The 72,089-nt window shown below is 39.1% G+C and overlaps 1 protein-coding gene across 1 annotated transcript; it reads right to left on the bottom strand.

Annotated features, from left to right (window-relative positions):
* Positions 1-62,154: 62,154 nt before the first annotated feature.
* Positions 62,155-63,142, bottom strand: LOC122721907 (metalloendoproteinase 3-MMP-like). Its single transcript, XM_043951001.1, has one exon. It carries the CDS (start codon positions 63,091-63,093, stop codon positions 62,167-62,169), a length of 927 nt encoding a protein of 308 aa, XP_043806936.1. The 5' UTR covers positions 63,094-63,142; the 3' UTR covers positions 62,155-62,166.
* Positions 63,143-72,089: the final 8,947 nt, after the last annotated feature.

The raw sequence follows: 72,089 nt of genomic DNA, 5'->3' as shown, positions 1-72,089 counted from the left end.
TGTGGCAGCCAAAGCCACCATGCAAGAGGTTCGGCGGCCGAATGAACCTTCGGCTGCCGAACCTGAGTTCATCCAGAACTCAGCCCGACGGCAAACCAAGCTCCTCCTTCCCTTCAACATCTCCAAACATGCATATATCAACTCCTCAACACTCATATACATAAGTATATGTTCACAGGAGTCCAAAACTATCTAATAACCCCAAACAACAAATCAACCATAACATATAAACATGTATACATGCATAAATTAGCAAAACCACTACTTCTCACTTACACATGCATCTCTCTCCCTTAACTTCCATAAAACCTTCAGAAAACACCTAAACAGGTTCAAGAGCATTACTTACCTCCTGTAACAAGAAGATGAACACTCTGAACTAAGGAAAACGGACCAACTCTCCTCAAACTCTCAACCTCTCACAAACTTAGCTTTTTGCTTCAAAACTTTCAAACTCTTTGAACACAAGTTAACTCGTGCATGAGCTGCTCACACTGAGCAAATAAAGCATGGGAGACGTGACCAACTTCTGGACATGATCTGGTGCTAACACCTGTCCACAATGCTGACTAAGGATCGCACAAGAGCTGGCTGAGCAACTCAGCTTCGGCTGCCGAATCGCATGCAAAACCATGCAACATTCGGGGGCCGAACTTGCACGTCGGTAGCCGAACCTTGAGCACTTTCGGCGGCCGAACTTACCTTCGGCGGCCGAACTTGGCTCAGCTGCCTTGGGTCCTTTCAGCTCAAAACTTCATTCCATTTGCCTTTAACACATTAACACACACATCATAACACATAGTAAAACCTAACTCCTACCTTCCTCTAGAAGGCCGATACCCCGGATTCCACCGGACGACAGGAATTCCGGTGCCGGATTCTAGCCGGGTATTACATTCTCCCCCCCTTAAAACCATTCGTCCTCGAATGATTCTAAAACAAACATGAAAAGGAGGAAACTAACCTCAAAACAAATATGGATACTGCTGGAGCATAGACTCTCGCGTCTCCCAGGTGCACTCTTCTAAGTTATGGTGGTTCCATAGAACTTTCACCATCGGAATCTCTTTGTTCCTTAGCTGTCTGATCTGCGTGTCCAGAATCCGTACTGGCTGCTCTATATAGGTGAGATCTGTTTGAATCTCCACCTCAGGCTCACTCAGAACCTGATTCGGATCTGACACAAACTGCCGTAGCATAGAAACATGAAATACCGGGTGAATCCTCTCCATAGAAGCAGGTAAATCTAGCTTATATGACACATTTCCGATCCTCTGTAAAATCTCAAAGGGTCCAATGTATCGTGGAGCTAACTTACCCCTCTTCCCAAAACGAACCATTCCTTTCATTGGAGACACTTTCAGCAATACCATACTACCCTCTTGGAATTCTAACTGTTTCCTGCGAACGTCTGCATAACTTTTCTGTCTACTCTGCGCTGTCCTGATTCGATCTCTAATCACGGGCACTATTCGACTAGTAATCTCTACTAACTCTGGTCCTGCAAGAGCCTTCTCTCCTATCTCTTCCCAACAAACAGGGGATCTGCACTTCCTCCCATACAAAGCTTCATAAGGAGCCATCCCAATACTAGCATGATGGCTGTTATTGTAGGCAAACTCCACCAAAGGTAGATGCTGCCTCCAAGAACCGCCAAAGTCTAACACACACAGTCGAAGCATATCCTCTATGGTCTGGATGGTCCTCTCTGACTGTCCATCAGTCTGTGGGTGGAAAGCAGTACTAAACTCTAATTTCGTGCCCATCGCACTCTGCAGACTTCGCCAAAATCTGGACGTAAACTGAGGTCCTCTGTCTGAAACTATCGACACTGGAACACCATGTAATCTTACTATTTCCTCCAGATAGACCTGTGTCAACTTATCCACAGAATAGGTACTCCGAACTGGAAGAAAATGAGCAGATTTCGTGAGTCTGTCCACAATCACCCATATCGAGTCTATCCTGTTGGACGCTGCTGGTAAACCCACTACAAAATCCATGGCTATGTTCTCCCATTTCCACTCTGGAATTGGCAATGGGTTAAGCATTCCTGCTGGTTTCTGATGCTCTAGTTTCACCCTCTGGCAAACCTCACAAGCTGTCACAAACTGCGCCACTTCTTTCTTCATGGCTGGCCACCAATAGACCCTTTTCAGATCCTGATACATCTTGGTGGCTCCTGGGTGAACACTATATCTTGCATTATGAGCTTCCCTCATAATGTCTTCCTTCACACTGCCCCTATCTGGTACACAAAGTCGACTCCCATAACGAAGGATCCCTTTGCTGTCAAATCTAAACTCTGCACTGTTGCCTGACTGAACAGTCCTGGCAAGTTTTATTAACTCAGGGTCCTCATGCTGTCTCTGAGCTATCTGCTCCAGAAACACAGGTGTCACTCTCATCTGTGCTATCAACGCACCTGTACCAGACAACTCTAACTGTAATCCGTCGTCTAAGAGCTTGTACAGCTCCATCACAACTGGTCTCCGCTCTGCTGCTATATGGGATAAACTGCCTAGTGACTTCCGGCTTAAGGCGTCTGCCACAACATTCGCCTTACCCGGATGATACTGGATCTTACAATCATAATCACTGAGCAATTCGACCCATCTTCTCTGCCTTAAATTCAGTTCTTTTTGGCTCAAGATGTACTGTAAACTCTTGTGATCAGTAAAGATTTCGCATTTAACCCCATAGAGGTAATGCCGCCACATCTTAAGTGCAAAGATAACTGCTGCCATCTCTAGGTCATGGGTGGGGTAATTCAACTCGTGCTTCTTCAACTGTCTCGAAGCATAAGCAATCACCCTATCTCTTTGCATCAAAACACAACCCAAGCCCACTCGAGATGCATCACAGAACACTGTGAAATCCTCATCACTAACAGGCAGAGCTAGCACTGGTGCTGTTGTCAATTTCTTTTTGAGCTCTTCAAAGCTCTCTTCACATTGGTTTGACCAGACAAACTTCTGGTTCTTCTGAGTCAATTTGGTCATAGGAGCTGCTATCTTTGAGAAGTTCTGAACGAACCTCCTGTAGTAACCTGCCAGTCCCAGAAAGCTTTTAATCTCAGTCACTGTCATGGGTCTGGGCCAGTTAGCTACAGCCTCTATCTTCTTGGGATCTACCTCAATACCCTCTGCTGATACCACATGTCCCAAGAAGGAAATGCTCCTCAACCAAAACTCACACTTCGAGAACTTGGCATACAAACCATGCTCTCTCAGTGTCTGCAGAACTATCCTCAGATGCTGGGCATGCTCCTCTGCATCTCTGGAATACACTAAAATATCATCGATGAACACAATGACAAAGTGATCCAGAAACTCACTAAAAACTCTGTTCATGAGATCCATGAATGCTGCAGGGGCGTTAGTCAACCCGAACGGCATTACTAAGAACTCATAATGCCCATATCTGGTTCTGAACGCTGTCTTAGGCACATCTGCCTCTCTGACTCTCAACTGATGATACCCGGATCTCAGATCTATTTTCGAGAAACAACCTGCTCCAGCTAGCTGGTCAAATAGATCATCAATCCTAGGTAGAGGATACCTATTCTTGATAGTGACCTTGTTCAACTGTCTGTAGTCGATACAAAGTCTGAGGGATCCATCCTTCTTTCTAACAAAGAGCACTGGAGCACCCCAAGGTGAGGTACTAGGGCGGATGAAACCCTTATCTACCAAGTCCTGTAACTGTTCTTTCAACTCTTTTAATTCTGCTGGTGCCATCCTGTAGGGAGGAATAGAGATAGGTCTGGTACCTGGCAACATTTCAATTTCAAACCCTATCTCCCTATCAGGTGGAAGTCCTGGTAAATCGTCTGGGAACACATCGAGAAACTCTCGGACAACTGGTACTGCGGCTGGTTCCCTCACCTGACTGTCTAGCTCGCTCACATGAGCTAGAAACCCCTGACAACCCCTCCTAAGCAAACGACGAGCCTGAAGGGCTGAAATCATACCTCTGGGTGTACCTCTCCTGTCTCCTCTGAAGACACACTCTGACCCATCCTGGTCTCTAAGACTCACTCTCTTCTCTCTACAGTCCAAAGTAGCACTATATGTAGATAACCAATCCATCCCTAGAATGACATCAAAATCTGTCAAGTCTAGAACCACAAGGTCAGCTGGAAGGTATCTACCCTCTATAAACACTGGACTGAAACGACAAACTGACACTGCCACTGATGGGTCACATTTGGGTCCACTGACCCAGAGAGGATACTCTAACTCAGAACTGATCAAACCCAATCTCTCTATGGCTCTCGAAGCAATAAAGGAATGAGAAGCACCGGGGTCCATCAAAGCATACACATCTGAACACCCAATGATGAGATTACCTGACACCACTGTGTTCGACATATTAGCCTCCTCCTGTGTCACTGTGAAAATCCGTGCTGGGGCTACCGGATTTCCACCTCGGGAACCTGCTGCTGAAGTAGAGGCTGCCCCTCTCCCTCTACCTCTGCCACTACTCTGAGGCATGGCTGGAGCCACTGGCTGTCCTACTGGCTGTGCTACACTGCCTGAACTCATCTGCTGGGAAGGTGCCACAAAAGTCACCTGAGGACACTCTCGAGCAAAATGCCCCACCTGTCCACATCTAAAACAGGCTGAAGATCCCAACTGACAAGCTCCTCTGTGTGGTCTTCCACATCTTCTACATGCTACACTAGCTGTGCCAGAGCTTGAGCCACTACCCATTCCCAGACCAGACTTGACTTTACTCCAAAACTTATTTTTTGTTCCTTTTGCCTTCTCCCACCTTTTGCTCCCTGACATGCCTGAACTGGGGGTCTTAGAACCCGAAGCCTGTGCCTGAGACTGTTTTTGAATCTTGGCACTAGCTTCCATCTTCCTAGCTGCATCCACAATAGAGTGGAAACTCTCCTTTTCTGCTGGAAGGATCAAAGAAGAATACCTGGGATGGAGTCTCATGGTATATCTTCTCGCTTTCTTCTGATCAGTATCATAGGCCTGACCCACGTACTGAAGCAACTCTAGAAACTTATCCGTAAACTCATCAACCGTCATCTCATCTGTTTGTCTTAACTGCTCAAACTCTATTAGCTTCATCTCCCTGGAGCTATCAGGAAAAGCCCATCCTGCAAACTCATTAGCAAATTCTCCCCATGACATATTGTTCAGTCGAGGCTCTATATAGTTCCTAAACCATTCCCGAGCCTTCTTACACTTTAGTGTAAACCCTGCCATCTCAATGGCTCTACTACCATCCGCACCCAACTCATCAGTAATCATTTGTACACATCTCAGATACTCAAATGGATCATTTCCTGTGTGAAACTTAGGAGCATCCAATTTAAGGTACTCAGTCATCTGCACCTTACTCCCAGATGAACTAGGTCTGTCAACAACAGGGGCTACTGATTCTGGTGGTGGTACTGGTTCATTTACTGGGTCATTTATTTCTGGATGTGCTGCACTTGGATGGATAGGGGAGGGTGGATACATAGGATATGGTGGTGGATATGATGGGTAATAATAAGGATATGGCATATATGGCATAGATGTAGGATATGGGTCAAATCGAGAGTACTCCGACATACCCTCCATTGGATACTCTGGAATCTGGGAAACAGCTGGATAATCAAAACTTGAAACCTGAACACCTCCCAGAGATTCTCCCATACCTTCATCCATAGACAGGTCAGTCTCCATGGCCTCCCTCTCTTCCTCTGATCTACCTCCTCTAACTATCCCTCTTCTGCTCTCGTCTACAGACCTTCTAGGGTCTATTGACATGCCTTCACTGCTAGATCTCTGAGACCTTGCCCTTGGCAATGCAGGAGGACAAGCAGCTGGTCTCTCACTCTCTGGTGGGACTCCAGTCAATCGAGCTGATCGACGAGTTCCTCGCATCTTTACGCTCTGAAAAACAACACATACCAAAGCACTTAGCACTTAAACATCACATATCACTACAGCACATACATAACTCATGGCATATCACAGATAGGACTCAACACCTTATCCTAGTGGACATGATTTCCTATTATGCTTGACCACTCTCTATGAGCCCGACACTGTCTCTATAGGTCCGATCATGTGAACCTAGGGCTCTGATACCAATCTGTAACGACCCCAAAATGGACCGTCACCGGCGCTAGGATTCAGGTCGGCTTAAGGCCGCCAGAACCCGTAGCAAGCCTACTATACTCTCTGTGTACCTGTAAAACTCATACATGATCATACATTTTCTGTGCAAAATAAAAACTCTTTGCTGAACCAAGGCTTAACCTGTGCATGCACTATCTCAGTACTCTATACTCTGTACTCTGTACTCTGTACTCTGTACTCTGTACCCCTGACTAGAGCTTGCTCTAGATGGGTTAATTTATACCTGTTAAGCCTGGTTATAAAACATATATATATACAGATCATGTATGTAACAAAAGCTTTACAACACAACACAATACAACTAAGGCAAGCACAACTCTAACGTTATACACAACTATAACATCTCTTTAAAAGGTACATGTCCACGCTATACTATTACAAGCTCTTTTACTCTTTCTGTACGCTGCTGAACTGTCCCTGTACACTGAACACTGAACACTGAACACTGAACCTGCAAAACTGGGGTTAAGGGAGTGGGATGAGCTCTATAGCCCAGTGAGTAGAACAGTAAAACATCTCAGTAAAACATGCTCACATGGAATGCGTCATAACACAGACAAATCACATCAAGAATAAACCTGTCACCACATAGTCCCAGTAAACCATGCCAGGCCGTAGACTGGGGTCCTGGTCTTCCTGTACCATATATGTATATGTGTGTATAACACCTGAACTTACCATTTGCCAGAATAGACCATTTGTCTATCCCCGCCAGGCCGTAGAATGGGGTCCTGGACTTCCTATACCTGCCAGGCCGTAGAATGGGGTCCTGGACTTTCTGTCTGGAACTACTGGATCATTCAGCATTTACCCACACCAACAATGAAGCTATGCAATGCAACATCTTTGTGCATTCTAATGCAATCACCCTATGGTATAAATATGATGCATGATATATGCTAAAAGCAGTTATTGTATGAATTAAATCAAGTAATCAGTTTAGTTCCACTCACCTCTGGCTCTGGACTGACTCTGCAGGTTCTGTACACTCTGGAGCAGTACTCACTGCTGTTCTCTCTGGTTCCTCTGGTCTGTATAAGCACACAGAAAGACTCAATAGGAGGGACCAAACTATCATAAACATAACTCTATAAACTCCCCAAGAATCTCCTTACCCTTACTTTAAAACTCAAGCAAAACATGCAAAAGAAAAGCTGGACAGGACACTTTCGGCGGCAGGTTCGGCGGCCGAATGTCTTCTCCAGAGATGAAACTCAAACACCTTCGGCGGCACCTTCGGCGGCCGAAGTCCCCAAACAGAGCCGAACATGCAAAACTCTCGGGGCGAGCTGTGGCAGCCAAAGCCACCATGCAAGAGGTTCGGCGGCCGAATGAACCTTCGGTTGCCGAACCTGAGTTCATCCAGAAATCAGCCCGACGGCAAACCAAGCTCCTCCTTCCCTTCAACATCTCCAAACATGCATATATCAACTCCTCAACACTCATATACATAAGTATATGTTCACAGGGGTCCAAAACTATCTAATAACCCCAAACAACAAATCAACCATAACATATAAACATGTATACATGCATAAATTAGCAAAACCACTACTTCTCACTTACACATGCATCTCTCTCCCTTAACTTCCATAAAACCTTCAGAAAACACCTAAACAGGTTCAAGAGCATTACTTACCTCCTGTAACAAGAAGATGAACACTCTGAACTAAGGAAAACGGACCAACTCTCCTCAAACTCTCAACCTCTCACAAACTTAGCTTTTTGCTTCAAAACTTTCAAACTCTTTGAACACAAGTTAACTCGTGCATGAGCTGCTCACACTGAGCAAATAAAGCATGGGAGACGTGACCAACTTCTGGACATGATCTGGTGCTAACACCTGTCCACAATGCTGACTAAGGATCGCACAAGAGCTGGCTGAGCAACTCAGCTTCGGCTGCCGAATCGCATGCAAAACCATGCAACATTCGGGGGCCGAACTTGCACGTCGGTAGCCGAACCTTGAGCACTTTCGGCGGCCGAACTTACCTTCGGCGGCCGAACTTAGCTCAGCTGCCTTGGATCCTTTCAGCTCAAAACTTCATTCCATTTGCCTTTAACACATTAACACACACATCATAACACATAGTAAAACCTAACTCCTACCTTCCTCTAGAAGGCCGATACCCCGGATTCCACCGGACGACAGGAATTCCGGTGCCGGATTCTAGCCGGGTATTACATCTTTACTCTTCCTGTACTCTGCTGGACTGTCCCTGTACACTGTATACTGAACCTCCAAAACTGGGGTTAAGGGAGTGGGATGAGCTCTATAGGCCAGTGAGTAGAACAGTAAAACATCTCAGTAAAACATGATCTCATGGAATGCACCATAGCACAGACAAGCCACATCAAGAGTAAACCTGTCACCACATAGTCCCAGTAACTCTGTGCCAGGGCGTAGAATCGAGCACCTGGTCTTCCTGTCGGAAAACATAAATCCTACCCTCCGATAGAATTCCGACACCCCGGATTCCACCGGACGACAGGAATTCCGGTGCCGGATTCTAGCCGGGTATTACAGCCTCCACCCTCGATCTTCAAGAGGTAAGAGTCGATCTCTAGCTTACATTATGTTTTAAGCAAGTTTTATGCAAGTTCATGGGGTAGAAAATGCATGTGTAGCTTATGTTGAGCTTATGGGTTTTTGATGTGATTTTGAACAATGTGAGTTGCTTGTGTGTTGTAGTTGGGGTTTTTGTTGGTTTGATGCCCCTCGGAACTTGTATGTTTGCTTGTGTATGATTGAGGAATGTTGTAGAATAGGTTTATGCATGTTTGGATGAGATAGGAGGCATAAATGTATAGGGGAACTGAGTTTCTGCCATTCTGGGAGAAACCAGGTTCGGCAGCCGAAGGAATTTTCGGCCGCCGAACATGCTTGTGGAGGCAGCCTTCGGCTGCCGAAGCTTTGCCCCCGAAAGGAGACTTTCGTCTCTGTCTGGGACTTTCGGCCGCCGAAGGTGCCGCCGAACATGCATGAGTTTCTCCTCTGTCTGGGAGTTTCGGCCGCCGAAGGTGCCGCCGAACCTGCCTGACTTTCGGCTCTGGAGGGACTTTCGGCCGCCGAACCTGCCGCCGAAAGTGCCCTGTCCAGCCCTTTCTTGCATGTTTTTCTATGATTATTCTATGATGTTTTAGGGGGTTTTTGGAGAATAGTTTAGAGTTATGTTCAGGTATGTTTGGTCCCTCATTTGAGTCCACCTGTGTAGGTTCGGACCCGAGGAACCGAGGACCCCCGCAGTGAGTCTGTTGCCCCAGTGTCTGGTCAGAGCTATCCAGAGGTGAGTGGAATAACCCTTTATGTTTTTAAGCAAATCAATTGCAAGGATTGAGTATAATCATGCATCATGAATGCCATGTGATGAATTAGGTTGCTTGCATTAGAATTCACGAATATGTTGCATTGCATATTTTAAATGTTGATGTGGATGAATGTTGGATGATCCATAGCCCTCGATCTATGATATGATGATGTGATATGTACGGTACGGAATGTAAGACCAGTGGGACCCATTCTACGTTCGCTGGCACTATGTAAGGGAAAGACCAGGACCCATTCTACGTTCTGGCATAGTTGGACACTGTTATGTTATGATATGTAAGGGAAAGACCAGGACCCATTCTACGTTCTGGCACAGTTGGACCATGTAGAGGGCTATTGGTGACAGGTTTATCCTTGATGTGATTAGCTGTGATGTGATGCATTCCATGTTATCATATGTTTTTAAATGTTTTATTATTCTGCTCACTGGGCTCTAGTAGCTCACCCCTCTCCCAATTTCCCCAGGATTGCAGGTACAGGGTAGACCAGGAGGTTTACAAGAGTAATGAAGTCACGTGTATGTAATAGTTAGTGTGGACATGATAGATGTATTAATGTTATGTAAAAGTACAGTTTCAGTAATGTAATGATATTGAGGATTAGATATTGTGCTTGACATTGTGTATGAGGTATCCCTTTTATTACATGATCAAAAAAATGTTTTATTATGTTCATGAAAGCCAACTCATCTTATGATGTATCGCCCATTGGGGCATTGATGAGATCCCACAGAGGGATCATGATTATGATTATGGCTAGGTGTAGTGCATGTTCAGGTTGAGTTGGATGTATGAAAGAAAAGTTTTAAATTTTTATGTATGTTGTTGATCATGTATGGGATTAAACAGGTTTTCAGGTTGCATGTCAGGCTTGCTACGGGTCTTGGCGGCCTTAAGCCGACCCGGATCCTAGCGCCGGTAGCGGTCCGATTTTCGGGTCGTTACAGCTACTGTGACAGGTGCCTGCTGCTATTTTGCTGATGCAAAATTATAACATTCCCCTACACAGCAGCATTCCCCTCTGTGGTGCATAGCAACATTCCCCTGCTGATGCACAACAACATTATAGAACTAATGTTTTCATATTTCCAAGCAATATATTTATTTAGCTTACAAACGTGTGATTGGGTTAACTAAAATCTATATCTATTTCCAAGCAAGATATGAAGATTAACACCCACAATAGATTATATTGTGAAAATTTCAAACCAAAATTAAAAATCATCCAACTCAAGTAGCTAGAGCCTACTGCAGTCTTCATGCCAAAAGAAGGTGGTGCTTATCTGGAACACCCATTCAAAATGCAATTGATGATCTATATAGCTCTTTCAAGTTTCTCAGATCTTAAAAGCAATCAAACATATCTTTTCTTCTTATATCTTTCCTTAAAGTATAATATTATATCATGTTGGGTCATTTTGTGTGCCTTTGTCAATATGGTTGAGCCATGGATGACTCATACAATGAAAAGTTGACATTCACCAACCTCATAAGGTTCTGCATTATTTCACATTATTTATCTAGATTGTCTTTAATTTATCTCAGCTGATTCTCCTTTGATATTTTTGACGTATAATACATACAAGCACTACTAAAATAAATTGAAACTTCGACTACAAACCCAAATAAAGACTCACAAATTTCTTAAAAGCCTAGCACTAAAATGATAAGCATTAAACTCTAGTTACGGTAGGAAATTGAATTAATAGAGACATTAAGCCTAGCACTACAATGTCCATGAATCACCCATTCATTCGATGAACTATGAGTGTGAGAGGGGATTCTACTTATCGTTCTCGATCGAGGTTGAGAAGGAATTAATGAGGAGGCGCTTATAACAAGAAGGGAGCAAGAGGGAGGTGCCGATAACGGGCAATGACACCCTGGTTAGCGAGCTTGAGAGGGAAATTGCTGATAAATATAGTGTGTATATATATATAGAGCGAGAGAGAGAGAGAGAGAGATTGCAATAGAGACATTACAAGCAGTGAAAGGGAAGTGATGTATTGTTTTAGCGATTTAAATCTCACTAACGAAATCTTTCTATTATTGACACTAACGAACAAGGCATTTCTTATTGATTTCACTTGCAAATTACAGTTCAATAACGGCATTTATAACATAAATATTTCTATTGTTAAATCTACAACAGAAATAAACATCTGTTATTAATTCATATATTTAATAACGGAATCTATAACGGACATTCACTTCTGTTAGTAAAGTAAATGTACTTTGCACTTCGTTATAAATTTTCTTACCATCACTAATGGAATCAATTCCATTAGTAATTTTTGATAAACCCACCTCCTATGGCACCCCAAACTTAGAGAAGCTGAAACACCAATGATCGAAGGATTTAGATCAGAATCCGACAAACGCCACAACGAATAGTTGATAAGTTAGCCAAGATTCCTGGTGCAATTGATGAAAGCAAATCCTCACTCTCACTCAAAGCAATACACGCCAAAGGCATGAAAGAAATTCTGAAAAGTTTGATTAAAAGCTGCCTCTTACAATTGTTTCTTATCCTTATATAGTAAGGAGAAAAATAAATAAAACCCTAAGACACTCTTCTTGGGTCTGACTTAAACACCTAAGGCCCAGGCCCAATTGTAATACCCGGCTAGACTCCGGTATCGGAATTCCTACCGTCCGGTGGAATCTCGGATGTCGGAAGCCTCTAGTAGGGTAGAAACATGTTTTCATAAAATGTTTTAAGGTATTTCATGGTTTTAAGTATGAAGATTTAATGAGTTTTTGCATGAAAAGTCTTTGGAGGAAAACCCAGGTTCGGCCGCCGAAAGTCAAGTTCGGCCGCCGAACATGCATGCGTTTTGGAGGCACGTTAGGCCCCCGAAAGCATGAGTGAGGGAAGTCCAGGTTCGGCCGCCGAAAGTCAAGTTCGGCCGCCGAACATGGTATGCATGCGGAAGCACTTTCGGCCCCCGAACGTGGCCTGGCCAGCCACCTATAAAAGGGTCACTTAGCCGAAATGGGCGAGCTTTCTCCCATTTTCGGCCATAGCTAGCTTCCGACCTCCCTCTCCCCAGATCTTGTGTTCTTTCTCCAAATCTCCTCCATTTTTCTTGAGTTTTCACCTCTCATTGCAAGTTTTGAGCATTTAAGACAAGTTTTGGAGCTTTGGGAACTCAGAAGCCCATTTGCTTGGATCTCCGAGTTTAGGTCGTCTCTCTCTCGATCTTCAAGAGGTAAGAGCCGATCTTAAGCTCATTGTATGTTTTAAGTAAGTTTTAAGTTGTTTTATGGGTAGAATGGCATGTATAGGGTTGTATGAGTTTTTAAGCAAATGTTATGTTTTTGAACAATGTGGCATGTTTGAAGTGTTGTAGTTGGGGTATTTGATAGTTTGAGACCACTAGGTGTGATGTATGGTGTGTATGCATGTTTTAGAACAAGTTTATGCATGTTGGAAGAGTTAGGAGGCAAATGTGCATAAAGGAGCCAAGTTTCTGCCCTTTGGCAGAAACCAGGTTCGGCAGCCGAAGGAGCTTTCGGCCGCCGAACATGGCTGGGGAGGCAGGCCTTTCGGCTACCGAAGTTGCCCCCGAAAAGAGACTTTCGTCTCTGTCTGGGACTTTCGGCCACCGAAGGTGCCGCCGAACACGCATGAGTTTCGCCTCTGTCTGGGAGTTTCGGCCGCCGAAGGTGCCGCCGAACCTGCCTGACTTTCGGCTCTAGAGGGACTTTCGGCCGCCGAAGGTGCCGCCGAAAGTGCCCTGTCCAGCCATTTCTTGCATGTTTTTATGTAGTTGTTTTATGATGTTTTAGGGGGTTTTTGGGGAGTATATTAGAGTTATGTTAATGTGTGTTTGGTCCCTCATTGGAGTCCACCTGTGTAGGTTCGGACCTGAGGAATCGAGGACCCCAGCAGTGAGCCAGCTACTACAGAGTTTATCAGAGCTAGCCAGAGGTGAGTGGAATAAACCTTAAGTTTTAAAATAAATGAAATATGAATTTTGAGCATGATCCATGCATCATGAATGCCATGAGATATAGTAGGTTGTTTGCATTAGTATTCACGAATATGTTGCATTGCATTTATAATGTTGATGTGGATTGGTTATTGGATGATCCTTTAGTCCTCATATGGCATGATGATGTTATGGCATGATATGGTATGGAAGTCCAGGTTGTACCCATTCTACGTCCCTGGCACATTGGTATGTTATGATATGTTATGATAAGGGAAAGACCGGTTGTACCCATTCTACGTCCCGGCACAGTTGGACTATGTAGAGGACTATTGGTGACAATACCATCCGAGATGTGATTAGCTGTGATGTGTTGCATTTCATAATGGCATGAAATTTTAATATATGATTTCACTATTCTGCTCACTGGGCTTTGTAGCTCACCCCTCTCTCCTAACCCCAGATGTGCAGGTACAGGGTAGACCAGGAGGTTAGCCAGAGTTTTGAAGTATGTGTATGTAATAGTTAGATTGTGGACATGACAGTTGTACTATAATGTAATGTAAGAGATTACAGTATGTTATGTAATGAGGTTTATTGAGGTTATAGATGTGCTTGACCCTATGAGTATTGTTATCCCTTTTGATGCATGATCTTAGATTTTGATGATACAGATGTTAGCCAAACTCAACACATGTATATCGCCTTTTGGGGCATTGATGAGATCCCATAGAGGGGTCAGGTTTTGATGATGATTATGTATATGTTCAGTGCATGCACAGGTTGAGTTTGGTGTATGAGAAATGAAAGAAAAGTTTTAATTTTTATGTATGTTCTTGATCATGTATGGGATTAAACAGGTTTCCAGGATGTATGTTTGGCTTGCTACGGGTCCCGGCGGCCTTAAGTCGACCCGGATCCTAGCGCCGGTAGCGGTCCGATTTTCGGGTCGTTACAGAATGGTATCAGAGTCCTAGGTTCATAGGATCGGACCTAGAGTGTCGGGCTCATAGATGTTATAGAAGGTCAAGCACAATAGGAAGATCATGTCCACTAGGATAGGATGTTGAGTCCTGTGTTGTATGATGATGTGAAATGCCATGATGATATGCATGTGCATTAATGATATGCTATGCTATGTGATGTATGTGATGAGGGTTCATGTGTGCCCACATGAACCATATGATGCTAATGCTTGTATGATGTGTACTGTTTTTCAGAAAATAGGATGAGAGGAACTCGTCGATCTGCACGATTGACTGGAGTGCCACCTGAGGATGAGGGCACGAGCGCCCGTCCTCCCACATTGCCTAGGGCAATGTCTTGTAGAGCCAACAGAGAAAGAGTGTCAAGGGACCCTAGAAGGTCTTTTGATGCTAGCAGAAGGGGGACTGATAGAGGAGGAAGTTCTTCAGATGTGAGGGAGGTTATGGAAGGGGATCAGAGGAGGGATGGGAACCTGGATGTGAGCATGGAAGAAGAAGGGACAGGGGAGTCTCAAGGAGGCGTTCAGGCCTCGGGGTATGGTTTTCCACCCCGTTATCCACCCTTCCCACAGGGTTCAGGGTATTCGATGGGAGGCACATCGGATTACTCCAGCTTTAACCCCTACCCTACCTACATGCTCTATCCACCCTTCTATCCACCTTTCTATCCACCTTACACACAGTACCCAGCTTATCCACCCTCACCCTTCTATCCAAACCTGGCAAACCCCACCTCGGGGAATGCTGCACCTCCACCTCCACCACCTACAGAACCAGCAGCCCCAGTTACTCAACCTCCTAGACCTAGCTCAGCTGATGGGAGCAAGGTAAAGATGACAGATTACCTCAAGCTAGATGCTCCCAAATACAAGTCAGGGGATGACCCCTTTGAGTATCTGAGAGTGGTGAAGACAATAACTGATGAGCTAGGGGCAAGTGACAGCAGGGCCATTTAGATGGCAGGGTTCACTTTAAAGTGCAAGAAGGCACGGGAATGGTTCAAGTGTTATGTGGACCCGAGACTAGACGGTATGACATGGGAAGAATTTGCGAATGAGTTCGCTGGATGGGCTTTTCCAGACAGTTCCAGAGAACTGAAGATGATTGAGTTTGAGCAACTGAGGCAGTCAGAGCACATGGGTGTAGAGGAGTTCACGGATAAATTCTTAGAGCTATTGCCTTTTTCAGGGCAAGCTCTAGATACGGATACGAAGAAAGCCAAGAGGTATGTTATGAAGCTGCATTCCAGGTACTCCTCGTTGATTCAGTCAGCTGAGAGAGAAAGTTTCCACACTGTGGTGGATATGGCTCGAAGAATGGAAGCAAGTGCTATAGTTGAGGGGTCAGTGAAGCAATCAGTGACCCAGTCTTCAGGGGTTAAGACCCCAGGCAGAGGAGGACCAGGTTTCTCTTCTCAGAGCTCAGGTAAGAAGAGGTGGGATAACACCACCAGGAAGCCGAAGAAGAATAAATTTTGGAACAAGTTGAAATCCGGTCTTAGATTTGGCGGTGGCTCGAGCTCAGGCTCAGATGGTACAGAATGCCAGAGATGTGGAAGACCGCACAGGGGAGTGTGTCGAGTTGGGACTAATACATGTTTCAGATGTGGACAGGAGGGACACATAGCTCGGGAGTGTCCTAGAGCGCCTTTTATGGGCCAGCCCCAGCAGACAGCTTCTGGTAGTGTGGCACAGCCAGCAATTCCAGCCACAACTCAGGGCAATGGCAGAGGTAGAGGGAGAGGGGCAGCCTCTTCTTCTGGTTCACGAGGTGAAGGTCCATCAGCTCCAGCCAGGATCTTCACCATGACTCAGCAGGAGGCTAACACATCCAACACCGTGGTGTCAGGTAATCTCGTCATTGGGTGTTCTGATGTGTATGCATTAATGGACCCAGGTGCATCTCATTCATTTATTGCTCCGAGAGCCGTTGAGAGGTTGGGTCTGATAGTCTCTGGGTTAGAGTGTCCCCTATGGGTCAGTGGACCCAAGTGTGACCCGTCGGTGGCAGTGTCAGTCTGCCAGTACAGTCCAGTTTTTGTTGAGGGAAGATGCCTCTCCGCCGACCTTGTGGTTCTAGATTTGACAGACTTTGACGTCATTCTAGGGATGGATTGGTTATCTACCCATGGTGCTACCTTGGACTGCAGGGACAAGGTAGTCAGGTTCAGAGATCAGGACGGGTCAGAGGTCGTCTTCAGAGGAGACAAAAGGGGTACACCTAGAGGTCTGATATCAGCTCTTCAGGCTCGTAGGTTGCTTAGGAAGGGATGTCGGGGGTACTTAGCTCATATGAGAGAGCTAGACAGTCAGGTCAGGGAGCCAGCCTCAGTGCCAGTTGTCAGAGAGTTTCAGGATGTCTTTCCTGATGAGCTTCCAGGTTTACCACCTGCTAGGGAGATAGAGTTCGAGATAGAGTTGGTGCCTGGAACTAGACCGATCTCTATCCCTCCCTACAGGATGGCCCCAGCCGAGTTGAAAGAGTTGAAAGAGCAATTGCAAGAACTGGTAGAAAAGGGTTTCATTCGATAGAGTACCTCACCTTGGGGTGCTCCGGTCTTGTTTGTGAGGAAGAAGGATGGATCCCTTAGACTTTGTATCGACTACAGGCAGTTGAACAAAGTCACTACCAAGAATAGGTACCCTCTGCCAAGGATCGATGATCTATTTGACCAGCTAGCAGGAGCGGGTTGTTTCTCCAAAATAGATCTAAGATCGGGGTACCATCAGCTAAGGATAAGGGATGAAGATGTGCCAAAGACAGCTTTCAGGACCAGATATGGGCATTTTGAGTTCCTTGTGATGCCGTTCGAGTTAACCAACGCCCCTGCAGCATTCATGGATCTCATGAACAGAGTATTTAGCCAGTACCTGGATCACTTCGTTATTGTCTTCATAGATGATATCTTAGTGTATTCCAGGAATGCAGAGGAGCATGCCCATCATCTACGGTTGGTCTTGCAGACCTTGAGGGAACATGGCTTGTATGCCAAGTTCTCTAAATGTGAGTTCTGGCTGAGGAGCATTTCGTTCTTGGGGCATGTAGTGTTAGAGAATGGGATTGAGGTGGACCCCAAGAAGACAGAAACTGTGGCTAACTGGCCTAGACCCACTTCAATGACAGAGATTAGAAGTTTCTTGGGTTTGGCAGGTTACTACAGGAGGTTCGTTCAGGACTTCTCAAAGATAGCAGCTCCTCTGACCAGGTTAACCAGGAAGAATCAGAAGTTTGTGTGGACCGACCAGTGCGAAGAGAGTTTTGAAGAGCTTAAGAAGAGGTTGACTTTAGCACCAGTTTTAGCTCTGCCATCTGGTGATGAAGACTTTACAGTCTTTTGTGATGCGTCCCGTGTGGGACTGGGTTGTGTACTGATGCAGAATGAGAGGGTGATTGCTTATGCTTCTAGGCAGCTGAAGAAGCATGAGTTGAATTACCCCACACACGACCTGGAGATGGCAGCAGTAATCTTTGCACTCAAGATGTGGAGGCACTACCTCTACGGAGTAAAATGTGAGATCTTCACAGATCATAAAAGCCTGCAATACATCCTGAGTCAAAGAGATTTGAACTTGAGACAGAGGAGATGGGTGGAGCTGCTGAGTGACTATGATTGCAAGATTCAGTATCATCTGGGTAAGGCGAATGTCGTGGAAGACGCCCTAAGCCGGAAGTCACTAGGCAGTTTATCCCACATATCGGCAGAGAGGAGGCCAGTGGTGAAGGAGTTCTACAAGCTCATTGAGGAAGGTCTACAGATGGAGTTATCTGGTACAGGTGCCTTGGTGGCCCAGAAGAGAGTAGCACCCGTGTTTCTGGAGCAGGTGGCTCAGAAACAGCATGAGGACCCGGAGTTAGTGAAGATTGCCAGGACTGTTCAGTCAGGCAATGGTAGTGAGTTCAGATTCGACAGCAAGGGGATCCTCCGCTATGGGAGCAGACTATGTGTACCAGATGACATAGGGCTAAAAGGAGACATTATGAGAGAGGCTCATAATGCAAGATACAGCGTTCACCCCGGAGCCACCAAGATGTATCAAGATCTAAAGAAGGTTTATTGGTGGCCAGCTATGAAGAGAGAGGTGGCACAGTTCGTGTCAGCCTGCGAAGTGTGTCAGAGGGTGAAGCTGGAATATCAGAAGCCGGCTGGAATGCTTAACCCGCTACCTATTCCAGAGTGGAAATGGGAGAATATAGCTATGGACTTCGTAGTGGGGTTACCGGCGGCGTCCAACAGGGTGGACTCCATATGGGTGATTGTGGACAGACTCACCAAATCTGCTCACTTCATTCCTGTCAGGAGTGGCTACTCTGTGGACAAGTTGGCGCAGGTATATGTGGATGAGATCGTCAGACTGCATGGGGTTCCTGTTTCAATAGTGTCAGATAGAGGGCCCCAGTTCACCTCCAGATTTTGGCGGAGTCTGTAGAGTGCCATGGGTACCAGGTTGGATTTCAGTACTGCCTTCCACCCACAGACGGACGGACAATCAGAAAGGACCATCCAGACTATCGAGGATATGCTCAGAATGTGTGTGCTGGACTTTGGCGGTTCTTGGAGGCAGCATCTACCTTTGGTGGAGTTTGCCTACAATAACAGCCATCATGCTAGCATCGGGATGGCTCCATATGAAGCTTTATATGGAAGGAAGTGCAGATCACCTGTTTGCTGGGAAGAGGTTGGAGAAAAGGCCTTGGCAGGGCCTGAGCTAGTAGAGATTACCAGCAGGGTGGTAGCCATAATCAGAGAAAGAATCAAGACTGCTGCAAGCAGACAGAAGAGTTATGCAGACGTCCGCAGAAGACAGTTAGAGTTTCAGGAGGGGGATCTGGTATTGCTCAAGGTGTCTCCTATGAAAGGAGTGGTTCGCTTCGGGAAGAAAGGTAAATTAGCTCCACGATACATCGGACCCTTTGAAATCTTGCAAAAGATTGGGAATGTGTCGTACAAGCTGGATTTACCTGCTTCAATGGAAAGAATCCATCCGGTTTTCCATGTTTCGATGTTGAGGAAGTTTGTGTCAGATCCGAGCAAGGTTCTTAATGAGCCTAATGTGGAGGTCCAAGAGGATCTCACCTATGTTGAACAGCCAGTACGGATCACAGACACCCAGATCAGAAAGTTAAGGAACAAGGAAATCCCGATGGTGAAAATCCTGTGGAACCACCACAACTTGGAAGAATGCACTTGGGAGACACGGGAGTCTATGCTCCAGCAGTACCCTCATCTCTTTTAAGGTTAGATCTCTATGTGTTTATGTGTATATATGTATGTTATGTTTTATGCCATGCTATGTGTGCTAGTTGAGGTACATTCGGGGACAAATGTTCTTAAGGGGGGGAGAATGTAATACCCGGCTAGACTCCGGTATCGGAATTCCTACCGTTCGGTGGAATCTCGGATGTCGGAAGCCTCTAGTAGGGTAGAAACATGTTTTCATAAAATGTTTTAAGGTATTTCATGGTTTTAAGTATGAAGATTTAATGAGTTTTTGCATGAAAAGTCTTTGGAGGAAAACCCAGGTTCGGCCGCCGAAAGTCAAGTTCGGCCGCCGAACATGCATGCGTTTTGGAGGCACGTTAGGCCCCCGAAAGCATGAGTGAGGGAAGTCCAGGTTTGGCCGCCGAAAGTCAAGTTCGGCCGCCGAACATGGCATGCATGCGGAAGCACTTTCGGCCCCCGAACGTGGCCTGGCCAGCCACCTATAAAAGGGTCACTTAGCCGAAATGGGCGAGCTTTCTCCCATTTTCGGCCATAGCTAGCTTCCGACCTCCCTCTCCCCAGATCTTGTGTTCTTTCTCCAAATCTCCTCCATTTTTCTTGAGTTTTCACCTCTCATTGCAAGTTTTGACCATTTAAGACAAGTTTTGGAGCTTTGGGAACTCAGGAGCCCATTTGCTTGGATCTCCGAGTTTAGGTCGTCTCTCTCTCGATCTTCAAGAGGTAAGAGCCGATCTTAAGCTCATTGTATGTTTTAAGTAAGTTTTAAGTTGTTTTATGGGTAGAATGGCATGTATAGGGTTGTATGAGTTTTTAAGCAAATGTTATGTTTTTGAACAATGTGGCATGTTTGAAGTGTTGTAGTTGGGGTATTTGATAGTTTGAGACCCCTAGGTGTGATGTATGGTGTGTATGCATGTTTTAGAACAAGTTTATGCATATTGGAAGAGTTAGGAGGCAAATGTGCATAAAGGAGCCAAGTTTCTGCCCTTTGGCAGAAACCAGGTTCGGCAGCCGAAGGAGCTTTCGGCCGCCGAACATGGCTAGGGAGGCAGGCCTTTCGGCTGCCGAAGTTGCCCCCGAAAAGAGACTTTCGTCTCTGTCTGGGACTTTCGGCCGCCGAAGGTGCCGCCGAACACGCATGAGTTTCGCCTCTGTCTGGGAGTTTCGGCCGCCGAAGGTGCCGCCGAACCTGCCTGACTTTCGGCTCTGGAGGGACTTTCGGCCGCCGAAGGTGCCGCCGAAAGTGCCCTGTCCAGCCATTTCTTACATGTTTTTATGTAGTTGTTTTATGATGTTTTAGGGGGTTTTTGGGGAGTATATTAGAGTTATGTTAATGTGTGTTTGGTCCCTCATTGGAGTCCACCTGTGTAGGTTCGGACCTGAGGAACCGAGGACCCCAGCAGTGAGCCAGCTGCTACAGAGTTTATCAGAGCTAGCTAGAGGTGAGTGGAATAAACCTTAAGTTTTAAAATAAATGAAATATGAATTTTGAGCATGATTCATGCATCATGAATGCCATGAGATATAGTAGGTTGTTTGCATTAGTATTCACGAATATGTTGCATTGCATTTATAATGTTGATGTGGATTGGTTATTGGATGATCCTTTATGTAATACCCGGCTAGACTCCGGTATCGGAATCCCTACCGTCCGGTGGGACCTCGGATGTCGGAAACCTCTAGAAGGGTAAAACTATGATTTTATGAAATGTTTTCATGAATTTTATGTTTTTAAGTAAGAAATTAAATGAGTTTTTGCATGAAAAATCTTTGGAGGAAAACCCAGGTTCGGCCGCCGAACTTCGAAGTTCGGCCGCCGAACATGCATGCTTTCGGAGGGACTTTAGGCGCCCGAAAGCGTGAGTAAGGGAAGTCCAGGTTCGGCCGCCGAACCTCATGTTCGGCCGCCGAACCTTGCATGCATGCGGAGGCACTTTCGGCCCCCGAACGTGGCCTGGCCAGCCACCTATAAAAGGGGCACTTTGCCGAAATGAGAGAGTTTTCTCCCATTTTCAGCCGCAGCAAGCTTCCGACCTCCCTCTCCCAAATCTTGTGTTTTTCCTTCAATCCCCACCATTTTCTTTGAGTTTTAAGGTTCCACAAAAGTTTTTGAGTGTTTTTAAGCAAGTTTGGAGCTTGGAAGTCTTGGAGCTAAATCCCTCCATTTTCCGAGCTAGGGTCGTTCTTCCTCTCGATCTTCAAGAGGTAAGCTTCGATCTATACTTCTTTTATGTTTTATGAAAGTTTTATGCAAGTTGATGGGGTAGAATGCATGTTTAGGCTTGTTGTTAGGTTTATGTTGCGATTTGAACAATGTATGTTGGAAATGTGTTGTTTGAAGTGTTGTAGTTGGGGTATATTATAGTTTGAGACCCCTAGGTGTGATGTATGATGTGTATGCATGTGTAGAAACAAGTTTATGCATGTTTTGAGGTGTTTTGGAGGCTGTGGACACAAGGAAGCCAAGTTTCTGCCCTTCGGCAGAAACTCAGGTTCGGCCGCCGAAATGACTTTCGGCCGCCGAACCCCCTTGTGGAGGCAGTTTCGGCTGCCGAAGCCTGCCCCCGAAACTCAAGTTTCGTCTCTGTCTGGGAGGTTCGGCCGCCGAAAGTGCCGCCGAACCTGCATGACTTTCGGCTGCAGAGGGACTTTCGGCCGCCGAACCTGCCGCCGAAAGTGCCCTGTTCAGCCATTTCATGCATGTTTTCATGTGATGTTTTCAGGATGTTTTAGGGGGTTTTTGGGGAGTATTTTAGAGTCATGTTCATGTATGTTTGGTCCCTCATTTGAGTCCACCTGTGTAGGTTCGGACCCGAGGAACCGAGACCCCCAGCAGTGAGCCAGCTGCTTCAGAGTCTCTTCAGAGCTAGCCAGAGGTGAGTGGAATAAACTTTAAGTTCTAAAGCAAATTAATGAAATGTTTTAGCATGATTCACGCATCATGAATGCCATGAGATATATCAGGTTGATTGCATTAGAATTCACGAATATGTTGCATTGCATACTTTGTTGTTAATGTGGATGAATGTTGAATGATCCATTAGCCCTTTTATGTCATGATAGCCTATGTGAGTCCAGGTGTGCCTGCTACGGCTCTACGCCCCTGGCACTATGACTGATTATGGAAGTCCGGGTGTGCCTGCTACGGCTCTACGCCCCCGGCATGTATAAGTAAGAAAGATAGGGGCTAAATGGTGACAAGTTCATCCTTGTTGTGAAATGTTTGTGTTATGGCGCATACATGAAAGCATGATTGAAATTGATATTTTATTATTCTGCTCACTGGGCTCTAGTAGCTCACCCCATTCCCTTTATCCCCAGAGTTGCAGGTACAGGATAGATCGGGAAGTCGGCTAGAGTGAAGTTAAGTCATGTATGTTGTAATAGATAGTAGTGGACATGAACATGATGTAACGAGTATTTATGACCATGTAATGTAATGAATGATTGAGGATTATAGTAGTGCTTGACCTAGAGGTGTGTGAATCCCCATTATGTACAGAGTGTTTAATGAGTAATGATGTTAATGACCATGATTATCCAAGCTGATATGTATGATGATGATACCCCATTGGAGTATTTGATGAGGACTCCAGTGTGGGGTTTATGTATGATTTTGTGCATGCACAGGTTTTGCTTGGATAAGAGAAAAGAAAAATTTTTTACAGATCATGTATATGTTGTTATGTATGGGATTCCACAGGTTTACAGGAGGTATGTAGGCTTGCTACGGGTCCCGGCGGCCTTAAGCCGATCTGGATCCTAGCGCCGGTAACGGGTCGGATTTCCGGGTCGTTACAGAGTGGTATCAGAGCCCTAGGTTCATATGGTCGGACCTAGAGTGTCGGGCTCATAGATGTTATAGAAGGTCAAGCACAATAGGAAAGATCATGTCCACTAGGATAGGATGTGGAGTCCTGTCTTGCATGATGATGTGAAATGCCATGATTATATGCATGCGCATTGATGATATGATATGATATGTGATGTATGTGATGCGGGTTCATGTGTGCCCACATGAACCATATGATGTTAATGATTATGTGCTGTGTACTGTTTTTCAGAAAATAGAATGAGAGGAACTCGTCGATCTGCACGATTGACTGGAGTGCCACCTCAGGACGAGGGCGCTGATGCCCGTCCTTCAGCTTTGCCTAGGGCAATGTCCAGTAGGTCCAACAGAGACAGAGTAGCTAGAGACCCTAGAAGGTCTTTGGATCTGGGTAGAAGCAGATCAGTAAGGGGAACAGTGCAGGGAGGAATGTCTGAGGATATGGAAGTAGATCAGAGGAGGGATGGCAGTCTCGGTGTGAGCATGCCGGAAGAGGGCATGGGAGAATCAGAAGGAGGCGCTCAGGCCTCGAGTTATGTCCAGCCACATCACTACCCACCCTATTCACACCATCCAGGGTATTCGATGGGAGGTACATCGGATTACCCCAGTTTTAGCCCTTATCCTCCACATATGCCATACCCACCTTACTACCCACCATACTCTCAGTACCCCACGTACCCACCTCCACCTCCCCATACCAGTACAGCAAACCCTACCCCAGGGGATGTTGCACCTCCACCACCACCAGTACCTACTGTCCCGGAAACACAAGTACCCAAATCTACCTCATCTGGAGGGAGCAAGGTCAAGATGACCGATTACATGAAGTTGGGTGCTCCTCAGTACAGAGCAGGCGATGACCCATTTGAGTATCTGAGCAGGGTCAAGACTATTACAGATGAGATAGGGGCTGATGACAGTAGAGCCATTCAGATGGCTGGGTTCACACTGGAGTGCAAGAAGGCACGTGGTTGGTTTAAGAACTATGTGAACCCGAGAGCGGACAGTATGTCCTGGGAGGAGTTCGCAAATGAGTTTGCAGGATGGGCTTTTCCTGAGAGCTCTAGAGAGCAGAAGATAATAGAATTCGAACAGTTGAGGCAGACTGAACAGATGAGTGTGGAGGAGTACACAGACAGGTTCCTGGAGTTGTTGCCATATGCTGGGCAGAATTTGGACACAGATCAAAAGAAGTCAAGTAGATATATTATGAGGCTGCACTCCAGGTATTCCTCTTTGATACAGTCAGCAGAGAAGGAGAGTTTCCATGCCATAGTGGATATGGCTAGGAGAATGGAGGCTTGTGCCATCGTTGAGGGGAAGGTAAAACAGTCAGTGGCATAGTCTTCTGGTTCCAAGACCCCAGGTGGGGAAAGGTTAGACTCTTCTTCTCTGAGTGCAGCAGTTGCAGGCAGTAAGAAGTGGGACAGAGGCCACAGAAAATCTAAGAAGAATAAGTTCTGGAACAAGATCAAGTCAGGTCTGGGTTTAGGCAGTGGCTCAAGCTCTGGCGCAGAGGTTACAGCATGTATGAGATGTGGGAGACCACACAAGGGAGTATGTCTGGCAGGGACAAACACATGTTTCAGATGCGGACAGGCGGGTCATTTGGCTCGAGATTGTCCTAGAGCAGCCTTTGTCGCACCGTCTCAGCAGACAGCCTCCGGCAGTGTGGTGCAGCCAGTAGCTCCAGCCGCAACACAGGCCAGTGGCAGAGGCAGAGGGAGAGGGTCAGCCTCTTCATCAGCAGGATACAGAGGTGAAGGTCCTTCAGCTCCGGCACGGATCTTCACTATGACTCAGCAGGAGGCCAATACATCCAACACCGTGGTGGCAGGTAATCTCATCATTGGTTGTTCTGATGTGTATGCCTTAATGGACCCGGGTGCATCTCATTCTTTTGTTGCTCCGAGAGTCATGGAGAGGGTAGGATTGATGGTCTCTGGGTTAGAGTGTCCCCTATGGGTCAGTGGACCCAAGTGTGACCCGTCAGTGGCAGAGGCAGTCTGCCAATGTAGTCCAGTTTTCATAGAGGGAAGATGCCTTTCCGCCGACCTCGTGGTTCTAGACTTGACAGATTTTGACGTCATTCTAGGGATGGATTGGTTATCGACCCATGGTGCTACCTTGGACTGTAGAGACAAGGTAGTCAGATTCAGAGATCAGGATGGGTCAGAGGTCGTCTTCAGAGGAGACAAGAGGGGTACACCTAGAGGTCTGATCTCAGCTCTTCAGGCTCGTAGGTTGCTTAGGAGGGGATGTCAGGGGTTTCTAGCTCATGTGAGGGAGTTAGATAGTCACGTCAGAGAGCCCGCCTCAGTGCCTGTGGTGAGTGAGTTCTTAGATGTTTTCCCAGACGAGCTGCCAGGGTTACCACCTGCTAGGGAGATAGAGTTCGAGATTGAGTTAATGCCTGGTACCAGACCGATCTCTATCCCTCCCTACAGGATGGCACCAGCTGAATTGAAAGAACTGAAGGAACAGTTGCAAGAGCTGGTAGATAAGGGTTTCATCCGACCGAGTACTTCACCTTGGGGTGCTCCGGTTTTGTTTGTGAGGAAGAAGGATGGATCCCTCAGACTTTGTATCGACTACAGACAGTTGAACAAGGTCACTACCAAGAACAAGTACCCTTTGCCGAGGATCGACGATCTATTCGACCAGCTAACAGGAGCAGGTTGTTTCTCCAAAATAGATCTGAGATCAGGGTACCATCAGTTGAGGATAAGGAATGAAGATGTACCGAAGACAGCTTTCAGGACCAGGTATGGGCACTATGAGTTCCTTGTGATGCCGTTTGGGTTGACCAACGCCCCTGCAGCATTCATGGACCTCATGAACAGAGTATTCAGTCAGTATCTAGATCACTTCGTTATTGTCTTCATAGATGATATCTTAGTGTATTCCAGAAATGCAGAGGAGCATGCCCATCACCTGAGGACAGTTTTGCAGACCTTGAGAGAGCATGGCTTGTATGCCAAGTTCTCCAAGTGTGAGTTTTGGCTTAGGAGCATATCATTCTTGGGGCACATTGTGTCAGAACAGGGTATTGAAGTAGACCCCAAGAAGGTAGAGGCTGTAGCTAACTGGCCTAGACCCACCACAGTGACCGAGATCAAGAGTTTTCTGGGTTTAGCAGGTTACTACAGGAGGTTCGTTCAGGACTTCTCAAAGATTGCTGCTCCTATGACCAAATTGACAAAGAAGAATCAGAAGTTCATATGGACCGATCAGTGCGAGGAAAGCTTTGAGGAGCTTAAGAGGAGGTTGACTTCAACACCGGTGTTAGCTCTGCCAAAAAGTGATGATGACTTCTCAGTATATTGTGATGCGTCCCGTGTGGGACTGGGTTGTGTACTAATGCAAAATGAGAGGGTGATCGCTTATGCTTCTAGGCAGCTGAAGAAGCATGAGCTGAATTACCCCACACATGACCTAGAGATGGCAGCAGTGATCTTTGCACTCAAGATGTGGAGGCATTACCTTTATGGGGTAAAGTGTGAGATCTTCACAGATCATAAGAGCCTGCAGTACATCCTGAGTCAGAGAGAACTGAACTTGAGGCAGAGGAGATGGGTAGAGCTGTTGAGTGACTATGATTGCAAGATTCAGTACCATCCGGGTAAGGCGAATGTTGTGGCAGACGCCTTAAGCCGGAAATCACTCGGCAGTCTATCCCACATTTCAGCAGAGAGGAGGCCGGTGGTGAAGGAGTTCCACAGACTTATGAGTGAGGGATTACAGTTGGAGTTGTCTGGCACAGGTGCCTTAGTGGCTCAGATGAGAGTGGCACCCGTGTTTCTGGAGCAGGTAGCTCAGAAACAGCATGAGGACCCAGAGTTGGTCAGGATAGCCAGAACGGTTCAGTCAGGCCAGAGTAATGAGTTCAGGTTTGATGATAAGGGGATCCTCCGCTACGGGAACAGATTATGTGTGCCAGATGACATTGGTCTGAAGGGAGATATTATGGGGGAAGCCCATAATACCAGGTATAGTGTTCACCCTGGGGCCACCAAGATGTATCAGGATCTGAAGAGAGTGTATTGGTGGCCAGCTATGAAGAAGGACGTGGCACTGTTCGTGTCAGCCTGCGATGTGTGTCAGAGGGTGAAACTAGAGCATCAGAAGCCGGCTGGAATGTTGAATCCACTACCGATTCCAGAGTGGAAATGGGAGAATATAGCTATGGACTTCGTAGTGGGGTTACCGGCGACGTCCAACAGATTGGACTCCATATGGGTGATTGTGGACAGACTCACCAAATCTGCTCACTTCATCCCTGTCAGGAGTGGTTACTCTGTGGACAAGTTGGCGCAGGTATACGTAGATGAGATTGTCAGACTGCATGGGGTCCCGGTATCTATAGTGTCAGATAGAGGGCCCCAGTTCACCTCCAGGTTTTGGCGGAGTCTGCAGAACGCTATGGGTACCAGATTAGACTTCAGTACTGCCTTCCACCCATAGACAGACGGACAGTCAGAGAGGACCATCCAGATAATAGAGGATATGCTCAGAATGTGTGTGCTAGATTTTGGCGGTTCTTGGAGGCAGCATCTACCTTTGGTGGAGTTTGCCTACAATAACAGCTATCATGCTAGCATAGGGATGGCTCCATATGAAGCTTTGTATGGGAGGAAGTGCAGATCACCTATCTGCTGGGAGGAAGTAGGAGAGAGGACTCTTGCGGGTCCGGAGTTAGTAGAGCTTACCAGCAGGGTGGTACCCATAATCAGAGAGAGGATCAAGACTGCTGCTAGTCGGCAGAAGAGTTATGCAGATATCCGCAGAAGACAGCTAGAGTTTCAGGAGGGGGATTTGGTTTTGCTCAAGGTGTCTCCTATGAAAGGAGTGGTTCGGTTCGGGAAGAAGGGTAAGTTAGCTCCACGGTACATCGGTCCTTTCGAGGTGCTTCAGAGGATCGGTAATGTGTCGTACAAGCTAGACTTGCCTACTTCGATGGAGAGAATCCATCCGGTTTTCCATGTTTCTCTATTACGGAAGTACGTGTCGGATCCTGGAAAGGTTCTTAGTGAGCCTGATGTAGAGATCCAAGAGGATCTCACCTATGTAGAGCAGCCAGTGCGGATCCTAGACACTCAGATCAGAAAGCTGAGGAACAAGGAAATCCCGATGGTGAAAGTCCTTTGGAACCACCACAATATTGAAGAATGCACCTGGGAGACACGGGAGTCCATGCTCCAGCAATACCCCCATCTGTTTTGAGGTGAGTGTTAGTTGTTCTATGTGTTGCATGTATGATATATTGTATGCTATGTTGTATGTTATGATTGATGCCATGCTTTGTATGTTAGTTGAGGAACATTCGGGGACGAATGTTCTTAAGGGGGAGAGAATGTAATACCCGGCTAGACTCCGGTATCGGAATCCCTACCGTCCGGTGGGACCTCGGATGTCGGAAACCTCTAGAAGGGTAAAACTATGATTTTATGAAATGTTTTCATGAATTTTATGTTTTTAAGTAAGAAATTAAATGAGTTTTTGCATGAAAAATCTTTGGAGGAAAACCCAGGTTCGGCCGCCGAACTTCGAAGTTCGGCCGCCGAACATGCATGCTTTCGGAGGGACTTTAGGCGCCCGAAAGCATGAGTAAGGTAAGTCCAGGTTCGGCCGCCGAACCTCATGTTCGGCCGCCGAACCTTGCATGCATGCGGAGGCACTTTCGGCCCCCGAACGTGGCCTGGCCAGCCACCTATAAAAGGGGCACTTTGCCGAAATGAGAGAGTTTTCTTCCATTTTCAGCCGCAGCAAGCTTCCGACCTCCCTCTCCCAAATCTTGTGTTTTTCCTTCAATCCCCACCATTTTCTTTGAGTTTTAAGGTTCCACAAAAGTTTTTGAGTGTTTTTAAGCAAGTTTGGAGCTTGGAAGTCTTGGAGCTAAATCCCTCCATTTTCCGAGCTAGGGTCGTTCTTCCTCTCGATCTTCAAGAGGTAAGCTTCGATCTATACTTCTTTTATGTTTTATGAAAGTTTTATGCAAGTTGATGGGGTAGAATGCATGTTTAGGCTTGTTGTTAGGTTTATGTTGCGATTTGAACAATGTATGTTGGAAATGTGTTGTTTGAAGTGTTGTAGTTGGGGTATATTATAGTTTGAGACCCCTAGGTGTGATGTATGATGTGTATGCATGTGTAGAAACAAGTTTATGCATGTTTTGAGGTGTTTTGGAGGCTGTGGACACAAGGAAGCCAAGTTTCTGCCCTTCGGCAGAAACTCAGGTTCGGCCGCCGAAATGACTTTCGGCCGCCGAACCCCCTTGTGGAGGCAGTTTCGGCTGCCGAAGCCTGCCCCCGAAACTCAAGTTTCGTCTCTGTCTGGGAGGTTCGGCCGCCGAAAGTGCCGCCGAACCTGCATGACTTTCGGCTGCAGAGGGACTTTCGGCCGCCGAACCTGCCGCCGAAAGTGCCCTGTTCAGCCATTTCATGCATGTTTTCATGTGATGTTTTCAGGATGTTTTAGGGGGTTTTTGGGGAGTATTTTAGAGTCATGTTCATGTATGTTTGGTCCCTCATTTGAGTCCACCTGTGTAGGTTCGGACCCGAGGAACCGAGACCCCCAGCAGTGAGCCAGCTGCTTCAGAGTCTCTTCAGAGCTAGCCAGAGGTGAGTGGAATAAACTTTAAGTTCTAAAGCAAATTAATGAAATGTTTTAGCATGATTCACGCATCATGAATGCCATGAGATATATCAGGTTGATTGCATTAGAATTCACGAATATGTTGCATTGCATACTTTGTTGTTGATGTGGATGAATGTTGAATGATCCATTAGCCCTTTTATGTCATGATAGCCTATGTGAGTCCAGGTGTGCCTGCTACGGCTCTACGCCCCTGGCACTATGACTGATTATGGAAGTCCGGGTGTGCCTGCTACGGCTCTACACCCCCGGCATGTATAAGTAAGAAAGATAGGGGCTAAATGGTGACAAGTTCATCCTTGTTGTGAAATGTTTGTGTTATGGCGCATACATGAAAGCATGATTGAAATTGATATTTTATTATTCTGCTCACTGGGCTCTAGTAGCTCACCCCATTCCCTTTATCCCCAGAGTTGCAGGTACAGGATAGATCGGGAAGTCGGCTAGAGTGAAGTTAAGTCATGTATGTTGTAATAGATAGTAGTGGACATGAACATGATGTAACGAGTATTTATGACCATGTAATGTAATGAATGATTGAGGATTATAGTAGTGCTTGACCTAGAGGTGTGTGAATCCCCATTATGTACAGAGTGTTTAATGAGTAATGATGTTAATGACCATGATTATCCAAGCTGATATGTATGATGATGATACCCCATTGGAGTATTTGATGAGGACTCCAGTGTGGGGTTTATGTATGATTTTGTGCATGCACAGGTTTTGCTTGGATAAGAGAAAAGAAAAATTTTTTACAGATCATGTATATGTTGTTATGTATGGGATTCCACAGGTTTACAGGAGGTATGTAGGCTTGCTACGGGTCCCGGCGGCCTTAAGCCGATCTGGATCCTAGCGCCGGTAACGGATCGGATTTCCGGGTCGTTACACTTTAGTCCTGATATGGCATGATGATGTTATGGCATGATATGGTATGGAAGTCCAGGTTGTACCCATTCTACGTCCCTGGCACGATGTAAGAGAAAGTCCAGGTTGTACCCATTCTACGTCCCTGGCACATTGGTATGTTATGATATGTTATGATAAGGGAAAGACCGGTTGTACCCATTCTACGTCCCGGCACAGTTGGACTATGTAGAGGACTATTGGTGACAATACCATCCGAGATGTGATTAGCTGTGATGTGTTGCATTTCATAATGGCATGAAATTTTAATATATGATTTCACTATTCTGCTCACTGGGCTTTGTAGCTCACCCCTCTCCCCTGACCCCAGATGTGCAGGTACAGGGTAGACCAGGAGGTTAGCCAGAGTTTTGAAGTATGTGTATGTAATAGTTAGATTGTGGACATGACAGTTGTACTATAATGTAATGTAAGAGATTACAGTATGTTATGTAATGAGGTTTATTGAGGTTATAGATGTGTTTGACCCTATGAGTATTGTTATCCCTTTTGATGCATGATCTTAGATTTTGATGATACAGATGTTAGCCAAACTCAACACATGTATATCGCCTTTTGGGGCATTGATGAGATCCCATAGAGGGGTCAGGTTTTGATGATGATTATGTATATGTTCAGTGCATGCACAGGTTGAGTTTGGTGTATGAGAAATGAAAGAAAAGTTTTAATTTTTATGTATGTTCTTGATCATGTATGGGATTAAACAGGTTTTCAGGATGTATGTTTGGCTTGCTACGGGTCCCGGCGGCCTTAAGTCGACCCGGATCCTAGCACCGGTAGCGGTCCGATTTTCGGGTCGTTACACCAATCACACACTAAAATAACGCATAAGTATTAAAACATAAGCCCAAAACATGGCCCAACACTTTAAAACTTAAAAGATAAAATATGGCCAGAATACAAGCCCAAACAAAACTAAAATAAAACAAGTGTTAAATCATAAAAATATAGCAAGCCCATCATATCAATGCTGAATAAATTAGACAGCGCTATCTCCATTACACACCTTAAGCAAGGTGAGTAGCTTAGGTGTGTGTTCAAGCTTCATGAGACATTTGCCAAAGGCAAGCTCAGTCAATTCTTGTGTTATTTGTTCTTGAATGTGTAAGTTCATAGCTACTTCAAGCTTCTTAGCTTTGCTCCTTGTCACTGGTCCACTAGGGAGCACCAATGGATCCTTGCTTCCTTGATTCTCATGTGATTGGGTTTGCTGGTTCGTATCATTCCCTCCTTCCTCGAAAAGATTTGTCCTCAAATCTGGAACATGGTCAAAAGGAGACAAGTCAGACACATTAAAGGTAACACTAACCCCATACTCACCTAACAAGTCTATTTTATAAGCATTGTCATTGATTCGCTCTAAGACTTGAAATGGACCATCACCACGAGCATCTAGCTTATTCTTCCTTTGATTTGGAAATCGTTCCTTTCGGAAGTGCACCCAAACCCAATCACCAGGAACAAACACCACTTTCTTCCGTCTCCTATTTGCCCTGTCAGCATACACCTTGTTCCTCTTCTCTATGTTAGACCTAGCCTTCTCATGTAAGGACTTTACCAATTCTGCCTTTTTAGCACCATCTAAACTAGTAAGCTCATGTAAAGGTAAAGGAACAAGATCAAGTACAGTTAGTGGGTTAAAACCATAAACAAGCTCAAATGGAGAAAACCCCGTAGAAGAATGTATGCTACGGTTATATACAAACTCAATGAAAGGCAAGCAATCTTCCCAAGTGTTCAAATTCTTACCCACTATAGCTCTGAGTAAGGTACCAAGAGTTCTATTCACCACCTCTGTTTGGCCATCTATCTGTGGATGACAAGTAGTAGAATATAAGAATTTAGTACCCAACTTACCCCACAATACTTTCCAAAAATGCGAAAGGTACTTTGTATCTCTATCTGACACAATTGTCCTTGGCACTCCATGAAGTCGAACCACTTCCCGGAAGAACAAGTCAGCGACATTGATGGCGTCATCAGTTTTATGGCAAGGAATGAAGTGAGCCATCTTGCTAAACCTGTCGACAACAACAAATATGCTATCTCTACCACGCCTAGTCCTAGGTAAGCCAAGCACAAAGTCCATAGAAATATCCATCCAAGGTGAACTAGGAACAAGTAAAGGCATATAAAGACCATGAGGCATAAACTTAGACTTTGCCTGTCTACATGCAATACAAGAAGCACACACTTTCTCAACGTCTTTGCGCATAGAAGGCCAATAAAAATGCTCAAATAAGGTGTCATAAGTCTTATGTACTCCAAAATGCCCCATCAAACCACCGCAATGAGATTCAAGCACAAGGAAATCACGCATAGAGCATCTAGGTACACACAATTTCTTATCCTTAAACAAGTAACCATCATGCCTATAAAAAGAGTTAAAAGCTCCATGCTCACAAGCCACAAACACATTGCCGAAATCAACATCATTAATGTACAAGTCTTTAACATGCGCAAAACCAAGCAATTTAGAACTCACAGCATTAATTAAAGCATACCTCCTAGACAAAGCATCTGCAACCACATTGTCTTTCCCATGCTTATACTTAATCACATATGGAAATTGTTCAATAAACTCAACCCACTTACCATGCCTTTTATTCAACTTGCCTTGTCCCTTCAAGTGTTTTAAGGACTCATGATCCGTATGTATCACAAACTCCTTGGGCAGGAGATAGTATTGCCATACGTCCAGTGCTCTCACCAAGGCATACAACTCCTTTTCATAGGTTGAATAATTGAGATGTGCTTCGTTCAACTTCTCGCTGAAATAGGCTATTGGTTTCTTCTCTTGCATCAACACAGCCCCAATACCTACACCAGAAGCATCACACTCAATTTCAAAAGTTTTATCAAAGTTAGGTAAAGATAATATAGGAGCGGATATTAACTTCCCTTTTAAGCAGTCAAAAGCTTTATGTTGCTCCTCTCCCCATTTGAACCCAACTTTCTTCTTAATAATTCCTGTGAGTGGTGCTGCAATCGTAGAGAAATCGCGCACAAACCTCCTGTAAAAGCTTGCAAGGCCATGAAAGCTCCTCATATCTGAAATAGATTTAGGAATAGGCCACTCCTTTATAGCTTTCACCTTCTCTTCATCTACCTCAATTCCCTGTGCACTCACAACAAAACCAAGGAAAACAAGTCTATCTATACAAAATGTGCACTTCTTAAGTTTAGCATACAAGCTCTCTTGCCTCAAAACCTGTAGAACCAACCTAACATGCTCAATATGTTCGTCGAGAGACCTGCTATAGATCAAGATATCATCAAAGTAAACAACTACAAATTTTCCTAAGTATGCACGCAACACATGATTCATTAGCCTCATAAACGTACTAGGTGCATTTGACAAACCAAAAGGCATAACTAACCATTCATACAAACCATACTTTGTCTTAAATGCAGTTTTCCATTCATCACCAGGTTTCATCCTAATCTGATGATATCCACTCATAAGATTAATTTTTGTAAAGTACCTGGCACCATGAAGCTCATCCAACATGTCATCTAGCCGAGGTATAGGATGTGTAACGACCCGGAAATGGACCGTTACCGGCGCTAGGATTCAGGTCGGCATAAGGCCGCCAAAACCCGTAGCAAGCCTGCTATACTCTCTGTGTACCTGTAAAACCTCATACATGATCATATATTTTCTGTGAAAATAAAAACTTTTCTTTCTCGAAACTCTGGCTTAACCTGTGCATGCACAATCTCTATACTTTGTACTCTGTCCCCCTGACTAGAGCTTGCTCTAGATGGGTTAAATCATACCTGTTAAGCCTGGTTTTTCACCTGTTTGTAAAACAGTTATATAACGTGATCATGTATACAAAAGACTTCTAAAACAGAATAACTAAGTCAAGCACACTTTAACTATGTACACAACTAATACATCTCTTTAATATTACATATCCACTCTAACTATTACACGCTCTTTATTGTTTTTTTTTATGCACCTCTGACTTGCCCTTGTACCACCTGGATACTGAAACCTGCAAAACTGGGAATAAGGGAGAGGGATGAGCTCTAGAGCCCAGTGAGTAGAACAATAACACCTGTCATTAAAACATGATCTTATGGAATGCATCATATCACAGACAATTCACATCTAGGGTAAACCTGTCACCACATAGTCCCAGTATCTAATCCGTGCCAGGCCGTTGAATGGGGTCCTGGTCTTCCTGTCATGCATACATACATCTATACATACATACACACGTATTTTAAATTTCCAGGCCAGTGATGAGGTCCTGGATTTTTCCTGTATAAAGAATAAATCTGCCAGGCCATCGCATGGGGTCCTGGACTTCCTGTACAAACACAAACATGTCAGGCCGTAGAATGGGGTCCTGAACTCTCTATACCTGCCAGGCCGTAGAATGGGGTCCTGGACTTCCTGTCTGGGACTATTGGATCATTCAGCCTTTACCCACATCAACAAATAACGATGCAATGCAACATAGTCGTGGATACTAATGCAAGCAACCTATGGCATAATCATGATGCATGAGATATGCTAAAACATTCCATTAGTCAATTAAAAGTTTAAGTTTAGTTCCACTCACCTCTGACTGACTCTGACTGACTCTGCAGGCTCCTGAAGCGGTACTCACTGCTGAACTCTCTGGTTCCTCTGGTCTGTGCCTACACAGATAGACTTCAATGAGGGACCAAACATACTCTAACATATCTCTAAACATCTCCCCAAAAACCCCTTAAAACACCGTAGAACAACCCTAGAAAACATGTAAAGGAAAGCTGGACAGGGCACTTTCGGCGGCAGGTTCGGCGGCCGAAAGTCCTCTCCAGAGACGAAACTCAAGCACCTTCGGCGGCACCTTCGGCGGCCGAATCCCCCAAACAGAGCCGAACATGCAAAAACACTCGGGGGCAAGCTGTGGCAACCAAGCCACCATGCAAGTGGTTCGGCGGCCGAATGATCCTTCGGCTGCCGAACCTGAGTTCATCCAGAACTCAGTTTCAATGGCAAATCATCTCCTCCTTCCCTTCACTAACTCCAAACATGCATATACCAACTCCTCAACACACAGATACATAAGTATATGATCACAGGGGTCCAAAACTATTGAATAACCCCAAACAACAAATCATCCATAACACATAAACATGTATACATGCATAACTCATCAAAACGATCATTTAAGACCCTAAACATGCATCTCCTTTCACAAATCCCCTTAAAACCTTCAGAAACCATATTCAAGAACATCACTTACCTCCTGTAGTAAGAAGCTACACACTCTGAACAAGGGAAAACGGATCACCTCCTCTCACACTCTCAAACTCTCCCAAACTCACTTTTTGCTTCACAACCTTCAAAACGTGGTAAACGAGCAAACTCCTGCATGAGCTGCTCAAACTCAGCAAATAAACCAAGGAAGACGTGGCCAACTTCTGGCAACAAGTTGGACACAACACCTGTCCACAATGCTGACTAAGGATGGCTCAAAAGCTGGCTGACCAACACAGCTTCGGCTGCCGAATCGCATGCAAAACCATGCAACATTCGGGGGCCGAACCTGAACTTCGGAAGCCAAACATTGGGCACTTTCGGCGGCCGAACTTATCTTCGGCGGCCGAACTTGGCTCCTCTGCCTTGGTTCATTTCAACTCAAAACTCAAAACTAAAGAACGGTAAAACCATCAAACACCTCATAACACATAGAAACCATAACTCCTACCCTTATATAGAATCCCAACACCCCGGATTCCATCAGACAAAAGAAATTCCGGTGCCGGATTCTAGCCGGGTATTACATTCTCCCCTCCTTAAGAACATTCGTCCTCGAATGTTCCTAAAACATACAAGGAACACATGAAATGGAGAAAACTAACCTCAAAACAAGTATGGATACTGCTGGAGCATAGACTCCCGCGTCTCCCACGTGCACTCTTCTAGATTATGGTGGTTCCATAACACTTTCACCATTGGAATCTCCTTGTTCCGTAGCTGTCTGATCTGCGTGTCCAGAATCCGCACTGGCTGCTCTATATAGGTGAGATCCGTATGAATCTCCACCTCAGGCTCACTCAGAACCTGATTCGGATTTGACACGAACTGTCGTAGCATAGAAACATGAAATACCGGGTGAATTCTCTCCATAGAAACAGGTAAATCCAGCTTATACGACACATTTCCGATCCTCTGCAACACCTCAAAGGGTCCAATGTACCGTGGAGCCAATTTACCTTTCTTGCCAAAACGAACCACTCCTTTCATTGGAGACACTTTCAGCAATACCCAATTACCCTCTTGAAATTCTAACTGCTTTCTGCGAACGTCTGCATAACTTTTCTGTCTACTCTGAGCTGTTCTAATTCTTTCTCTGATCATGGGCACCATTCTACTGGTAATGTCTACTAACTCTGGCCCTGCAATAGCCTTTTCTCCTACCTCTTCCCAGCAAACTGGTGATCTGCATTTCCTCCCATATAACGCCTCATAAGGAGCCATCCCAATGCTAGCATGATGACTGTTATTGTAGGCAAACTCTACCAAAGGTAGATGCTGCCTCCAAGAACCGCCAAAGTCTAACACACATAGGCGAAGCATATCCTCTATGGTTTGGATGGTCCTTTCTGACTGTCCATCAGTCTGTGGGTGGAAAGCAGTACTAAACTCCAATCTCGTGCCCATCGCACTCTGCAGACTCCGCCAAAAGCGGGAGGTAAACTGAGGTCCTCTATCTGAAACTATAGACACTGGAACTCCATGTAATCTCACTATTTCATCCAAATAGACCTGTGCCAACTTATCCACAGAATAGGTACTCCGTACTGGAAGAAAATGAGCAGATTTTGTGAGTCTGTCCACAATCACCCATATAGAGTCTATCCTGTTGGACGCTACTGGTAAACCCACTACAAAATCCATGGCTATGTTCTCCCATTTCCACTCTGGAATTGGTAATGGGTTAAGCATTCCGGCTGGTTTCTGATGCTCTAATTTCACCCTCTGACAAACCTCACAGGCTGTCACGAACTGTGCCACTTCCTTCTTCATGGCTGGCCACCAATAGACCCTTTTCAGATCTTGATACATCTTGGTGGCTCCTGGGTGAACACTATACCTCGCATTATGAGCTTCCCTCATAATGGCTTCCTTCACACTGCCCCTATCTGGTACACAAAGTCGACTCCCATAGCGAAGGATCCCTTTGCTGTCAAATCTGAACTCTGCATTGTTGCCTGACTGACCAGTCCTGGCAATTTTCATCAACTCAGGGTCCTCCTGCTGTCTCTGAGCTATCTGCTCCAGAAACACAGGTGTCACTCTCATCTGTGCTATCAACGCACCTGTACCAGACAACTCTAGCTGTAATCCCACGTCAAAGAGCTTATAAAGCTCCATCACAACTGGTCTCCGCTCTGCTGCTATATGGGATAGACTGCCTAATGACTTCCGGCTGAGGGCGTCTGCCACGACATTCGCCTTACCCGGATGATACTGGATCTTACAATCATAATCACTGAGCAATTCTACCCATCTCCGCTGCCTCAGATTCAGCTCTCTCTGACTCAAGATGTACTGTAAACTCTTGTGATCCGTGAAGATCTCGCATTTAACCCCGTAGAGGTAATGCCTCCACATCTTAAGTGCAAAGATAACTGCTGCCATCTCTAGGTCATGGGTGGGGTAATTCAACTCGTGCTTCTTTAACTGTCTCGAAGCATAAGCTATCACCCTATCACTCTGCATCAATACACAACCCAATCCCACTCGAGATGCATCACAGAACACTGTGAAGTCCTCATTACTCACAGGCAGAGCTAACACTGGTGCTGTGGTCAATCTCCTCTTGAGCTCCTCAAAGCTCTCTTCACACTGGTCTGACCAGACAAACTTCTGGTTCTTCTGAGTCAATTTGGTCATAGGAGCTGCTATCTTTGAGAAGTTCTGAACGAACCTCCTGTAGTAACCTGCCAGTCCCAGAAAGCTTTTAATCTCAGTTACTGTCGTGGGTCTGGACCAGTTAGCTACAGCCTCTATCTTCTTGGGGTCTACCTCAATACCCTCTGCTGAGACTACATGTCCCAAGAAGGCAATGCTCCGTAACCAAAACTCACACTTCGAGAACTTGGCATATAAACCATGCTCTCTCAGTGTCTGCAAAACAATCCTCAAATGCTGGGCATGCTCCTCTGCATCTCTGGAATACACTAAGATATCATCGATAAACACAATGACAAAGTGATCCAGAAACTCACTGAATACCCTGTTCATGAGATCCATAAATGCTGCAGGGGCGTTAGTCAACCCGAACGGCATCACTAAGAACTCATAATGCCCATATCTGGTTCTGAAAGCTGTCTTAGGCACATCTGCCTCTCTCACTCTCAACTGATGATACCCGGATCGCAGATCTATTTTCGAGAAACAACCTGCTCCAGCTAGCTGGTCAAATAGATCATCGATCCGAGGTAAGGGATACCTATTCTTGATAGTGACCTTGTTCAACTGTCTGTAGTCGATACAAAGTCTGAGGGATCCATCCTTCTTTCTGACAAAGAGCACTGGAGCACCCCAAGGTGAGGTACTAGGGCGGATGAAACCCTTATCTACCAAGTCCTGCAACTGTTCTTTCAACTCTTTTAACTCTGCTGGTGCCATCCTGTAGGGAGGAATAGAGATAGGTCTGGTACCTGGCAATAATTCAATGTCAAACCCTATCTCCCTATCAGGTGGTAGTCCTGGCAAATCGTCTGGGAACACATCGAGAAACTCTCGGACTACTGGTACTGTGGCTGGTTCCCTAACCTGACTGTCTAGCTCTCTCACATGAGCTAGAAACCCCTGACAACCCCTCCTAAGCAAACGACGAGCCTGAAGGGCTGAAATCATACCTCTGGGTGTACCTCTCCTGTCTCCTCTGAAGACACACTCTGACCCATCCTGGTCTCTGAGACTCACTAGCTTCTCTCGACAGTCCAACGTAGCACTATATGTAGATAACCAATCCATCCCTAGAATGACATCAAAATCCGTCAAATCTAGAACCACAAGGTCAGCTGGAAGGTATCTACCCTCAATAAACACTGGACTGAAACGACAGACTGACACTGCCACTGATGGGTCACATCTAGGTCCACTGACCCAGAGAGGATACTCTAACTCAGAACTGATCAAACCCAATCGCTCTATGGCTCTCGAAGCAATAAAGGAATGAGAAGCACCGGGGTCCATCAAAGCATACACATCTGAACACCCAATGATGAGATTACCTGACACCACTGTGTTTGACGTGTTAGCCTCCTCCTGAGTCACAGTGAAAATCCGTGCTGGGGCTACCGGATTTCCACCTCGGGAACCTGCTGCTGAAGTAGAGGCTGCCCCTCTCCCTCTACCTCTGCCACTACTCTGAGGCATGACTGGAGCTGCTGGCTGTACTACACTGCCTGAACTCATCTGCTGAGATGGTGCCATAAAAGTCATCTGAGGACAATACCGAGCAATATGCCCTTCCTGTCCACATCTATAACACGCTGTAGATCCCAACTGACAAGCTCCCCTATGTGGTCTTCCACATCTCTGACATACTGGATTAGCTGTGCCAGAGCTTGAGCCACTACCAAATCCCAGACCAGACTTAACTTTACCCCAGAACTTTTTCTTTGCTCCTTTTGCCTTGTCCCATCTCTTACTGCCTGACGTACCTGTACTAGGGGCCTTCGAACTCGAAGCCTGTGCTCTTGATTGTTTCTGCATATTGGAACTTGCCTCCATTTTCCTGGCTGCATCCATTATAGAGTGGAAACTCTCCTTTTCTGCTGGAAGAATCAAGGAAGAATACCTGGGATGAAGTCTCATAGTATATCTCCTTGCCTTCTTCTGATCAGTATCATAGGCTTGACCCACATACTGAAGCAAATCCAGGAACTTGTCTGTAAATTCATCAACACTCATTTCATCTGTCTGTCTCAACTGCTCAAATTCCACTACTTTCATCTCCCTAGAGCTGTCAGGAAAAGCCCACCCTGCAAATTCATTGGCGAACTCTCCCCATGACATACTGTCCATCCTGGGTTCCACATAGTTTTTAAACCATTCCTGAGCTTTCTTGCATTTAAGTGTGAACCCTGCCATTTCAATGGCTCTACAATCATCTGCTCCCAATTCACTGGTTATCATCCTGACTGATCTGAGGTATTCAAATGGATCATCTCCTGGGTTAAACTTAGGAGCATCCAATTTCAGGTACTCTGTCATTTTCACCCTTCTTCTCTCGGGTAAATGAGGTCGAGGTATCTGAATTACTGGTTCTGGTTGTGGTGGAGGTACTGGTTCATCTTGTTCTGGATACGCTGTACGTTGATGCACAGGTGAGGGTGGATACATGGGATATGGTGGATCATAATGAGGTATGTATGGCATGTAAGGAGAATATGGGATGTAACTAGAGTACTCCGACACATCTCCCATTGAATAATCTGGGTCCTGAAAAGAGAATGGATAACCAAACCCCGAGGCCTGAGTGCCTCCCTGAAACTCTCCCATACCCTCATCAGACCTACCACTACCCATGCTTTCATCCATGGCCTGTTCTACCTCCATAGCTTCTCTCACTTCCTCCGATCTTCCTCCCCTAACAACGCCTCTTCTGCTCTCGTCTAAAGACCTTCTAGGGTCCATTGACATACCTTCCCTGCTTGATCTCTGAGATCTTGCCCTTGGCAAAACAGGAGGTTGAGCATCTACTCTCTCACTTTCTGGTGGATCTCTAGTCAATCGAACTGATCGACGAGCTCCTCGCATCTTACCTTCCTGAGAACAAAACACACAATATAGCACATCAGCATATATACCGCACATGTCAATACTACACATGTGCTGTCAATCATACACATGCATATTCATGGCATATCATAACATCAAAAGATAGGACTAACATCCTATCCGAGTGGACATGTTTTCCTATTGTGCTTGACCAATTCTATCCTCTATGAGCCCGACACTCTCTCTATAGGTCCGATCATGTGAACCTAGGGCTCTGATACCAATCTGTAACGACCCGGAAATGGACCGTTACCGGCGCTAGGATTCAGGTCGGCATAAGGCCGCCAGAACCCGTAGCAAGCCTGCTATACTCTCTGTGTACCTGTAAAACCTCATACATGATCATATATTTTCTGTGAAAATAAAAACTTTTCTTTCTCGAAACTCTGGCTTAACCTGTGCATGCACAATCTCTATACTTTGTACTCTGTCCCCCTGACTAGAGCTTGCTCTAGATGGGTTAAATCATACCTGTTAAGCCTGGTTTTTCACCTGTTTGTAAAACAGTTATATAACTTGATCATGTATACAAAAGACTTCTAAAACAGAATAACTAAGTCAAGCACACTTTAACTATGTACACAACTAACTAATACATCTCTTTAATATTACATATCCACTCTAACTATTACACGCTCTTTATTGTTTTTTTTTTATGCACCTCTGACTTGCCCTTGTACCACCTGGATACTGAAACCTGCAAAACTGGGAATAAGGGAGAGGGATGAGCTCTAGAGCCCAGTGAGTAGAACAATAACACCTGTCATTAAAACATGATCTTATGGAATGCATCATATCACAGACAATTCACATCTAGGGTAAACCTGTCACCACATAGTCCCAGTATCTAATCCGTGCCAGGCCGTTGAATGGGGTCCTGGTCTTCCTGTCATGCATACATACATCTATACATACATACACACGTATTTTAAATTTCCAGGCCAGTGATGAGGTCCTGGATTTTTCCTGTATAAAGAATAAATCTGCCAGGCCATCGCATGGGGTCCTGGACTTCCTGTACAAACACAAACATGTCAGGCCGTAGAATGGGGTCCTGAACTCTCTATACCTGCCAGGCCGTAGAATGGGGTCCTGGACTTCCTGTCTGAGACTATTGGATCATTCAGCCTTTACCCACATCAACAAATAACGATGCAATGCAACATAGTCGTGGATACTAATGCAAGCAACCTATGGCATAATCATGATGCATGAGATATGCTAAAACATTCCATTAGTCAATTAAAAGTTTAAGTTTAGTTCCACTCACCTCTGACTGACTCTGACTGACTCTGCAGGCTCCTGAAGCGGTACTCACTGCTGAACTCTCTGGTTCCTCTGGTCTGTGCCTACACAGATAGACTTCAATGAGGGACCAAACATACTCTAACATATCTCTAAACATCTCCCCAAAAACCCCTTAAAACACCGTAGAACAACCCTGGAAAAACATGTAAAGGAAAGCTGGACAGGGCACTTTCGGCGGCAGGTTCGGCGGCCGAAAGTCCTCTCCAGAGACGAAACTCAAGCACCTTCGGCGGCACCTTCGGCGGCCGAATCCCCCAAACAGAGCCGAACATGCAAAAACACTCGGGGGCAAGCTGTGGCAACCAAGCCACCATGCAAGTGGTTCGGCGGCCGAATGATCCTTCGGCTGCCGAACCTGAGTTCATCCAGAACTCCGTGTCAATGGCAAATCATCTCCTCCTTCCCTTCACTAACTCCAAACATGCATATACCAACTCCTCAACACACAGATACATAAGTATATGATCACAGGGGTCCAAAACTATTGAATAACCCCAAACAACAAATCATCCATAACACATAAACATGTATACATGCATAACTCATCAAAACGATCATTTAAGACCCTAAACATGCATCTCCTTTCACAAATCCCCTTAAAACCTTCAGAAACCATATTCAAGAACATCACTTACCTCCTGTAGTAAGAAGCTACACACTCTGAACAAGGGAAAACGGATCACCTCCTCTCACACTCTCAAACTCTCCCAAACTCACTTTTTGCTTCACAACCTTCAAAACGTGGTAAACGAGCAAACTCCTGCATGAGCTGCTCAAACTCAGCAAATAAACCAAGGAAGACGTGGCCAACTTCTGGCAACAAGTTGGACACAACACCTGTCCACAATGCTGACTAAGGATGGCTCAAAAGCTGGCTGACCAACACAGCTTCGGCTGCCGAATCGCATGCAAAACCATGCAACATTCGGGGGCCGAACCTGAACTTCGGAAGCCAAACATTGGGCACTTTCGGCGGCCGAACTTATCTTCGGCGGCCGAACTTGGCTCCTCTGCCTTGGTTCATTTCAACTCAAAACTCAAAACTGAAGAACGGTAAAACCATCAAACACCTCATAACACATAGAAACCATAACTCCTACCCTTATATAGAATCCCAACACCCCGGATTCCATCAGACAAAAGAAATTCCGGTGCCGGATTCTAGCCGGGTATTACAGGATGTCTGTACTTCACTGTGATTTTGTTAACTGCTCTACAATCAACACACATTCGCCAAGTGCCATCCTTCTTTGGAACAAGCAGCACAGGAACAGCGCATGGACTTAAACTCTCTCTCACCAATCCCTTCTCCATAAGCTCGTTAATTTGCCTTTGCATTTCCTTTGTTTCCATTGGATTGCTTCGGTAAGCTGGTCTATTTGGAATGCTAGAACCAGGTATGAAATCTATCTGATACTCAATCCCCCTTAACGGTGGCAATCCACTAGGTAGCTCATCTGGAAAGACATTAGTGAATTCCTGCATCATAGACTTAAAACTAGAAGGCAAAGAAGAAAGGTTAATATCAATGTCAATAAATAAAATCTCCTTATATCTTATAAGCAACATGGGCTGTCCTAAAGATATAGCACTCTTAGCCTCTCTCACTCTCGCATAAAATGTCTGTTTTGCCTTCCCCTCTTGCATCCTTTCTCTCACCAATGGGCCATTTATTGGTCTTGATTCTTTTCTAGCCTCTTTACCCTCAGACTCACACTTTTCTCTCATTTTTACCGCAGAACTCAAGCTCTCACTCCCCTTTGTAGCCAAGGCCGAAGCCTCCCTCTCCCTCTCCAGCATCTTTATTTGATCAGCATATACCTCTTGAGGTGATAAAGGAGCGAGTATAACCTTCTGTCCTTCATAAGTAAAAGAGTACTTGTTATTGAACCCATCATGTTGCACCTTTCTATCATATTGCCACGGCCTACCCAATAACATATGGCTTGCCTGTATAGGTACCACATCACACAAGATCTCATCCTTGTACCTACCAATAGAAAATGGTATAAGCACTTGGCGTGTAACCCTAACCTCACCACAATCATTCAACCATTGCAATCTGTATGGCTTAGGGTGTTTAATAGAAGCCAAACCCAATATCTCCACCATATACACACTAGCCACATTTGTGCAACTACCCCCATCAATAATGAGAGTACACACTTTTCCATTAACCAAACACCTAGTGTGAAATATGTTTTTCCGTTGTTCTAGGCTTTCTTTCTTAACCTGGATATTCAAAGCACGCCTAGCAACAAGCATCTCACCACGTTCAGCAAGCAACACATTATCAACAAATACATCCGAATCATCACAGTCATTATGAGCATCAATCAATTCAGTCATATTAGCATATATCTCATCATCACTATGATCAAAATCAGACACTACACCCCCATCAGCAGTTGCTATCATAACTCTTTTATTAGGACATTGAGATGCAATATGTCCTTTTCCCAAACATTTAAAACATTTTATCTCTCTATTAGGGTTAGAAGAGTTAGAAGTACCTGACTGTTCCTTGTTATTCCCTTGAGAAGGTCCTTTGTTAGTGGGGACCGAATCTTTGCCCCCTTGGATTGGTCTTTTGTAATCTTTCTTTTCTCCACTTCTATAGCCTAGAAATCCACCACCACTATTTAAGGACTTGTACGTGAGTTTAAGATTATTTATGCCCTTGTGTCGCCTTTCTATTTTCATTGTTTTATCTACCATATCCTCCATGGTATTGTATTGGTACATGTCAAGCTCTTCAGCAATGTAGTGGTTAAGACCACCTAGAAATCTGGACATCAACATTTGATCATCCTCCTCAATATGAGCCCTAGCCATCATCATCTCCATCTCCTTGTGGTATTCTTCCACACTCTTTCCTCCTTGCACCAGTCTTGCCAACCTGTTGTACAAATTCCTATAATAGTGCGAAGGAATAAATCTTTGGCGCATCAACTCTTTCAAGTAGTCCTATGGTGGAACTGCCCTTAAGCCCTTATTCCTCCTAGTGGATTTCAATTGATCCCACCAGAAAGAGGCATAACCCGTGAACTCAACGGCGGCGATATGAGACTTCTTCTCCTCGGTATAGTTATGACACTCAAATATTTGCTCAGTTTTTCTCTCCCATTCAATGTATTCTTCAGCATTGTTATTCCCTTTAAATTCAGGAACTTTCATCTTTATGGAGCTCAAGTCACCATCAATTGTGTTGGTTTGGTATGTCTCGGTGTCATCATCATTTCTGCCAAGTCTAGCATCTCCACCTCTATTCCACCCTACGCCAGCTCTATTACCTCCATGAACTTCTCCTCTCCCCCTTCCTTGTCCGACAATATCTTCTGTATCATCAACTTCACCTCAAACTTGAGGTTCTCGGACTTGTGGTCTATCGGGGTTAAGAATTCAATGGGCCATTCTTGTAGAAGTGGAAGCCTGTGAGACTTTCAAACTCTCCATACTTACGGTCATCCTCTCAAGAGCCCTACTGAGCCTTTGTAACTCACCACTGACTGATTTCTTAAAGATCTCATAATCGTTACCCATGTCCGATTCACTTTCACCAGTACTATCCACCACATTCTTGTCTTTACTCATCCTACCTTAAATCAACAAAGAACAAAGAGAACTAGCAACTATTATGTTAGAAAGGAAAGCACTCAAGTGTCTGCACACTTACCACTCTTTTGCTGTTTCTTCAATTGCACTTCAGAAACTAAGGTCAACCAACCAACCACAAGGTGCGTTTAATGAAACAAAGAAGAAAACCTAAAGAAAGAAGAAAGCGCGCAAAAACTAGAAAGAAGACACTGACAATTTGGAAAGTAACACACAAACTAGGTTTTGTGCTACTTAAAAAATATCACCTAGAGTATAGACACAAGCAAACAATACTCCAGCAATGTCAATAAAGTAAAAGCAAGCTTAAACCAAAAACAAAACTTTGAATTCAAATAAAAACGAATCTGGACAAAAGTTTGAATTTAATTCGCTTCAACGCAAATTAAATACGGATCTATTTAAACCTACCCAAAAGGCAAGTATCAAAACCCCACAAATAGACTAAAAAAAAGAAATCTCACTCAGTGCAGCATCATGGACGAAAATGGGCATTAAAAGATGGATTTGACACCAAATCGGTTTAGATGCAGTTGCCTTAAATGTGCACCTTAAGAAATAGGCAGATTTCTTTTGTCTCCTAATCTGGATTCAACCCAATTCAAAATTCAAAATTGATTTCCATAAACTACAGCAATCAATTGAGATAGGTAAGGAAATATGGATGAAAAAGGAAGCATATCACAATTTCGGCCAGATCAAGGTAAATAAGGCAAATGCAAATTTTTTTTTTGTTTTTTTTTTTTGGATTTCGAATTTTCTTCCAAAAGAGATTATGTGATAATTTATCAAGAAGGTGCAGCCCTGAATACAAAAGCTTTCACCGAAATCAATAACGAAGAAAAGAAAACTCAAAAAAATAACTCTAGATCCTGAGATAAATAAGAATTTACCTCACTTTGGCTCTGATACCAACTGACGCGGAACCCTATGGCACAAGCCTCAAACCCACACGCACAAGTAGATACGGAATTCAAAGATTTGATAAACCCACCTCCTATGGCACCCCAAACTTAGAGAAGCTGAAACACCAATGATCGAAGGATTTAGATGAGAATCTGACAAACGCCACAATGAATAGTTGATAAGTTAGCCAAGATTCCTGGTGCAATTGATGAAAGCAAATCCTCACTCTCACTCAAAGCAATACACGCCAAAGGCATGAAAGAAATTCTGAAAAGTTTGATTAAAAGTTGCCTCTTACAATTGTTTTTTATCCTTATATAGTAAGGAGAAAAATAAATAAAACTCTAAGACACTCTTCTTGGGTCTGACTTAAACACCTAAGGCCCAAACCCAATCACACACTAAAATAACGCATAAGTATTAAAACATAAGCCCAAAATATGGCCCAACACTCTAAAACTTAAAAGATAAAATATGGCCAGAATACAAGCCCAAACAAAACTAAAATAAAACAAGTATTAAATCATAAAAATATAGCAAGCCCATCATATCAATGCTGAATAAATTAGACAGCGCTATCTCCATTACACACCTTAAGCAAGGTGAGTAGCTTAGGTGTGTGTTCAAGCTTCACGAGACATCTGCCAAAGGCAAGCTCAGTCAATTCTTGTGTTATTTGTTCTTGAATGTGTAAGTTCATAGCTGTTTCAAGCTTCTTAGCTTTGCTCCTTATTACTGGTCCACTAGGGAGCACCAATGGATCCTTGCTTCCTTGATTCTCATGTGATTGGGTTTGCTGGTTCGTATCAATTAGTTTGGCAGTTTCTTATAGTGTAGGTAGAGCATTAAAAATTGTGTTTAGAGATCTAACTTGCATTTCATATGAAGTTATAAATGTAAAGATAGAGCTAAAATAAAAATGATCAGTAATAATATTTTAATATCTTTCAACTCTAATAATTTAATCATAGAAAGCTCAAATAAGAAAATAAATGTAAGCTTAAAATAAAGCAGATAGTGTGATAAGCAAGTCAGAATCAAGTCACTTTCAAGAGGTGCTTAAGGGTTTCCCGACGTGCTAGCTTGAGGTGTTTGTTAAATTCGATGTACTTACCTAAATGAAACATACTCCTAAAAGAACTTTAGTTGGTCAATCTATAAATATTGAAAGTTTAGAAATTAAATTGAAATATATTAAAAAGTTAAGTAGGTTAAAGTATTAATAACTAAAGTTTAAAAGGCAAAATTGACCCTAACCCTTCAATTTTTCCACCTATTCATCTTAGCCATACATATGGCAAAGAAATAAGACATAATGGGATGAAAATAAAAAGAAAAACTTGCTTTCTTCTTCTTCCTTTAGCCATGGCCAAATTTCACCTCTTAGAAACATAATTTTGCTTTCTTTGTTTTTCCATTTTTTTCACCCAATTTCTCCATGAAATCAAGAACTCTACCTATGCAAACCTCTTTCTAACTTAAAGAACTAGCAAAGAAACCATAAAAAAGGAGAAAAGGAAGAGAGAATTTTAGGTGCTTAAGTGGTAAGTGATAGAAATTAAAAATTACATTAGGAAAACATGTCCTTCCATGCTTTCAATCAATTTTATATAGCTAAATGATTAAAACTCTTATTTTTCTTATTCTTTGTAAAGAAAAAATTCAAAAGGATGAAGGTATATTAAATGGAAAAGGCAAGGAAAAAGAGTTCTTCATGCTCCAAATAATCAACATTGGGCTATTATCAAATGTATTTTACATTATTTATAGGGTACTAAATCTTATAGTTTATGTATTACCAAGTCACATAGTTTATGTATCCCTCATACACAACTTTAAAAATATTTATAAACATCTATACTGAGAAACCATTAGAGGAAATAGATAAGTTAGTAGAGAACCCAAAACATTGGGTTTTCCTTGCCCTAGAGAAGTAAAGATGCCCATGAAATACCACCATAATGAATAGAGTAAAAAAAGTTAATATGTTTTATATCCTATATGGTCGAATGTACGAAAAGGCATAAATATTAATATAATATAAAAAATAATTGTTTTATCCCGAACTTTAGAATTCAAACTCTGGCACCTCTGTAACACGGACCAAGGGAACAAAAACTGCCACAATTACTACCATCTAGATCCACCAACCTCCTGCCCAGAAGAATCAACTCCACTGATTGGCCACTTTCCTAGCCCCAGAAATAACAGCAGGACATAAAAAGACATTGGTAAGAACAACCATCGCCATGCAACCAAAAAACCTAGAAGACCCAAGCATTTGAACCACAAAGAGATGCGATAGAATACCTGGCTACTCAAAAGTTTTCGGGAGCGTTCATCAATGGGCGTAGAGATGCGATCCCTAGCAGTTGACGTCAAGGAATCCAAATCTCTCATGAACCAAAATAGAAAGGCCCTTAGATTGAGAACAACACTAGCTCAGCAAAGAGTCCTTCATGAAGCACCACCAGCGACTTGGAGAAAAGAAAACAAGCACAAACGCCACACGAAACCATGGCAACAGTAAACGATAGCAACAAAGGTCACTAAACTACACAAGCTAAAGACAAACACCCTCTCTTGCCAAAGGCATAGGATAGCTACGACCAAGCAAAACAAAATCGAAAAACCCATATAGGATAGCTCAGACTCATAATTTCATAGCTCTGCAAAGTATTTATAATTTGCAGATAATTTCATAGCTCTGCAAATTCTCAAAAATGTTCAATTAAATAGGTGAACAATTTTCATATTAAAGACCTTTAAAGAAAATTTAAGATTGAATATATTATTTTTCTAATAGAAATTAAAATGAAAAAATTATATAATATCAACCCATATAGAAGAACAAGCACATTAAATAATATTTGAATTGAATTATTTTTTAAATTAAAATAAAATCAATAGAAATAAATTACTTAGATGCAATCATGCAATCATTAATTTATACAATAACATTAAATCAAATTATTAAACTTTAATGACATATATAAAAAATAAATTTTAATTTTAAGCTAAATATAAATTTTTGAAAGAAAATTATGTAATTATAACTTTAAATTTATTATGAATATTTTTAATTAAAAAATAGAGAAAATAAGTTAAACTGAAATTAGAAAAAAAAAATTTTAAAGCAAAACTACTGATTGTATTAATAAAATTTTATCAAATAAAGAGGGATATCATCCCAAACAGAGAGACGATAATACCTAATAGATTATCTAGCCAAAATATGAGCGGTTAGAGTGGAATGACGACGAACCCATTCAACAGAAATATCAGTTTTAGAGTCTAACAAAAATTTATAATAATTCAAAATCAAATCCAGTTCAGAAATGTCTAAATATGTAAACCGAAGAACTTGAACTACCTGCAAACAGTCCATAAATATGCAGCCATTAAAAGGCAAAAATTACGTTGCAAAGAACAAATAGTGACGGAAAGCTAAAATTTCAATAATTACCGGCGTACTATTACCTTTTGAGAAATCAAAAACACCACGTTGAAATATGCCCTCATAGTTTTCCACAACAAAATCGTAGTCAATAAAATCTTGAGTTTGAAACAAAATCCCGTCAACTTAACAAAACCAACTGAAATTGTTCAAATTTGAAGATGATATTACAAAAAAAGCTGAGAGGGAACTTTTACTGTTATTAGGAACAGTAAAAGATAGGTCGAATTTAGCATATAGTAACAATTTTCATTATAAGATTAATCTAATGGAAATGAAATCACATTTAGCATCTGTTTGTTTTTGAAAAATAAGTGTATTTGAAAAATATTTTTGAAAAATATTTTTAAAAAATAATTTATTTTTCATTATATTTTAATTTAAAAAATAAAACATATTAACAAGTTTATATAATATATATATATATATATATATATATATATATATATATAAGATTGTTAATATGCAAAAAAAAATGACTTTTTAAAAAAATTAATTCTTTTTTTTTAAATAATTTAATTTTTTTAACTATTTTTTTATTAAAAAATACTTTTTATTAACTAATTTTTTAAGTGTTTTAAACGTTAAAAAATATATAAAATATAAAACTTATTATTTTAAAAAATATTTTTCGTAAAATAAAAATATCCTTTATTCCTTTTAACGAAAAATAAAAATATCCTTTATTCGTTTTAAATGGTATTTACAAACAATTAGAAGTATCTTTATCACAGCAACTTAAGGGAAAGGGAAATAATATAATAGAGTGAGCAGTAAATGAAATGCACGTTTCATTGTTGTAATATAATGAAATTCAATTAAATTGAATCGAATCGAATTTTATAATATTAAAATTTAATTATTTAAAAAATTTAAAAATTTAAATTAAATTTTACATTTATAATTTAGTCACATCTGAATAAATTTAAAAAATTTTATAATTCTACTCCTTTAATCCCTAAATTTTTATTTTAAAAAATAAATAAATAAAATTTTATAAGTATATTCAAACTCAACTCACAAAATATTTAATTAATTATTTTAACTCAAATAAATTTAACTTGTGAGTTAAAATTTAAAAATAATTTAAATTTAAAATGAAATAAAAATATTTTTAATTAAAATTAAATTATTTTAAATTAAATTATAAAACCTATAAAAATGTTATGGGTCCCACAACATGTCAAGTGCAAGTTGAGTGGAGAGGGGAGAGGCAAGGCCTTCCCTTTTTTACAGGGAAGGAGTACCCCCTCCTCCCTCACTTTTAGCGATCTGGGATTTGGGATTCTTTACCTACATCCTGCAATTTTTTTTACTTTTCTTTTAAATTTATTTAATTTTATTTAACAATAATTTTTTATTAAATATATTATATAAAATTAAAATTATCAAAATAATAGACAATAGTGTATTTTATTTAATATTTATATTATTTTATATTTTCTTTTAAAAATATTTTAAAGTTTTTTTAGAAAATATTTAATTATAAATATATTTTTATGATACAAAATATATAATTGAGAAAAAATATATATAAATTTATTAAAATGATAATAGTGGTTAATTTAATAAAATTTAATTTTAATATTTTTTCTTTGATATAAATTGAAATATATTTATTATAAATTATGCATATTTATTATGTTTTTATATGAATAAATTATTTTAAGACATTTTATAGAAATGTGCCCTGTATATATTGAAAATCAAAAAATATTTATTACTAAATTTTAAAACTTAAATTAAATTTTAACCCTTAATTTCTTAAAAATTTAAGGTTCAATGAAATTATTCAAAGAGATGAAGAGAGATATATAGATATAATATAGTTTATTATAACTTATTTTTTAAAATGTAAAATTAACAATATATATATAAATAATACAAATATATATTAAAAATTAAGATTATTTATCTCTTAATATTACTTATATCATAACTTATCAAGTACTTATTTACATTACATAACATATATTTCTAATGTTTATTATTTTATATTAAAAATATATTTATTATTTGATATTTTAAATTTATTGTTCATATTGTAGTAGTATTACTTTATTTCATATTAAAATTAAAATTATAAATAATCTTGTTCTATAAATATATTATTTTATAATGATTATATAATAATTTTAAATAGTTTATTATGGGTAGAAATATAAATACACATTTATAATATATAAATATCACATAAATATTTAAAAAAAATATCAACTCATCATATTTATTATTAAATCTATTCGCGAACTTAATCCATAAGCCTGTTCAACGAATATGCTCGTAAGTCTGTTCAACAAATTTACTTGCGAGTCTATTCTATAAAATGTGTGCTCGTGAACTAAAAAATGAGTTAAGCTCACAAAACTAAACAAATTAGACACTGTTAAGTTTAAATTCGACTCGTTTTTTAAATGAGTATAAAAAATACGATAAAACTCGACTCTTTTTTTAAATGAGACGAGTTTAGTAGAATCTCAAATAGTTCATAAATAATTTGATTAATTTACACTCCTAAATACATTATCGGAAGCTAAGAGTCAAATTTTGATTTTATATTCCGGTACAAAATGTATGGGAATAAAGAAGCCTAAATCTGTTTTGTTTGATGCATATGTCACAGAAAAATATATAGTCTTGACGAAAGCCTAACTACTATTTTACAGCAACATAATACAATAGTCAGCTTATAATTACAATCCAAATAGCAGTCTACTTCAATTGCACTTTTGACATTAGCTTATATTCCCATTCTTGTTAGTACTACAATAATGATATACTTATACGTAATGACATTAGGTGATCCAGCCACATAAAAAATCCACAAGGTACAAATTCTTGTAAATTTCTAATAATAATTAATAACAACTAGACCCCAGATTATACACAATCTATATAAGATGTTTAATAATGAGAAACTAACGCCATATTTTTTTACCAGAAAATTCTCCTCAACTTGGAAAATAATTTTCATAAAAAATATTTTATTTTTTTCGATAAAATAACTTATTTTTTATTGGTTAATTTTTAATTTAAAAAATAAAATATATTAAAAATTTTATATACAAACGTCTTAATAAAAATTTTAAATTATGAAAAATGATTTTTTATTTTCAAATGAAAAAGTCATTTTTCTTAAAATAATTTTATTTTTTTAATTAGAAAAATATTTTCTATTGACTAAATTTTTGGAGTGCCCTAAATATCAGAAAATACGAAAAAAAAAAAAATTGTTCCAAAGTGTTTCAAAAGGCTCCTTTTCCTACAGTGGCAAAAGTGACTTCAAAATCCTCAGATCTATCTTTTTATTTGTGACATACAAAATATATTTTTTTTGCTTTTTTAACTGATTTATACACCATAATATAATGAGAACCGATGGTAGCTAATGAAAAATTAGTAAGAAAATATGTCCATCTCTAAGTTGTAAATTACTTAAAACTTAAATCTCCACGAGAGATAAACCTGTTAAGGCACAAGAAAATTACAGTGGTGCCAAATTCAGTTGAAGTTTGTTAAGCTAGTTTCTATTTTTCACACAAGTAGCTTGTGATTTGTGTATATAAATATATATCTTGAAGCATTTTTTTCAATTCAATAAAGATAAGTTTTTTCTTTCACAAAATTTATCATGGTATTAGAGCTATGAAGCACATATTTTGTCTCATTTCTTGCCATTAAATTTCTTGAGGAAAATCTTTTTCTTTCATGGCTGCCACTGCAGCTAATATTGCACAGACCTCCAATGCAATTCCTACACAAAATACTTCAAGCCCATATTTCTTGCATCCAAATGAAAATCCAGCTCTCATTCTTGTTTCTCCAGCACTCACAGGTCTTAACTGCCATTCATGGGCCAGAGTAATGAGAGTAGCCCTGCTGTCAAAGAAAAAACTAAAATATATCGATGGATCGTTAAGAGCTCCATCAGTTGATGATCCACTATTTCCTGCCTAGGAACGATGCAACACTATGGTGGTTTCTTGGATAATTCGTTCTCTTTTACCCTCCATGACCCACAGTGTTCTAAATATATAAATAAAGCAACAGATGTTTGGAATGATCTCAAAGAATGATTCTCTCAGGCCAATATCTTGAGAATTTCATACCTACAGGAGGAAATCTATGCACTTAAGCAAGGAGAAAGGTCAGTAACCGATTACTTCACCGAATTGAAGATTCTTTGGGACGAACTCTTGAATTTCAGACCCTTACCTCTATGTTCTTGTTCAACTGCTTGCACATGTGGTGCTGTAGAAAAAGTAATACAATATATGGAATACGATTATGTCATTTGTTTTCTAAAAGGTCTTAATGAAAAGTTTGCAAATGCAAAATCTCAAATAATGATGTTAGATCCTTTTCCCTCTATCAACAAGGCTTTTTCTTTAGTTATCCAACAAGAAAGGCGGCTACACACCCTTGCAGTGCTTCTAGATGATTCTAAAGCACTTATTAGCAGAGCTGTCAAGCCTTTTGTACCAGATCCTAGACCTATTCCTGTGCTACAAAGATTCAGATCCTTTAACAAAGTTGTTGGAGATACTAGATATTGCACATACTGTGGCAGATTCAAACATACAATTGAAACTTGTTACAAGAAATATGGTTATCCTCTTGGTTACAAACCACGAAATTAACACTGTTGTTAACAATGTGGCTACCATTAATAATTCTCAGGGAAGTGGCATCCTAGACCAGTCTAAACTTGCCCTTACTCAAGATCAGTATGATAATCTGATGACTCTTCTTCATAAAACTCATATGGATAGCAATCTTTTTCAACAAATGACTACTACACCGGCTACTACCGCTACACATGCTTCTAATCTTGTCTCTACCATTGAACAGCAGCCAGGATTTAGCTTTATTTTCTTTTTCTGATCTGGATAGTGGATACAGGGGCAACAGATCATATTAATCATTCAATCAAGTTATTCAGTTCATATCGTCAAATTACACCCATAAATATAACTCTTCCTAATGGTTCCAAGATTTCTGCTAACAGTTGACAGAAGATTTGGTTCTTGAAGATATTCTTTTCATTCCTGAGTTTTCCTTTAATCTTTTATCTATCACTAAACACACCAGTTGTGCTAATTGTTGCTTAGTTTTTCAACTACATGCTTATTTTATACAAGATTTAACTCATTAGAGAACCATTGGTATAGCTAAAGTCATAAATGGACTCTACAAGATTACAACCTCTGCTTCTCACAACATCCTTGCTGTCAATAAAAGTTTTGACAAGTGGCACTTCATATTAGGCCATCCTTCCTCCTCTAGACTGCATCTCCTTCAGAAACATTTACATTTCTTTTCCCCTGGTGAAAGTAATAAAGTTTGTGATGTATGTTACTTTGCAAAACAAAAAGACTCACTTTTCTTGTTAGTGTCTCCAAAAGTAACAAAGCCTTTAAGCTCATCCATGTAGATATTTGGGGACCTTTCTCTACTCCCTCAATACATAATTACAAGTATTTTTTGACAATTATAGATGATTTTACGAGATTTACATGGATTTTTTTGTTATCCTCTAAAAAGCTGATGCCAGACACACTCTTCAGTCCTTCTTTAATCTTATAGAGACGTAATTTTCCATAAAGATAAAAATCATCAGAAGTGAATATAGTGTGGAATTCAATATACCTACTTTTTATGCTGCCAAAGGAACAATTCATCAAACATCATGTGTTGAGACCCTTAACAAAATGGTATAGCAGAAAGAAAGCATCAACACCTCTTGAACGTTGCCAGGTCACTGATGTTTTAGTCAAAATTGCCTCTTGCATCCTGGTCTTATTCTATATTACACTCTGTACATTTGATTAATAGGTTACCCACTCCTTTGCTTGAGAACAAGTCTCCTTTTGAAGCATTATTCTCTTCTCCACCTGATTATAATGAACTTAGAGAACTTGAATCATTATGTTTTGCCTCCACTCTAACTGCCCACAAATCCAAATTTGATGAAAGAGCTAAAAAAATGTGTGTTTCTCGGATTTAAAAATGGTGTCAAGGTATATCTTCTACTTGATCTGCAATCCAGATCCATTTTTCTATCTAGAAATGTTACCTTTAATGAACATTTAATTTCTCTTTCATCAAACACAATTTTCAGAATCACCCTCTCTTCCACAAGACACTACTCTCCCAAACTTTGATGATGTTTTCTTCTCACAACCTTTTGCTCCTAACCCAACTCTTCAAACATCATCTCCTTTGCCTATAAGACAAGTATCCAAGCCCAGAAGACCACTTTCCTATCTACAAGATTACCACTGTCAATTACTATCTGCTGTAAACATTCCTTCGGTTCCTACACTTTCCTCTTCTCATACCCTTTCCTCAGTCCTTTCCTATGATCACCTCTCATCAACATACAAACATTTTACTTTGTCCATAATTGTTCATCCAGAGCCTAAAACTATGAGGCTATCAAAAATTAATGTTGGAAGCAAGCAATACAAGCTGAAATATCAGCTTTACAACATAATAATACTTGGACCATCACAGACTTGCCTTTGGGAGTTACTCCTATAGGTTGTAAGTGGGTTTTTAAAATCAAACAAGGTTGATGGCTCTATAGAAAGATATAAAGCTCGTTTAGTGGCAAAAGGCTATACACAGACTGAGGGAGTGGATTACTTGCCTTTGGGAGTTACTCTTATAGGTTGTAAGTGGGTTTTTAAAATCAAACAAGGTTGATGGCTCTATAGAAAGATATAAAGCTCGTTTAGTATACACAGACTGAGGGAGTGGATTACTTTGACACTTTTTCTCCAGTTGCTAAAATTACAACAATTAGACTTCTCTTGGCCTTAGCAGCATCAAATGTTTGGTACTTACAACAACTAGATGTCAACAATGCTTTTCTCCATGGTGATCTCCATGAAAAAATCTATATGACACTTCCTCCTGGTTTCAAGTCAGCTAAGAAAAATCAGGTTTGCCACTTACAAAAGTCTCTTTATGGACTAAAACAGGCTAGCAAGCAATGGTACTCCAAGTTGTCAAGTGCTCTTTTATCTTTGAGATTCAAGCAATCCATCTCAGATTACTCATTATTTGTTAAAAAGATTGAATCATGCATAATTGTGATATTGGTGTATGTAGATGATCTTCTCTTAGTAGGAACAAATCTAGATGAAATTACTACTGTCAAGCATTTTCTTGATAACAAGTTCAGAATCAAGGACCTTGGTGATTTAAAGTTCTTCTTAGCCCTTGAAGTAACAAGAAGCAAGGCTAGAATATCTTTTAACCAAAGGAAGTATGCACTAGATATCCTTGCAGACACTAGTTTCCTGGATGCCAAACTAGTAGACACTCTTATGGGCTGTAAGCTAAAACTGAGCAAAGATTCTAGTGTACCACTGAAGGACATTCTCCAATATTAGAGATTAATTGGAAGACTATTATACGTAACCTCCACCAGACCTGATATCACATTTGCGGTTCCGCAACTCAGTCAGTTTTTGGACCATCCAACATCAGTTCATTTACAAGCTATACATAGAATTCTAAGATATGTAAAAGGCTCACTTGGTGCTGGATTCTTTTTCCCCAGTAAATCTGCACTTCAACTTAAAGGATTCAGTGATTCAGGTTTTTGTATTTTGTTAGGTTCCTTGCTTATTTCATGGAAAATAAAAAAGCAATGTACCATTTCTCGAAGTTCGTTTGAAGTTGAATATCGTGCCTTAGCCTCTACTACATGTGAACTTCAATGGTTACTTTATCATCTTCAAGATTTACATACCTGTCATCCTTAACCTGCACTCTTATTCTGTGATAACAAATCAGCTCTACAAATTACAGTTAATCCCACCTTCCATGAATGCACCAAACACATAGAGATTGACTGTCATTTAGTTCGCGAGAAACTACTCTCTAGAATACTCAAACTTCTCTCTCTGACGTCTATAGATCAGCTAGCTGATATGTATATAAAACCTCTATCTGTAATTCCCTTTCATAACATCACTTCTAAGCTGGGGATGATCAATATTTACTATATTTTGTACGTGTTCTGTACAGCTATAACTATATCACAAGTAGCTTGTGATTTGTGTATAAATATGTGCCTTGAAGCATTCTTTTCAATTCAATAAAGATAAGTTCTTTCTTTCACAAAACTTATCAAAATGGACAACATTTCCGATTTTTAATTGTTAACCTTTATATTAATTTCCAAGTCAACATTAACTAATCCTTATTTATACTCTAATTTGTGTTTGTACATGTTGATTGTATATTTGAGGTCATATTAATTCGACTTTTTCAAGGTTGAAATCTGCAATAGGACGTTCTAAGAGATAAAAAGATGCCACAAAGAGTTTTCTTTGTTTTAATTCTTGTGTATATATAGTCTTATAAAAAAATATGTAATATAACATAATTTTGTATAGAATATACGACGTATAATCAAGGGCTACTCTTCCTTTTTCATAAGAAGCTTCTGCTTGTACTTTTATTTTTTTTTAATATAGAATTGCAACATGTGATAAAAATAGGAAAATTCTCAAGTGAACTCAATCCATCATGGAGCTAAGAGATATTTAAGTGGGTTTCATATGTTTTTTCATATAAGAAAGTACCTTGAAAATGTCTTGATTCATAATGCATTGAGTCAGGTAAGTATTTCCAATAAAAATATAGCCAAAAAAACAAAAAGAATAAGAGGAAAAAGAATGATAATGTACGGTCATGCTCACAGTGACAAAACATTAATTCAATTCTAACCATATATATAAAAATAAAAAGTCTATTTATATGAAAATTCAAAATTTTTTGTTATTTTATAATTTAATTTAAAACTTTAAAAATTAGTAAAATTGTCCAAAATTATATATTTTATTGTAATTATATCCAAATTTAAAACTTAAATACTGATGAGATTGTGTATTGTTGACGTGATAACATGATACTCATATGCCACAGTGGATAAATTGCAAAATGTATGTAAAATAATTTATATCACAAAAATTTAAAATATGACAAAAAATAAAACTTTACAATTTAAAATATATAATTAGGGTGATCATTCGGTCAGTTTGGTTTTAAATTAAATCAAATCGAATAAATTGAAAATCGAAATTTTAGTATTTAGAAAAACCGAACTGAACCGATTTTGGTCAGAAATCAAATCGAACCGAACTGGTCTGATACGGTTCGATTCGATTTGGTTTGATCAGTTTTGATTTTTAATAATTTTTTTATTTTTTACACTTTTGATTTTTAATAATTTTTTATTTTTTACACTTTATTTTTAGTATTTTAAATTTAATTAAAATATTTTAATCTTAATATGATTTAATTTCTCAATATTATTGAAAAAATATATTATTATCGCTAATCGGTTCGGTTTGATTTTTTTAATTTTTTCTGATCAAAATCGAACCGAAATAACTAAAATTTTTAAAATTAAAATTAAACTGAATCGAACCGAAATGAATAAAAAACTGAATCAAATTTTTAAATTAATTCGGTTCGGTCGATTTTTTCAATTTGAACCGAATACTGGTCACCCCTACATATAATATTTTATCTTGTTTATAGAAAGTAAAGTTTTCCAAATATAAAAAAATATACACGGAATTTATAATATTAAGTATAAGTATTTGATGAAATATTTTAATATATATTATTTATATGTGATTTTTATATAATATGAATTTATTTGTAATAAATATTTATAATATATTTAATATTATTAATAATAAATATAAGATATATTTAATTTCAATATAAAATTTAAATTAAAAGATTATATATTTTATTAATCGATTTTTTTCAGTTTGAACCGAATACTACTCACCCCTACATATAATATTTTATTTTATTTACCCCTACATATAATATTTCATTTTATTTAGAATATTATTAATAGAAAGTAAAGTTTTTCAAATATAAAAAAATATACACGTAATTTATAATATTAAGTATAAGCATTTGATGGAATACTTTAATATATATGATTTTTATATAATATGAATTTATTTGTAATAAATATTTATAATATATTTAATATTATAAATAATAAATATAAGATATATTTAATTTCAATATAAAATTTAAATTAAAAGATTATACATTTTATTAAGAATATAAAACTTTAAATAGTGTATTATAATTTATCATTAATTTTTTCAAATTTAATTTAGTGTTGTCACTATAATATCTCTTTTTTTAATACATCTTTTTAATAATAAAATAATAATTTTGATATTTTAATGTAAATTTTAATTGAATTTAAAATAAATTTAGATATTAAATTAATTTAAATTCGGGTGGGATAGATTTCGTCGTGACGCCAATCATCTCAACACACGAGACAAACCGTGGATTAAGCAATCTTTTCCACTCATGCATTTTTAAACTCCAAGCATTGTTCCTTTTGATTTAAAGCCAAGGTACTGCCTATAATTGCAACAGCAATGAAGTTGTTTATAGTTGAAAGCTCTTCTATCTAAAAAGCTTCTACTAACTAATTCGCTACATCTTTTTCTTAACCATTTGCAGCAAAACAAATTCTAAAATAACGAGAAAATTAAAACGGAATATTAAGACTACATTTATTTCACAGAAAGTAATAAATACTATTTATAAAATATTCTCAAGGAAGAATTAGACTTCAAAAGAGGATTAAAATCTAAGTCTTATTTGGTTGGGGTAACCCAACTAGGAAACTTCAAATTCCCAATAAGTGCTAAAATTGTGTTTGTTTGGTTTGCATTTTTGTTGGACTTTCTAGGAAGCTGAAAGTATTTCTTTCCAAGATGGAGGGGAAGTAAATTACTTCCGCTCACACAGTTAAGTTACTTTCTATGAAGTTCACTTCTTAAAGAGTAACTAATTTGAACCAGATAAGATCCTAGTATTACTAATTTGAGAGAAAATAGAAATTTTCATTTATTAAGTACATAGAGGAATGTTAAAAAACAGTAAAACAAAAAAAAAGTCATTATTTTTAAAAAATTTGAAATGAAAAGCTTAAGAGAAATGGACTATTCTACCCTCATTTAACATAAGCAGAAGCTTCAAACGTTATATAAAGCACGAATTCCTTGGATGTCATCACTATGAAGACCCTTAGTCATCCCAGAAGAAATACTAGGAAACATAATAGCTCCTTCCACTGAGCTATGCCCAAGACCAAGTAGGTGTCCTATCTCATGCAAGGCTACAGTCTCCAAGTCATATGCACCTTGTATTGCACCTACTGCCCATCTCTCATCCGCATCAAAATGGAATCGTCCATTCTGTGGAGCAAAGGCATGAGCAAGAATTCCACCACGTCCATCAAAAGAATTGCTATCCCCATGGTTGCCCCTATGAAACCCTATTTTGATATCAGCAGTTGTATAGTCTTGTACCCTTGAAAACCTAAAATGTGTGTTGGCAGCCCATGTTTGGAATGCTTTCGCAACAGGGTTCATAGCTCGAGTTGGGGTTTGAGGAAGAAACCCATAGGTGAGACTATATTTAGAAGCCGGCCATTTGGGATTTCCGCGAAAAAATGTATAATGAGAGACTGTATGAAGGATGGTAGAGCTATGGTGATGGTTTTTCTTGCCAGAATCCATCCGAGTAGTGTCATTGACGATGTCTGGTACCCCACATCGAGGCATAATCATTTTGGATACAGTTTGAGAATCTAAGGACCCAGTGACCTTCAAATGGTAATTGAGCTGATAAGTTTTAAGAGCAAACTCCAATAGTTCATCAAAATCATCATCATTGGCATGAGACTGATTTTTATAGTGTAAGTAACCGAAATGTTCAAGGTAGGTTTTGAGCTTATGGATGCCTTTGAGCTTATCACCCTTATGGCATCCTTGAAGATGCTTAAGGAAATCAAAGGGTAGTGATTTTTTGTCATTAAAGTTTGCTAAAGCTGCAAAAGGAAGAAGAGAAATAAAGACAATGAGAGTGAAAGACAAGATAGGAAAAGCTTTGGAAGCCATGGTTGGGACTAAAGTTGAGCTTAAGCTTGATGGTTTATTAACTCAAAGCTCTCCTGCCTATTTATAGGCCAAGGAGAATAAGTTAGTCTTCCCTTATAGGTTCAAAAAATTAAGTCAGTCAATCAGTCTTCCATTGCAATTAAATAAAATCAAGAGGAAAATGACCAGCATTTACGACTCAAGAATAATTGGTTTAGTATAAATTCATGAATTATTCAAAAGATGCGAAAAAAGAAATCTTAATTATGAAGAAGAGTAGCAGCCTAAATAGACCATTTCTCACTTTATAATTGTTCAAGAATATTTGTAATGTGAAAGGATGATTCTAGGAAGCTCCCTAGCTTATAGCTCTACAGTAATCTTAATTATGAATAATATTTGCCTTGCTTCGGTTTATTGCACCTCATAAATAATAAAATAATTAAAATTTTATATTTCTTTATCAATGTATATAATAACTATTTATAATTAAATACGATTAATATATATATCGACTATTATAATTTTATTTAATTTTTATATTATATTTATTTTTTAAATGAAATTTTAAATAATTTAATAGTATTTAATAAAATTTAATATTAAAAAGTGTATAACTAGAAAATTAATAAAAAAATAACTTGTTTTATTAAGAAATTTCATTCTCATTACCTAACACTTGTAATAGAATAATTATCGAGTTTTAATATATTATTATGATCACATGCATTACAGAACTTTAAATTAAAATAATAAATTAAAAATAAATACGAAACAAAATAAGGGAAGAGGAGAGCTCTCACAAACACTTTAAAAACTCTTCAAGTAGATGTTGTATATCTATATTTTTCTTCTATAGTAAAAAAGTTATATAACGAATTAAAAATATTAAATTTTATTTTTTCTTTAAATTTATTATTAAAAATTAAATAAATCTAAATATTAATAAGTGATGATTTTATTTAGTATTTTAATGATAATTTATAGATAAATTTAAATTAAAAATAAAATTTAATATTTTTAATCATGCTATATAATTTAAATGTAAATTTATCTTTTAAACCTTTGTTCCAGTAGTCGGATTAAATGTTTTTATTAAGTTTTAATAATTTATAAGTTGTTCAATATGATTTAATTAATCGAAATGTTAAAATACGTGGTTGTTGTTAAATAAGTGTAAAAATGAATTAAAATTAATTTTTAAAACAAACATATTTTTATTAATATTTATACAAAATTAATTAAAATACGTAGAATATATAAACATAAATATAATTATTAATTTAATATTTGGTATGTGGGGCCGGACCCATGACAATAACTCATTATTTGGAGGCCCTCAAATCTCCCGTATGGACTCAGTCCGGCCTACTCAGCCTTGAGACCGGGCTCCATCTAAGTTACTCAATCAGGCTCGCCCAGTCCGTACGGCTCACCAAACGGATCCTTTTTGAACTCAGTTTTAATCTTATCTTCCGGCCTGACTCGGAACCTAGAAGGAAACCGACCCATCCGTCTGGTGGGTCCCTCAGCATACGTGCCCATAGAGAATCAGAGGCCGTTACGCATGTAGTACGAATATGATATTCTCGTACGCCCGAATCAACATGGCAGGGACAGGTGGTCCAATGATAGACAATTTGTTATACGTAAGTAGCAGACAAAAGAAAACAAATGAAAGGAGGATTACCCACCTTTAGACCTAAATTTTTTCTAAATTCATAAACACCAGGCTCATTCTTATATAACCTCGAATGTTCCATAACTTTGCATAATTATATTTTGGGATAGTAATAATAAAAAATTTAAATTTTATACTTTTTACAATTCTACCTTTAATATTTTTTTAATAAAAATATTCTAGACTAACAATATTTTTATAATTATATTCTTTATATATATTCTCTTTAAAAATTAATATAAAATTTTTTAAACTGAACTAATATTTTTCATTAATTTTTAATGAAAATATAAATAGAAAATAAAATTATAAAAAAATTATTAATATAAAATATTTTTATAAAAAAATTAAGAGTAAAATTATAAAAAATATAAAATTTAAGATTTTTATGGACACTTTCCCTTATATTTTTTTCCTTACTTTACATATTTGCTATTAAGTTGTTATTTACAAATTCTGTTATTTTACTAATCTTGAGTTTCCCCATGCAACAGGTGATGTTAATTTTGTCCAATATTAATACTTCATGCTATTACTCCAAATTCTTAGAATTTATATTCACTGCATAAAAAAACATAACTACCACAGTTCATAAGTCAATAATTTAATAATTGATATTTTATATTATTGATAAATAATCGATAATTTTTTTTTATTAATTATTTTTTATAATATAAATAATAAATTTCATTATTGTTTTTTATTTTTGTTATAGTAATTTTTATTTTTTTTCTTTTGAATTATAATTTTTATGTAAAACATAGTATCTATTTTGATGTCCTGTAATTTTCATTTTTTAAAATAAAATAATTCATATTTTTAAATTTATATATAATCTAAATATTTTTTAAATTTAAAATAAAATAAAAAATATCCTAATTTTAAATTTAATATTATCTAAATATTTTTTTTAAAAAATACTTAATACAATTATTATATCATATTACTTAAATATTCTTACAGTTTTACTAATGAGATTATTTTATTAGATAATTTTAGTTATTTCACATGGATTCATATTTAATAAAAAATAATAATATTATTAGATAAATAATTCAAAATGTTTTCAAACTTCAAACTAATTTAATTTAAATTTTATTCAAAATTTTTCAAAACTTCAAATTAATTTAATTTAAATTGTATTAATTAAACTAATTGTAGAATTTATATTCGAAATATATTATTTTAATTTTAAAAACTGTCCTAATTTTAAAATAATTTAGATATTATCTAAATATTTTTAAAAATAAAATGAAATAAAATATTTGACATAATTATTATATCTTGTTACTATTATTTTAATAGATAATTTTAGTTATTCTATGTGAATTAGATTTAATGAAAAAATAATAATTTTATTAGGTAGATAATTTAATTAATTAAATTAATAGTAGAGTTTTAAATTCTTAATTTATTTTTATTTAAATTTTTATAAATTCAAAATTTTTAAAAAAGATGTTCAAACCAATTAAAACTATAAGTGTTTAATTAAGTAGATTTTATAAAAATTATTAAAATATTTATAATAATTTTAATAAAAAGTAACGTACTAAGAAAAAAATAAAACTTTATAATATATTATATTTAGAAATAAAATAAAAATTATTTAATTAAATATTAATTTAATTATTATCTATAATAATTTCATATAATTTTTAGTTTATATATAATTTATATTATATATCAAAATAAGAAAAGTAATAAATAATAAAACTGTCTAAAATATTAATATTTACCTTTATTATAAATTACCTATATTATAATTTTAATAAAATATATATTACGATTTTTATAATAAAAATATAATATTAAAATATTTTTTATATAATTTTATATTATATTTAAAAGTGATATAATAAATATAAAAACGTGTAATACATGTTGAATAAAATTAATATATATAAATGTGTGAGAAGGTAAATTATATTTAGAGAAAATTCATTAATGACAAAACTGTAAACAACGACCTAAATAAGCAAGGTATAAGAATATTGAAAAATTGAAATCCTTATTACTTAGATCCCACCTGAAATTATATTAGCTTCTATTTTCAAAGTCTCTTTTCGATTTGAATTAATATTTTATACTGAATATATAATATTAAATTATTATTTTAATTTTAAATAATATCTTCATATTTAAAATTTTATTTTTATTTTTATTATATTTATGTTAATAATTTAATTAATATTAGAGTAATGATATATAATTTTCAATACAAGTATAATATAATCTACCTTAATATATAACATGTTTTAAATCAATAAATATTTTAGTCATAAAATTAACAAAATTAATTTTAAAATTAACAATATTTTGATTTAAAAAATAATTAATGGTTGATTCATCGCTAAAGTAATTGCAAATTCATCATCCAATTATTGCAATTTATGATGCCATATTTCCTCCACAAAAACATAGCAAAATGGTTGTTAATTTCACGCTGTTATTTGTTCCGTTACAATTAGAGCCGATTTAAAATTTAATTGTTGTTTAACGATCATTCAATCATCAATTTTCGGTCGCTATACATTTTGTTAAAGATTAATCCTCGTTTATATCCATCACAGCTGATTGGTTGCGAATAGCAACCAAAATATTTGCTCACCAAATGTAATTGCTAAATTATTATTATTATTTTTAGTAAATCATATACTAATAATGAATATAATAAATTTATAAAATTAAATACTATTTATAATAAATACAAACAAAAACAGATGTGTAATTTATCGGTAAAATTAAGCAGCACAAATAAATTAGTAAATAGACATATATTCAAATGAATTAAAATTAAATGAAACATAAATGGATTTGCAAACCAAATAAATATAAACGGATAAAATCCATTTATAAAAAAAATGTGTTTGTTATTTCTATTTTTAAAATTATAATAATTACAAAAAACTTTGTATCTGTTTCTAAATTTATTAAATTTTTATAGAGTAAAATTTAAAATAAAATTAATTTTATTTTTTCATAATTTTTAATTAAATAATAGTTAAAATTAAATTATTAATTGAATGGAAATTAATGTAATAGAAACCATTAAAATTAAATTAAAAGGTGAATAAAATTGAAATTTAGTTAATATTTGATAAGAAAATTCATTAATAAATATATAATTTGTTTATAAAATAAGATTGAAACAAACAAATTAAAAAATAAATGTATAATTTATTTATAAAATTAAATGAATATAAATAAATTTATAATTAAATATGTAAGTCATTTAAAAAATTAAATAGGGATGTATAATTTATTCATTAAATTAAATAGATAAAGATAAATTTATAAATAAATATATAATTTATTTATAAAATTAAATGAAAATAAAAATGAAGAGATTTAAATGTGTTTGTAAAATTAAATAAATATAAATGGATTTATAAAATAAGTATAATCTGTTCATAAAATTAAATAGATACAAATATACTTGTAAAAAAATTTATAATATATTTATTAAATTAAATAAATATTAATAAATTTATAAATATACGTGTAAATTATTTATAAAATTAAATGATTTTTCAAACTACGTTTTTAAAATTAAATAAATTTATAAATTAATATATAATTAATTTATAAAATTAAATTGATATAAATTGATAATAGATATATAATTAATAATTTTTTTAATTAAAGATTACAATTCTCGCTCTACTAGGCCAACTATAATAAATATTATCATAAAAATTAAATAAAAACTATAATAAAGAAGGTCTAAGGCCTAAAAAATAAAAAATAAAAAATTATTGAGAAGAAAATCAACACTGAGACTATCAATGAAGGGACTTACTCAAATCGTCGTTAAGGCCGTAAAAGGGAATGCAGAGCAGAGTATCACTGATATTACTACTTGCACTTTAAAAGTCAGGAGAAAAAGTTATCAGATTGCTCGACATCAGCCTTAAAATCACAACCCTTCACACAACAAAAATAAGTCTATAATATAATTAATAAGTCTAAGACTATAGGAGAAAATTTTCTTTCTACCCTTGAAGAACACCTCTGTATACAATAAAAAAATACAAGATCTAACCTCCAAACTCTAGATCCGTCTTAGCATGGCAAAGGAGGTTGAAAACCAATAAATCCAACATCAACCCTCTAAGATTAAAGATTAAAAATCAGATTTGTTAAAAAAAAAAAAATTACTATTTAGTCTTTATAATATGATTAAATTTATTAATTAATTTTTTGATTTTAAATAATACATTAAAATGTTATTAATATTTTAAAAAATCTACTAATTAATTCATTGATTAATTTCAAAAATTCATTAGTTGTTGTCTCGAATTTCTATTCATCCATATCAGGATATTTTTATATTTTTTTATAATATTTAATGATTAAAATTAATAAAAATACTAATTATTATACTTTTTAAAATATCAACAATATTTTAATGTATTTTTCAAAATGAAAATATATCTATTTCCATACAATATAGAAATTAAATAGTAAATTTAAAAAAAAAAAAAAAAACAAAAATTAAAAGCTATATACAGCCCACATTTATAATGAAAATTAAACGAGTTTTTACCTCTTCAAGGTACAGGAAAAAAATATTATTTCTTAAATTCTATTTTTAAAAAAAAAAAGGTATTTTTCAAAGCCTATCGCACTTTTGAAATTCAGTAGGTTTTTTTTTTCATTACCATGCTCTTTGAGTGTGGTAAATGAATTGTTTTTAAAAAAAATTTCATTATTACCCCACTTTTAAAATGTAATAACATGTGAGATTCTACCACGCTTTAAAAGCACGGTAAAATTTATGTAATTTATATCTTATATGTATCTCTCATGAGATGATATAATGTTTATTGCGCTTTAAAAGCACGATATAATTGTCGCATTAACCAACAACTCTCTTTCTAGAGATAACATTGGTCACCTCTTTCCCTCCCCTCTTATTTCTCCCATAATTTCCACTCCCATTCCCTCTTTCTTCTCTTCCCACTCTATTTATTTTATTTTCTATCCTCTCTGATAGGTCCCAGTCAAAACCGAAAGAATTAATTCTCAAAGTGAGAAGTTGATTGTATTTTTATTCATAATAATCTGCTGCTATTACAAGTAATAAATAGAGAAAAGTGAATAACTAATCAGGATATGTTCTAAGGGCAGTAGATCCTTTATTTCAGCTAACAAATGCTGAAAAATCTCAATAACATTTGACTAATTATGTTAGCAGTAAATAACTAAATAAATTAAGCAGCATAGCAACACAATAACTTAGTCAAAATCTCTTGATGGATACTCTGGAACTTCTTCGTGGCCTAACATTGCTTCCCTCATTTAAAGGAACCTTGTCCCCAAGGTTCAAAGCTGGAAAACGCAAACGTAATCCGCTAGTGTTTTCCCAAGTAGCATCTTCTGCAGGCAATTTTTTTCGTCGAACTAAACATTCATGTTCAGGTCCAAAACCAGTTTGGATCATCCTCGTATCCAGCACCTGTTCAGGCTCCAAAAGAAAATCACCATCAACAGTAAATTGGGGCAACTCCGCAGACACAGGAACAACAGGACCAACATGTTTTTTGAGAAGGGAAACATGAAAAACGGGTGAATTTTGGACCCCTTTGGAAGTTGTAATTTGTAAGCTAATTTGCCAATGCGTTCCTCAATTAAGTAAGGCCCAAAAAAACGGCTTGCCAATTTCCGATAAGCTCTGCGATAGACTGAATGTTGACGATATGGCTGAAGCTTAAGATAAACAAGATCGCCAACTTGAAACTCGACATCTCGACGCCTTACATCCGCCAGGTGCTTCATTTTATTAGCATCACAGGAGAGATGAGTTTTTAATTCAGCCAATATTTCATCACGTGAGGACAACAGTTGATCAACCTCATGAACTAAAGAATGGCCTACGTCATAATGGGGTACTATGGGCGGCAGACGACCGTACAAAGCAAGAAAAGGTGACATACCAATTGAAACATGGTAAGAATTATTATACCAATATTCCGCCCAAGGTAAAAACAAACACCAATGCCGAGGCTGCTGAGATGCAAAGCAGCGTAGGTATTGTTCCAAAGTACGAATTGTAACTTCCGATTGGCCATCTGTTTCGGGATGGTAAGAAGAACTCATATTTAATTGGGTACCAGAAAGTTTAAAAAACTCCCGCCAGAACTTACTCATAAAAATGGGGTCGTGATCGCTGACAATTGAATGAGGCATTCCATGATACTGAACAACCCCGTCGACAAACTTATCAACAATAATTCTAGCAGAATATGGGTGGGATAATGGTAGGAAGTGGGCGTACTTAGTGAGACGATTAATGACCACCAAAATTGAGTTTTTACCATGAGAAGTAGGCAAACCATTGATAAAGTCCATGGCTACATCTTCCCAGACTTGATGAGGTATCGGTAATGGTTGTAAAAGGCCAGTTGGGGAAGAAGTGGTGGCTTTGTTTTTCTAACAAACAGTACAGGCAGCTGATACTCACGCAGAGGCCTGTTTGCCGGATTTTTGATAATGATTCGTCAAAATCCTCGCAATCAGTTGGTCCAAATCGGGACCATAATTCGGCAGAAAAAATTTCCCACGTCACCTATCTTCCTGCCTCTGAGTGTGTTCTGCGTAGCCACTGCCACCACTCGTTCACTTCACCCCGAAGGTGATAAGAAGCCAAAGACACCTATTCTCTGATTTTGGTGTTCCTTGATACTTGAAGAAATGATCAACTCGGGTGAACCATTCGGTTGGATCGTCTCCAGAGTATTTCGGAAACTCTAGTTTTGCTAATTTAGCAGAGTATAATGATTTTCCCCCTTCTCTGGATTCATCCTGGCGAGTGCGAATCTGGCTGGCTTGGTCATTTGCATTGCTGGTTGTTTCTTTGCTAGAAAGTGTAAGTTCGAAAAATCGAGTAATGGCTGCTTTAATTTGCTGCAACTCATCACTAATTCCACGTTCCATTTTTGACAGGTTATCTTGGAGCTGGCCTAAGCCAACTTCCAAATTTTCGATTCACTCCTTGTTGGTTGCCATAGGAGAAGAAAATAAAGTAAGATAAGTGCGGCTCTTATACCAATTGATAGGTCCCAGTCAAAGCCGAAAGAATTAATTCTCAAAGTGAGAAGTTGATTGTATTTTTATTCATAATAATCTGCTGCAATTACAAGTAATAAATAGAGAAAAGTGAATAACTAATCAAGACCTGTTCTAAGGGCAGTAGGTCCTTTATTTCAGCTAACAAATGCTGAAAAATCTCAACAACATTTGACTAATTATGTAAGCAGTAAATAACTAAATAAATTAAGCAGTATAGCAACACAATAACTTAGTAAAAAAATTTTCTATTCTTGATGGATACCCT

The sequence above is a fragment of the Manihot esculenta genome, chromosome 15 (genome assembly GCF_001659605.2).
Source record: "Manihot esculenta cultivar AM560-2 chromosome 15, M.esculenta_v8, whole genome shotgun sequence".
Taxonomy (NCBI): domain Eukaryota; kingdom Viridiplantae; phylum Streptophyta; class Magnoliopsida; order Malpighiales; family Euphorbiaceae; genus Manihot; species Manihot esculenta.
Note: the sequence above shows the minus strand (reverse complement) of the source record. Positions and strands in the feature narration are given on the sequence as shown.

Excerpts from the sequence above, each read along its gene's own strand:
- LOC122721907 (XM_043951001.1), bottom strand. The coding sequence starts at position 63,093 with ATGGCTTCCAAAGCTTTTCCTATCTTGTCTTTCACTCTCATTGTCTTT.